Below are 72089 nucleotides of genomic sequence, written 5' to 3'. Positions count from 1 at the left end.
AATGAATGTATTTAAATTGTACAATGTATTCCTTGTTTCTATCCCCCGTTGGAGAGAAGGCTAAAGACAGGGACCGTGAAGCCATATCAGTTAGCAGAGTGTTAGTACTTATGGATTCCAGACAGGTGCGGAGAAATAACAGCCCTGCGCTGAAGGGAAAGTTTATTTGAATGTTGATTTATTAGGCCCGTGTCCTTCCTTCCACGGCGTTTGACGGAGAGATTCTGAAGGAAAATTACTTCTAGCTGACTCTCTGTGTTTCTCCTTGCGGACACAGACGTGTGTCCTTTACAATGAGTCGTCAGCCACGGAGAAACTAAAATCTCTTTAATCAAAGGCACGCCGAACCAATGGAGGCCACGTTTATCACCGCACTTCACAGAGTGACCTCGGACAGTGCGGCCCGTGACTCTGCCGCGGTCGTAATTCACGGGCGAGGGTACGGCCCGGCAGGAAAATTAATTGGAGATAATGCTGCTTTAATTTTGTCGGGGGAAGAGAAGAACGTTATGGCTGACGTTTGTTTCAACGTGTTTGGAAGCAACTGTGACCCTTAACAGATCATCTCACTCGGATACAAGCACAAGATGCCATTAATTGAGGGAGGGACGTCTGTGTGAGGGTTTGAAACTTTTAATTATGTGTCAATGATCGGTAGCACATCTGTACACTGAAGACCGCAGTAGACGGAGAGATGTCATGTTTTTTAATTGGGTCACTCACCGTGTCACAAGGGGTCCTACTGCAAGGATGTAGTGATCGGTTACATTTTTAAGCATTGCCCCTCTCCACAGATCCAGATCCTCCTTTCTGCCCCCTACCCCGTTACTCCCTCCATTTTCCAGATATCAGAAGTTACTTTCAGTCAATAAAAAAAGTGCCATTAAAGCTTTCAGGCCGAGAGCTTCTCTGAACACCTTCTTCCTCCTCCTTTCACAGCTTTTCCAGTCATCCACTGAGTTCTATATTTATATATATATATATATATATATATATATATATATATATAATAATGTATGTAATGGGGAGAGAAAAAAAGTTCTGCTGATGACTAATGGCACCTTTTAGCTGGCCATCATCATTTTGTCCTGCAGTCGCGATTGCCCTCAGAGAACAATCTGCGGCTGATGTAATGGCCAACGGCAGCTGGTGATTCGGCACTTCACACCTCCGCAGCTGTCAGGCCCAGCGATCGCTCGGCTGGTGTGCGGGAGTGTCTCTAGTCCGCCCGCGCAGCTCTCTTCCCTGACTGCAACTTCTCGGGCTTCCGACCCCGATGGTCAGGAAGCAGGATGGAGAAGGAGAGATTAGGAAAAGAAAAAAAACAAATTCCCCAACAGATTTTTGTTACCCTCACAACTGCTTTAACCTTGGCTGCTCCGTGGGGGCAAACCCATCAGCTGATGCGATGTGACGAGAAGCAGAGACAGTCAGAGAGGCAGTTAAGTGGGAGTGCTAAAGGCTGGGACTTTTCTGAGAGGCGTTATCAGAGAGAATATGGAAACCAGGAATATTTTTGTTCATTTGTTCCTATTCGTTACATGGGCAGTTAGTAGGTACACACTAATCCAATAAAAAAAAGTACTTAACACAAAACAGCTGGTGGTTTTCATAACTGAAATGACACCTTTTCTAGATTAATTTGACCTTTTTTTTTTGTCTTTTACCTTAACAGTTAGCTTGACATTGAAGAATTGGTAGTATGCTACCAATCTCTGTATCAGAAAGCATTTCTCCGGAAATAAGTAGCTGCCTTTGGCGATTAATAACGTTTTTACTGGCAGGTTTGTGTTGCACATACTTATGAAAAGTATTTATTGTATTTGTTTGTTCTCTGTCTGTGTGAGGAAAGTGTTTAAGAGGATCTGGCACGGACCGTGGCCAACACCGTCCACTGTCTTCTCTACAAGCGTCACGGGATGCTAAACATCTGCAGCAACGTCTGGATCCCTGATCGTTTCCCGGCAACGCGCTGTGAACCGATGACCTGCAGGTGTGACCAGACTGAGCGCTTCCCTCCACTTCAACGCGGGGAGCACTCGGCAACAGCGGAAATCGCATCTTTGTTCAAATCCCTCGGCGCCTTCCCCTGTAGGTGTGTTTCTTGCGTCACCTGTGTCCACCAAGGTCATCCTGAGAGATGGGGAAATAAAAAGCTGAGAGAAGGCAACCCCCCCCTATTACAAATATGTCTAGCTTCAAAATAGTAACACAAAGCAGATGGCATCTTTTACTCACATCATTTGAGAATTAAATGACCAACCAATAACATAATCCAGTTACAGTGATATTGTGAGTGCCTTCACTCATCCACAGATCTGCTGCCCAGACTGGATACTCCAGGAAGCTACTTTTAACATGTTCATTAATTATACGCCACAGCTTTATTATCCCGTAGCCTGAATTACAGCCGTGTTCAAGATAAAACCCATTTTGTTAGGTTTCACAAATCACTCTTTTGTGGAATTTTAAAACAGTGGTTCAAAACCATGTGAAAAGTTGTGTATTTACTATTTTGAAGCTTCTCAAGGGGTCTCAGAGCTGACATTTTGACCAAGTATGTTTTGTTTTTTCACAGATCATAAATCTGAGGAAAAAAAACACATTATAAAGGCAGTTTGTGTATTTAATTGCAAAACTAAACTCTCATAGGTAGTTGTCCTTAAGTCTGTATATTCAGCATGAAGTTTGAACTCTTAATAGTAGAGTTATTATCATTTTAACATCTTGAGGAACGCACTTGACTTGTAATAACAGTGAGACTGTTAATAACCGCAATAATAGCTTCCTGTGGTGACCTATAATAACCATTTCTGGGTCCAGCGCAGTCAGTCACATTGTAGACAAGGACTTCTGCTGTATGGCTTACTGGAGAGTGATGCCCATTCCAGGATTTGCTAAGGGGCTTTAACCCATTTAAATACCCCTTCTCTCCCATTCTCAGACTGGAATAAAAGGGCAAATGCTCTTTAATAACACAGCCTTCATTGCAGTTGCAGTCAGTCCTCAAAGGTCTTAGTGTTTCCAAACACAATTCAAAGTCAATTTCCCTCTTCTTGTGCAGCGTCCTTCTCCGATTGTTTCTGTTGTTGTTTGTTGTTTTGAGGGTCTCTGGTGATGGAGCCTAATTGGATTAGGCCACAGAGATCTCAGTTGCATGTTTGGATATCCTAACAAACGCTCCTCTCTCAACAGTAGGTTTGAAGTGTGTCCAGCTGACATGAAGTGTGTGTGTATGTTTTGTGTTTGTGTTTGGGTAAGGGGGAAGGGTGTTGAAAAGGCTGACACTGACAGCTCAGACAAGAAAAGCTGACAGACTCACGGGATGAACTGAGGTTTTCGATGTTCAGCTCACTGGAATCACAAGATACAGTCTGTGCCCGAGTACAAAAAGAGACTTAACAAACACGATTGATTTTGACACGGCAATAGCCGGCACAACCCAGTGCCAAAAACGGACAGTCAACGCTGAGAAACAGGTCACGACAGAGGTTCACTCCAGCGCGGCCTGACTTCATATTTCACGGGCCCCGTTTGCCAATTGTTCTGTGAGATTTCAGGATGCATCACTTAATTACGGGGTTAATGCTGGTCACCTGAGAGCGGCCTCTGGTTTTCATCAGTCCCGGATCTTTACGGTGTCTAATTACGGGGACAAAAGGCCGCACATGTTCACCGTCTTGTCAGACAACGCCAGATGATCAGCCGTTATTGTTGGTTTGTCACCCGTGACCGGCCAGGCTGCTGTTCAAGGCCCCGTGTTTGTTTTGCTCTCGCTCGCTCGCTACCCGTACTGCCAGTGGAGGAATGTTTGTTGTTGTGTTGTGTGGCTGCTGTGGACCAATATAGGGATCGTTTTAAAGTTCATAGGTTCGATCAACATTGTTAAATATATCTTACCAGGACTTTTTATTTTTATTGTGGATGTTTCTTTTTTCTTTTACTTTTTAATTTTACAGCACAAATAATTATGAAAGAAAGGCAGAATCAGGCAGGTGTTATATCTATCAGACCCATAATCATAATGAAAACAGGTATATCAATTAAATCTAAAACTCAGATACTGCTCCTACAGATTTGACAAAATCTAATTCTAAAAATAGTATGAAAATTATGTATCAGATGACATTTTTATGGTTAGTATCACTGGTATCACCTGAAGTCTCAGCTCTGCATTCAATGTGTCCTGTAATGAAGAGGTCAAATATTCCTGATTGTTTTGTACAATCTGGCTTGTCTCATGTTTTAGGGGGATTGTTTGAGGTTTGCGTCAAAGACTTTTCTCTTTCCAAACTGGGGTCAAGCAGCCATTTCCCTGGAGAATGTGCATCTTATCCCTCTTGTCCTCCCAGCTGGCAGTCTCCCAAATCCCTTCCTTGTTGGGTCCCATTTGAAGGGGGAAAGCTGTTGGCTGTCCAAAACAGATCCTCTTTTCATCTTCTTCCATGTGCTTCCTGGTTGCACACGATTCTTGTCATATGCCACAGCAATCATGACTAAAGTCTACATGCTTCAAAAGCTCCATTGTGCTTTGGCACTGATGCTAACCAATCAACTACAATGTTATTGAAAATGCAATAGCTATAAAACCACTATGTTTCTGCTTACTAATTTAATACAGACCAATCATATACTAGATACAACATGCTAAATCCATTTGAATGAAATCAAATACACTTTAGTGAATACAACGTTCACCTTTATTGCAAGAATGCATACTGTGAACTATTCATTTTTTTTGTTTAACTCATCTATGAAATACAGTGGAGCACTTCTGTGCCTTCAGCTCAATGGATGCTCCTCTCAGTATGTCCTCTGTGGGATTTTTCAGCTGTTCTCTGCCAGGTAGCCCATGGTAAAGGGCTGCAGCATCCTCTCTGGCAAACTCCAGCGCCTCGCCTGTCACAGACGCGGCCTAATAGAGACGTTGCAGTGCTATTAGCACAGATGGTTGTCATATGTATGCAAATCAGGAGCCGAATTGAATTCTGCGTCCCCTCTTGCCACCTGTCTGCCTCGTGCTTGCGGTCCCCTGCAGGAGAGAGATAGAGCTGCCCCGATTCTAATCTGTCACAGCATATTAATTAAAGCCCACGCATTCATCATCATTTGTTCTTTGAAAAGGAAGCAAGATGTCTCATCCTTTTCAAGAGTGTTCAACCAATTGGACAAGGTGTTAAGTGTATCTATCAGGATTAGTGTGTTGCTCTCCTGTACGCTTGTTAGCCCTGTCCTTTGGCACCATTCCTGTAAGGTCAGTGTGTTTAGCTGCTCCAGGGGAGGGTGGGTAGGGTGGGGGGTTCTATGCTACAATTATGGCCCGAGTTGTATCAGTGCAGCACCAAAGGCAGCACGATTGTCTCAATGTACAATGTTCCACACCTTTTCCACACCTTTGAGGCACAGAATCCTCTTTTTTTATTCTTCCTCGAAGACATTACATCCATGTTTAATGTATTGTGCACTTCACAGATGGAGTGGCTCACACATCAATCTCTCCAACGTTTAACCATTTATTACTGTCACTTTGGATAAATTCAGCTCCAGTCTAGGAATCTGTTAATCTTCTTCTGTATGATTTCTCACTATTCAAAGAGATGGCAGTGGAATTTTCTTCTAATGGTCAAACCATACATGATTTTGGAGGCGTTTATTTGGGGGATTGTTTCATTTTGGTGGCCAATAAGGTGACATGAAATGGACTGGATACTCGACACTTGAGAAATGTGCTTTAAAAATTGTAATTTCTGCAATGTGATATACCAGGCTCTGTTCCCAATGCATTTCTTTGCATGGTTTATATTATTTTTTCCAGAGAAAAGACCCATCACACTCACAGCACCCAGGAATGTGCAGACAACTCTGGAGGGACTGTGTTTCTAACCGAGCAGTAATTACGCATTGCCAACGGTTTGGTGAGCGGAGATCGTCTGCCTTCTTTTATTATTTCATCTCCTGTTGCATCTCTTATTATCCATGTTCCGTGACCTTCACCGCTGCCGTCATGGCTCAGATGGAGGTCTGCCGCACTCACTGACTACTCTGGCAAGAAGTGGCGTCTTACAGCTGAACGACGGGAAATCTCAAGAGAGAGCCTATCATCAAGGCTTCAGGATGCTTTACCAGAGCTATCTCTCTCAAATTGCCCCCCACGCTCCAGGCAGTACCCTACACTGTTCCAGACCCCAGGGGAGCAGTATGGGGGACTTGAACGCCTCCTCGCTACCCCATAATGCACCCTATCTTTTGGAGTTATGAGGTGTGAATGTGGTTGTTCTCCATGGTGAGAGACTTTGACATTTGCTGCTAAAACGTGTCATGAATATAACTGTGATCAAGAACACTATTCACTCCTGATGGGGTGGAAGCAGAAAGCACAAGGAAGGACAGATGTTCATTTGAGATTGAGGATAAGGTCTTGTCTGAAGTTACTCTTGCCAAAATATTACATCAAGGAAAATGTCACGGAGCAAAGAAAACAATTACAAATGAATAAATTAAATTAGTAACATGAAAACATGGATGCAGACTACTTTTAATTTTAAATCAAATTATCTCGAATTTCACATATTATTTGTAACTGGCATTATGACACTTCTGCTGTAATCTCTGTTTCTCAGTATGTTGTTCACTATTCATATTAATCTGTAATGCATGTTAATGTGTGAAAATTTAAAGCATGGATAGCTCTACAATATGAGAAGGTTCTCTGGGGTTAATTCCTCTCACTCTGGGCTTCTCTTGCCTGTTAAGTACGTTATGCTTTTAATCAGTAGTCTTGTCTGATCATTTTACAAGTGCAAGGAATACACAAATTTGGGGCAATGTGCCGACGAATCCACTGGTACTCTTTCCATATCCCGAGTTGCAGCCTCTCTGAGGTCTTCAACTCCTGGAACAAAGGGCAAGTTGTGCTTTGGCTTCATATCCAGACTAATGTCAACTCCTGAACAGATGAGCCTGCCATTTCACTCTCCCCCAGCACCACTACTGTCAGGCACTTTCACAGCTTGATTGCAATCAATTCCCACTGGCAGTGTTCACTTTACAGTATAATATCCTAAAGGGGCCGTTTTTATTGACCTCCCATTCAAAGAAAAGAAAGAGTGGAGTGGGAGGGTTAAAAGATAGAGAGGAGGATATGGGTACTTTATTATTCATGTAGATTCAACAGGACCGAATAAATATGCCACTGACACTGACACCAATCATTGTTTTAGTTTTTTACACGCTCACAATAAATCAATAAATGAATACCTTTCTTCTAATTTAAATGGGATTATTATTAATTTACATAATATAAACTGTGACTTTACACTTCCCTTACCTTTCTAAAAGACAATCAATGCAAACTGAGTAGCCTAAATGGGAATTGTGATAGAAGTGCATTATCGACCTTTATTGGTTCATTATATTGGAATAGTAGTCAGTTGAGCAAGGCTAATGCCTGAATTAAACATTAATGTCTTGCCCTTTAAGACTTAATTTTAATATCCGAATATGTACATACGACAGCAGCCACACCGTGTCTGGAGAGATTCCCAGACAGAGTGCATCGTGGGTACGGGACTCTGCGGATAGCAGTCAGGACCTGACATCAGTCCTTGCTCTTGGTTTATCCAAGACCAGTTAAATAGCTCTTAGGAAGCAGCACTGGCAGTATAATTTGGTACATTGGCATCCTGGCATCCTGGCATTATGGAGATATTTTTGAACACCATCTATAATATAATGATTAAATACAACCACAGAAGCACGATAAAAATGCTTTTAGTTATTTTTTCTTCTTTAAATGTAGACTTGATTTACTCTTTAATGACCTTAAAAGCTTTTGCTGTGTAGTCAGGATGTTGTATACATTTATAAAATCATCCTGATTTTTATACACTCATTTTATTTTGTATGGTAATTCTACCATTTGCTTTTTTTAATAATCATCCTTATTTTAAAAATCTAATGCACTGGACTAACTTTAAATAGATTCCTGCATGCCATAAATGACTTCTGTGCCATTTCTAATTTTGCTATATTTTTGCTGTTTAGATATATGCTGTCTTGTGGTTATCTAGTAGGACAATTTTTCATTGTTATACAGTGTGATGTTTAAAATTTTTTCTGGGTGTTTCTGGACTATGGGAATGTTGGGACACAACAGAAGATTCATTCTTTCACTCTTGAAGTCTGGCAATGAAAATGAAGATGAAAATGAAGTGCAGACAGACCAGGTCTCAGATGAAAAAACAACAACATTAATATCAACAACCTATACATTGTCTTCTGTCCATACACCGGCATTAACATCCTAAGATAAAAGGTTTTTTTTCTGATTGTTGTTTCTTTTTCCCAGTGGAGATGTTGTTTTCCATGTTGTCGACAGTGAAGACCAGCCAGCTAAGGCAAGAGAACAAATGCTGCAAACTGGTCAGATCATTTTCAGACCCCTGTTGTCATTCGTTCTCATCCAGGCTGGGGTTAATGCCCTGTATGACCCGATCAGCTGTAACTCTTCTCGTAGCGTCTGCTCCTTCTCCCCCTTCTTCTTCAAGACAAGCACTACAGTACAGAATGAAGCCGATAACGTTCAGGTCAAGCAAAGCGCTGGACAGTCTTGCAGATGATAGGGACAATTATCAGTGAGAGTTAGCCAGCCCTGTAAACTCTGCACAAACATTCAGAGTGGGAGGTATTTCTAGCACTTGAAGGGGTATAATAGGGGCACTTAGCTGATAGCTGCAGGTGATGGATGGACACCTTACTGCTCACAAACACTGGGAGGATTTTACATTTTACACAGTGAATCCCAGGATTTTAGACCCACTCAGTGAAGTACGATAATACTAGGCAATAATAGGCAAGGCGGCATTAAATTATGGAAATAAATCTGACTTTGTAGTCACGGCTGGGCTACTGAGGGTAAGCCAAGTCCATGCGCTGCACAGCCAACAGAGGTTTCATGGTGAAATGCGAACGTGACAGAAGCCAGATCAAATTAAAGTGTTTCAGCGATTGCCTTTAATCGTTAGCTCTGGCATCTTATTCCTCAGCTTTTTGTGTTTTCTGTTTGCCATCCGTTCTAATCTGACGCTCTGTAAAGCAGCTTGTGTCTTGTTTGCGCGATGGTTTGTTGTATGTAAATCACAAAATCAATTACCCAGTGGATCCAGAGCAAAACTGGGCTGCAGTTCCATTTCTTTAAAATATTCTGCCAGGACTATCATTTAATTGTAAAAAATATTACAAAATTATGTCTAGCAATTTATTATTGTAAACAAATGAATAAATAAACCAAAAATAATGATTCAATAGGGTTTTGTGCTGCATGTGATACAAGTAATAGATGGCAATTAACAGATAAGCAGATGAATCCAGTCAGTAAGGGTTTTCATGAGGTGCAAACCTCTCTGCGTGGTGCACGGCTCTTTGGCTATAATGGGTCCTTTGTGTGAGACGCAGTGTCACCACTGCGCTCGTTTTTCTGAAACGTCTTCTGGACCAAATTAAGTTTGTCACACAGTCTTCGCAAAGTGTATCCCCCATTAATCACCTAATAACTGAATTCCAGATGTGTACACCAAAATAGGTTGTGTGTGCTTAAGCCCTGAGTCTAATTAATCATTGACTGCCGTTCCCTTCCCCACTCTAGAGAAAGGGAACTAAAAAAAAAGGATCTGTGAACAGTCATATTTGGGTCAAAGTGGGTCTCTACAAATTGGGCCCTTGAATTAAAGGATCCGATACTGCCTTCTTTACAGCACTGATATTGAACTCCCAGCAGACACTGCTCAGCTGTGATTCACTACTGATACCTATAGCTTGGAAATGAGAAATGGCAATCATCCCATCCCTTAACTTGATTAACAGATGCAATTATAGTCTCCTAGTTGCTAGAACAAAGGATATCTGACTGTCGCCCTGCACTGTATAATAATATCACTAATGTAGGTCTTTCATTTACTCTGTGTGGACTGGCAAGAGTTATAATCTTCCAGTTTAACCACTCCAAAGCAGGGAGGGGTTAGAGGATAAAAGCATCTGTTTTACCACCAAAAAAACAATATATTTTGTCTTAATGTGGCACATAAAATGCAAGCGTTACGAAGGAAGCTTTGATGTGACTGATGTCATAATGTACTATACTGTAAAATAAGCCCCCCATTTTTAATCGAGTGTTCCACTCTGACAACATGTTCTCCTCCACATCACCCAGTCAGACCACTGAGGCTCGCTGGCCACAGGACGGCTCCTTGTCTGATTTGTTTCATTAGGACCTGTTTTGATATTTGTCCACGAGACCCAGGGGCGCTGAATTTCAAAGAGGTGCCTGCCTGAGTGTTCGGGGGCTGATTTACGACTTGACTTTAATTGGGCTGTAAAGTGAAATCCAAAGTTATTTTAGAAACGCCAAAATGCGGTTCCTGGCTTGTTTACAGGATAAGCCTGACAGTCAAGGACATCGAGAGAGGAGAAGAGTTAAACCTGGATTCGCCCACTCTTTTATTTCCTCCCACTCCACTGAACGTCTCCCACTCTCTGATAAGCGCCGGCATGATTTATTCTCTGCTGTTCAGGAACACTTGAACAACTAAAGCAACTGTCTTTGTTTGGCAAGATACCATGGCAGTTTCAAATTCTCACTGTAATATTATATTGTGAGGGTGTATGGTTATATTCTCTCTTTGATGGTGTACGGTTAAAACTGAACTTTAATTATACCTCATGACCTATCAAAGTCTACTGTACACATCACTTTGGGCCATTGGTCCCGAGAAATTAGTATAAGAAAGTTGGTACATGGTACTTTCTTGATCTGTGAAGCTTCGTGTCCAGACTTGTGATAATCGTCTTGTTTTTCTTACAGACTCAAGTGGGGTTATTTCTCACCCAGTCGAGAGTTGACAAATAGTGCTCTTTAAAATCGGTAGATGTGATGTTTATGTCTAGTGTTGGAGGCGATTATTTGAGTGTACAAGTGGGAATAGTTCCCGAGATGGCAAAATATTTACGTAAGAGAATTTGGTTAAAACAATAAAAATATATAGTCTTTAAAAACACACAATAATATAGGAAGGATATTGTCTTCTGTGTGAAAGACATTTGTAGTTAAGTGCCCTTAGAAAAGCATACACACCAAGGCATGAAAATAAATATATTCAAACCTATTTGGATTAGAAGTCCGGCTAGAGTGATTTAACAGGGGAAAAAAATAAAAAAAACATTCCCCTTTAATCAAAAGAGTTTTAGATTGAGGTTATAATGTAGCAAATTGTAAATATTTTTCGCTGTGAAAGTATAAACCGTAATAGTCAACCTGACGCTGCCAATGTTTGCACAATCCCTATTTTCATTCAGGGAAGGGAAGTGGACCTTATACATTTTATTAGTGACAGGGGGCTAATTTACAGATGATTATGAAAACACACAGTATAGTGGGGCCTGTGCAATGGCATAACATGGTGGAGACCAAAAAAGTGCCTGAAAGAAGTACCGACTGAAAATAAGACCTGGATCTAAGAACAAAGTATCAGTTATGTGGCACAGGCATTGATTTCTTAACGTTTTATGGATTCTAGGGGAACAGAAAAATGCGCAGGAGAAGTGAAACCTGGCAAAGCTCAAATACAGCGCGACTTCATAGGGCAGTGAGAGAGATAATAACCCAAATTAATAAGACTATAATGTGTGTGTGTGTGTACTTTCGTACCAGAAAGCAAATTTCTGTGAGTTTTATTCACTTTAAATGATTGGAAATGGTAGGCATGTGCAAAAAAACCTTGTCGTGGTCAGAGATGGTCAAAAGGTATGTGTGGCAAACTGTATTTACTTATCTATCATCTTAAAGGCACACATACATTGTAAAGTAAACCAACAGACTTAAAAAGCACTCTGCTAACCGTGGCTGTCACTAAAAATATCCTTTATCACAAATAAAAGAAATTAAAATGTTTTGCTATACTATTCCTCACAGCGTTGACCATAAGTGGCCGCTATTTCTTGTCATTATTAAAGAATATAATCCTTTAAAGCATTTTTATGAGAGACTACCACGTTTACACAGATTTGTGCCCTAATAGCCATTCTCTGACTCCTTTGAAGGCAGAAACGCTGAACGTACACGCTGCCGATAAGAGGCAAGAGAGCCATGTTCATTTTTCATGGTAATGCCTCCTTCAGATAATTCCTAATCCCACGGCGGTAAACTGAAGAGATACCGTCACTAGCTTGGCGGGCCTGAGTGCCATATAAAGGCCTTATCCCGAGACCCAAAAGAATGCTGGAGAAACTGAGCACTCTGCTTATTAAACCAGCCAACGCTGCCATTAACGAACTCCAGCTTTAATTATAGAATGTATTAAGAGGCCATGAAACGGAGTCTGACATCGAGAGAGACCCATAAAACCGTGCAGCATTAAGATACATCGAGCTTAATTTCAGTAAATAAGCTCCATTCAGCGTCTCCGTGCCTCCATGCGGTACAAAGCCAGGCGATAGAGGTGGGAGGGGGGGAGTAAAATGAACTGCTTCTAATTAGCCATGCAAATCCGAGAGTATGGGATAAGTTTGAAATTAAATTGGTGCTTTAGATCTTTCACCATTTTAATCTCCGTGAGCGCACGGACATAAATGGGAGCTCGTAATACTTAACGCAGGGTTCAGGAGGTTCCTTATTGGAGTCTTGTCCTTTCCACGGTGCCCTTATGAATATTTTGCACTGGAAACTTTTCTTTTTTTCTCCTCATTGGCTACGGCTCTGTGCCATCAGCTGTATAGGATGCAGCTCTATTAAGTGCCTCCGCCAACTGTGCTCGGAGTCTAAAAGCCGCTCCTGAAGAGTGCTTCAGCCGGCTATGATCCCCAATCGCAAATAAATTCACGTCGATTGGCCAAATTTGAAGACCCAGTGGGGACCGCAGACGGTTAAGTACAGTTGGAGACTTAGCCGAGGCATTGTTTGCAATTTTGAGCTCTGTATCACCCCCAGGCTGCTGCACACCTTTTATTTTCTTTTTCAAAGTATCACATAGCATCCTGAGTCCTATAAACAAATGTGAAATCTGTACATTTTTCCAAAAACCCTGCTCTACCCTCTTTGGGTTGCGTGCTCTCTCTCTCTCTCTCTCCCAACATGTGAAACATCGCCAGTTTGCCAATCAAACCACTACTTGTTCTCCTACTCTTAATGGCAATGATGGTGCCATACGCAACATGCAGATCAAACCAATGCTGATTAAAGAAAAACAGCATAGGTATATATATAAAACTGCCTTTTTAATGCATTGCACAAGATGCAAGGTTTCAATTTGTAACCAGCCCGGCATCTCAGTCAAATAAGGTTAAGCATCTAATAGTTTGCATTCCTACACTTGCTCCCATTATCCCGAGCATTTTAATGAGTATGGTTGGCCATTATGGAAGTCATATGTGCAATGTACGATCGGGAGACAAAAGAACAATGGGACACAACGATGCGGTCTGTCGTTATTGTCAGCATTGCATTTTATTGGGGATTTAGTTTTCATGCTCGGTAAAATCCTCCTGCCAACTCGGGCTTTCTAAATGGGACTTCCAATTAAAACACAAGGTCTTTATTTTGCTTTTAATGTTCAACTCCGAAGATTGTATAATTCAATCAGGTTCTGAAAGAAAAACAAAACATCAGAATCCCAACTGCGTTTCTGATCTTTACATTGTGGACACATTTTGTTAGTTATTTTCGGCTTTTAAAATCCCAAAGCTTTGAAAGAAAATTCGATGTATGTTCAGAAGTCAATGGTGGAAATCATTGCCAAGGAATTAAATAATAATCTGAAAAACCAAGGGCAGGACTGGACTCATTCAGATATTTTAAAGCCTTTCTTTGTGTAGTGTATGGAGGTGGACCACAGATTTGACCACGAAAGACGGGGATAAAGGGTGTAGGATCTCATATGTTCTCATAAACCCATTGAGCTCTATTACACCTGTGTTATGGACAGGACATGCTCTCTCTTAGCACTCTTCTCTTTCTCTTCACAGCTCTTCTCTCCATCATCGCAGCTCATCAGCCACACCGCGCACACAACCGCTCAATCGTTTATAGACTGGCCCTACTTATCGCGGCCCCTTTGATGTATGAGTCCAACACACCTCAAATGACATCCTGACTACCAACCTCTGTGTTTTTTCTCTGTGGCTGTTGGTGTACTCCATCACGGCACTTGAAACAAATGGCAGGGAGTGAGGGAGCAGAGGAAAACAATCCTTAATGAGGAAGTAGGACCAAAGCAGTGTCTCCTCTTCGCTGGGTTATATTTACCGGCAGGACGCCCAGTCGCTGTCACGGGCTCATTACAGAACTGTCGGCTCGGCATTAAATAACTCGCGGCTGAATCAATTATTCAATTCTGTTGACAATAATTTCCAAACCGCAGAATGTATTTCTGACCCTAATGCTTTTCTAACCTTTTAATGGAGTAGCAGTTATAACACATCATAACTCGGCCACTACGTGGAGTCTATCGAGTGTGTTAAATCTGAATTTTGACCCCCTTCACCAGTCACAAATAACAAACTACTTGATTTCCGTGTTTCTGTTGAGTAGAAGCAAGAGGCCGCTGACAGACGGACAGCTTGGGGATTTGTGATTGGTGGGTTGACAGACATATTGGCCTTTAACCCATCTGTCCCAGTTGTAAGAAGCACCAGTGACTAGTGTGACATGGCCACTTCAGTATCGGGCATAAATAACGATGATCAACGAGCTTGATTACAGTATTGTGTCTGAATATTCAAAAGAAATTTCTAACCAATCAGGAATTTGGGTCTAAATAAAAATTACTCTGGTTAATTTTCTATGCCAAAGTTTTTTTAATGACTTGCTTACTTACTTCAATTAAAATAATTTCTCAGAGCAAATAAACTGAGGGAAGGAGCTTTGAATTTCCCCTGATGGTACACAATTTGCAAGGAGCACAGGTCAATGTGACTGGTAGCTATGACTAAAGAGCAGTAGCTTTGTATTGCAAAGTATTATTTCTGAGACATCCCACATGTGTGAAGCGATCAGTGGTATTTTTCCATCCTCACTGCAGCTCCTGCAGATGCACCGGTGTGCGTCTCAGACACAGAACTCAGACTGGTCACAGGGCGTTTGAAAGCAGCCGATAAAATGACAGACAAACAGCAGAGACTCCCAGGTGTGAGCGTTCATGACATCACGTCACCCACACAATGAAGACTTTTATTTGAAAGAATCCAGAAGGTTTAAAAAAAAATAAAGAACGAAACAGCTCCAAAACAATATGAATGTCTGACATAATCTTTAACACAGGTAGGAAACGACAGCTGAGCCAACAGCTTTGACTGAATCAACACATGGAAAACATTTAAGGGGAACAGGCTGCAGTCTACAGGCTGGGGGTGGTGGTGGTGGTGGTGGTGGTGGGGGTGCTCTGTTTATTTAAAGAAACAATATCCTTTTCTTAAAACAGAACTATTTATATGCATCACAACTTTCCAGTGGGGTATGGAACAACTGGCTGTTTGTGTGCAGGCAGAGCTGTCAGTGGCAGCTTATTAAAATGTCATTGACTCTTAAATGGCATATTTATGCTCTGCTAAAGCAGCCCAATGCAAACCTGTATACGCATTTCTTTCCCGCCGACTCAGACAGACTGTGTGAGCCGGAGATAACGTTTATTGCATGGCGCATGCAGAGCAATTATTTGATTGATGCTTCTCTGGTATTATTATGCCGGGGTAGGACAATATATTCAGCATGTCATAAAAGGCTTTGTGTAAATGAGTTTATGTCAAACTGCAGGACCATAGTCTGGCAGGATCCCTGCCTTGAAAAAATGCTGAAATGAGAATGGCCGTACAGCATGAAAACACAACAACAACATGAAGAACAAAAGCACGTTTTTAATTGGCTGACACGTGCAAATACCGGAGTAAAGAGTAGAAGCAAAGATACAATCAGGTTTTGGGGTGGAAATATGAGCTGAGTGGGAAGGAGAAATAGAGAAACTGAAATAAATAAATGCATAACTATATGGTTAGCATCTCAATCTTATCTTAAACCTAAGTCTAGTGTAAATCATACACTAAAGTCGTTTTTAAAACTAGCAAGGCTGTATTTTTAACACTCATTTTACCTCTGAAGTTAAACTGATCAGTGTTGAACTCTGGGTAAAGCTGAACTCTGGGTAATTGTTTTTAAAAATGTGGGTTTTAAAATTTCTTTCAATTTTATTTGAGAACGAGACTTTTTACTTTTGGCACAAAGAAAGCCTGCGGTTCCATGCATTGAGAATTTAACACTTTCAACACACAGTAGACGGAATAGGGAAAATAGCATCCAAATGTTCTGGGGTCTGATTGGATCAGTGTTGTGTCTGCAGAGGCTTCACACCTAGCGCCATCCCAGATGTGAATGTGGTTCTGTAATCAGCGCACATCTGCACAGGCTCTCGAGGTCAGTAGAGCTCAGCTTTTGCTCTATTGATGACTCCTCCACTGAGGAACACCCATCTATAATGTTTTTAACAGGAGTTCCATTGATTTATTGCTGCTTTCGGCTGCTTCACATGGTGTGGTGAGATGAATACAGTATTTCGCCAACAAAAGGTTTTATTTTTCTGTGAAGGCAAAGCTTTTGAGGACATTGCATTCGACTCCTGGGATGCTTTGGGTTTGTTTTGTCTTGTCCTTGTTGTTGCTTTGAATTTTGCTTTATTTTCCCAGCAGAACTTTATCCAGGTGTTTTTTTTTCACCTTCCACTGCATGATTGTGGACTTTTTGCTCCAGATAAACATTTACAGTAACTTGTACAAACAGTAAGGATTTTCTAACCACAGGCATGCCATACATATCTTTAGGGAAAGGGCAACAATCCAGCTATACACCCTTTCTAATCTTTTAATTAAGGATGATGTATAATTTGTTCAAGATCGACAACAGATTATGCATCTAATAGATAAATTGTGACGAATAATTTTGGAATAATGTCAGCCATGCCTTTTTCTGCTTCAGTCATCCAGACATACAAAATTGTTGTTTTTGTTGGATTTCTTTAGTTTATTACCCAGCATGCATCTGCAAGATTGTGATGGCAGGCTTGAGACTAGAAACATATCAGCACATTTCAATAATGACCAACATATTTATAATGCATGTAAAATATATATGTCAAAACTACCTCCAGTAATGACATGCAACTAATGTTATTAAATGTGAACTTCAAAGCCACAATGGCCAGTTTTATAGCCCAGAAGGCTAATCACTGTGAGGCTAAATGGAGTCCGGATGCATCTCCACCTCCGATACAGCAACCTTTTGAAAATTGATTTGCCTTATTTGTCTGAAGTGATAATTGCACAGAGGGACAAATGATGTCACAGTCAATTTAAGCAAAAGATAATGCTGATTAAGTGCAATCCTCGCCCACAGCAGAGGCCGTTTTATGATTTCCAGCGCCATGGGATTGTTCTGGTTGTTCCGGTGCTTGTTGAGAGTGAAAGCAGATATCGCTAATCACTCTGCGTTGGAAAGCAAGGAAAATGGCAATCTTTTTATCTTCCCAAACTAAATTCAAATGATGGGGATTTCTTCTCAAACTCCTGTTGTATCTTCTAGGAAATATGCCACACCGTTTCAGTTTGTAAAATGAAAATAAGTCGATTTAAATGTTCATCGCACCTAAGCTGTATATAGAGTTTGCGATTTTGAATATATATATTGAATTACTTTTACAGTACACTTTGTGTGAGTTTGCCAAGTCTCGAGGCCTAGAGGACATGACATTCATTCAGAGGAAAACCCGCTCCTGTGAGTGAAGGATGTTGTTTGAAAGCCGTACTGGAGATTTTTATTTTTCAACTTCTTCGGTAAGGATTCAGGAAGGAAAGTTAATGAGTCCTGACCATGCAATTCATCATTTATCTCTGCGTCATTCTTTCCACCCCAGAGTCTGGGTCTATAATCAGGCGATGAAGGTGTGTGTGTGTGTGTGTGTGTTCTTTTACTGGGAGCAGGCTTTTTGAGTGATGAAAATAAGACACATATATGATCCTGCCCATAAGCATACCTTATTGAAATAAGTACAGAAATCCTTTAGGCTCAGTGAACCAAAGAGGTTTGCATCAGAAAGACATTCACTGAAGACTTTCTTTCCTCTAAAGGAAGACATTTTACCTTTGCAAAGACAACTAGATAAAACATAATGACTCTTTTAATGAATAAGGGTGATCGTCATCTAAACTTTGACAGCTTAGAAATGACTGATAAAATACATTTCAACTGTAATTTAAAAGACAAATCGATAGACTTTTAAAAGATTTTCAATTATAGTGCATTTCCGGGACTGTACATTTCTGTCACAGTTTCTAGCCAGGGTAGACAGACAGTTTGTACACAAAAAAGGCAAGCTGTCCGCGATGGCGTACTTGACCTGACACGGCCACAAGACGGGAGCAATTCCTCCATCGCTTTCATTACGGCGCGGCTAACAAGGTATCTTTCATGCTCGGCTGATATTAACAGCGCATTCATAGCAGAAATTTAATTAGACCACCGGGTTCAAAAACAAACTGTGTAAACGGGGAATGTGTTCCCTGTGTGCGCAGCCATGAAAAATACATCAGGCCACATTGACGTTAACAAATGATGTTCATTACATATTTTCCGAATGACCAGGCCTGATCTCTGATGTAAATATTGGGAACTTCCAAGTAATTTTATTTTAATCATTTCGTTTTTTAAGATGAAAGATGGCATGCAGTCGGGAGCAAAGCGGCTTATCAGTGATGAAAGATGGTAATTTTTATTGCACGTCTGACATTGATAAATAGCTCATCGAATGCACTTTCTCTCTCCACGCTCTTGCCTCGCACTTGTCCACTGCAGAACTACTTTTATGGGTTTGTTGTTCTACATCAACCTTCTCTGTTGTTATATCTGCACGCGATTTCTCCATTTAGCAGATCATTGTGTACATATTATTGTGACTAAATTTCACGCAATGTACTTATATTTCTCACATCTTTGCTGCTTCAGCCCACACTGATTATATGGCAGCTATAATCTCATTATCAAGTAAAGTCCTTCTTCCACCACATTACCCTAATCAGGGGATATTGTAAACCTTTCACTCCCGACTTGAGGTCGCCACGCTTCTTGATGTGGGGATGAGTCCCCAGTCAATCCCCCACAATCCCCTGCTGTTTGCTTACAGTAGGAGCTGGTGCATGAAGAAAAGACCTTGCCGAACACACCGACAAACATAAACACCAGCCCTCACATCACATCCATTTTTAAGCCTCTACTGGCACAAACAGCTGATAGATGTTCACAGTGACATCCATCAAGTTCAAAAGCACTGTAAATATGTCAGAGGACTCCATATGAATCGTTGCAGCAGCAGCAGTCACTGGATGTGTCTGATGAAGGAAAATAAAAGTGACAACTCCCTCAAAAACAGTTGCCAGAGCTTTTCTCTGAGCGAGATTCTCACGACCCCCATATGTGTTGGAGAGATTAAGTTGAGGTGTGTTGTGGGAACGCACTGTGGACGGTGCACTGCAGAGTGTGAGTCGTTTTGCTCTGCAGATGGTGCTGCAGTGTTGTACATTTTCACAAGCAGCTCAGGACTGGCGTGGGCTGCTCTCAAAGCATCTGGAGACACTGGGGAGTTCATAAAGCGCAGTATTTTACAAACATTGTTCTAACCATGCTGTCACCGGGTTCGTTAACTTGAAATGCTTTGGGGGAAGAGGCCCCTCGAACAGTGAAGAGTTTGCAACGAATCCTAGCACACGTGTTTGATTCCTCAGGCAGTGCTGCCTCAGATATACATTGCATTCTTCTGATACTGAACATTACCATCCGCTCATTTCATCCCCCACCCCCTACACACACACACACACACACACAATGTCTGCCTTTTTGTCAGAGGCACGACTGTTCTGATTCCAAGGTCCCTTCGGAGATGTCTCCCCTCCGTGGAATCTCATTCATGTCACACGCGTGTGTCTTGCCTGTAAAGCAGCATGTTCACTGACATACCCTTGGAGAAATTATTTAACTGAGGCGGGTGACTCTACAAACACCAGACCTCCCGTTCCTGACCTGCCATACATCACGTTTGACACTTCCAGGTCTACGAGCTTGGCAGTAACATCCACTCACTTTTCTTCTGAAAACTAATAAATATTCATATTCTTTCTCCAGGTCTCTGTTGAAAAACCAATATTTGGACTGACTGAAGAATGTGTTTGACTTGGAAAACGTCCTGACTCTCAGGTGTCCATTAACAACCTGGGGCTGAAGGTTTGCTCCTGGTTTTGGTCAGTGTTTTCCATATTAAGGTAAGGTGCACGAAACTCACATTGACATGGAAACTCGGTCTTGATAACCCAGCATGAAATCCATAGAACAGTGTAGAAAACAGATGAAGAAGAATAAAACTTTATGATAATAAACCAAACTTAAAACATAATTGTACAAAGTATTTTACTTATACAACCAACATTGGATGTCACTGATCTTTGGTTATAGTGCTCAAAACAGGGAAAGCATATTTTCTATTAAAACTACATTTGGAGTGGTGTTAATCTTCCCAAAGAGATAACTTAAAACCCTCACAAACTGCTCTGAAAGCAAAATGAAAAATGGTATCCTTTTTATGTATGAAAAGATTTCAGTCGGCTGGAAATATCTGATCACATCTCCTCATATTGCGTTTTAATAAACATCGCAGTCCACCTCTGAAAAAAAGTTGATATGCATCCCGGTGCCAAATCCAATCTATTTTGTTTCTGCATTCATCAGATCTTAGTGGGAGATAAATGGAGCCACCGAGCCGGGTCAAAAGTTGAGGGCCATGGCTATAATTCTGTGTGGGACTTAGGTTAATCTAATAGTAGCACCAGCTCTTTGGTGTATCACCTATCATATTAATTTGCTCAACAGCTTGAATACGGCAAACTTAGCAAAACAAATATCGTCTTCCTATGCATACAATAAGAGTCCCACTAAAATCAAAAATAGGATACCTATTAAGTAAAAGAAAAATAAACTGTACTTAATCCTGTTGTATTTAAAACCTTAAAATACAGAGTTATACTGGCCAAAACTCAAGATTGCTATTATATCCCCCAAGTCCTCATGTTGTGCATTGTGATGTAAAGTCAATGTCAAGATTATGGTTGTGTTCCTGCATCCATGGTAAATTTGATATATTTAGAATTTCCCCAGTTTGATACCGAGCATAATGTGTCTTTGAATCAGTGCTTGCATACTGGAGAGTTGAAAGATATTGTTCAGATAACTTTCTGACTGGATCATCTCACTCCTAGAGGCTGGAATGTCCAATAGTCCAGTCACAAATGATCATCATAGCAATCTGGTTATTTACCCCCCCAAATAAAGATACACTTAAATATTTGCTTTAGAAATGTTCTGCATGTTGCATTCAGACCATAAGAAAGTGTTCTGTGACCTGTTTTCTTCTTGAGATAAACACAAAACCATTAACGAATAACGCCAATGGGTTGAATGGTCCCAACTGTATACTAATTTAATTTAGTTATCATAATACTGAGCAGGGACGTGTACCATTCAAGGCATTCTTATCATAACAGGGACCATATCCAGGAGGGAGGCAATGAAAAGCATTTATAAATGAAGAGATTTTTCAACTGATTTGTGGTGAAACATATCTACAATATTATATACGTTTATTTTATTTTCTCAGGCTCTGAACAGGCAACATACTTTTCCATCGGGAATTTTATCATAAAATAATCTGAATATAAATACATTATGGGGCGAAAATTCCTGACAATATATTTCCCTTCGTTTGTTTTAGGGATTGCTCCGATGGACTGTTGAAAAACTAAACTAAAAAGGGGTAAAATCTACAAAATCCCCTAGAATGAGGTACAATGTTCTACATTTCTCTCTAAAACTCAAAACATTTTTGGTTCCTTTACACAAACTGAGACAGTTCCCCAATTATTATTATTATTATTATTATTATTATTATTATTATTATTATTATTATTATTTATTTTTTTTTTTTATTATTATTATTATTTTTATTTTATTTTATTAATAATGTGGAGGAATGGTGCTGCCAAAATCTACTCTTGAGTTAGTTATTTATATTTATGTGTATTTACTTATGTATATATTCAGATTAAACATAAGTCTAATTACAGTAAAGATTGATTGTGCATTTATGTGTCAGGGCTTTATAAAAACCCATGTCCTTCTCCCTCAGAAAATAAAGAAAAATAAAGAGATTAGAAAAACTCCACCACATCCGCTCTGTGTTCCTATGAAATCTACTGAACCCAGCTGTGTATATACAATATAATACATTTCCGTTTCGCCACCATATAAAAGCCCATTTGTTTGAAAAAAGTATTTGAATTTATCCTGTGCTATCCGGTCCTCGGGGCATTTCACGGTAGCTTGCATGGAAGATGAGCTATTCAAAGTCATAAAGGTGTACAATAAAAAATGCATTACTTCTTTAACCCTTATATTTCATTTAATTACTTGAAAGTGGTTCATATAAAGGGTGCCACAACACGAGCATATTGCAGTGCAGTAACTTACTAAGTAGGATAATTTCCCTCACTGACTGAATAATAGATGTGGAAATAGATGAGGGATGTGTTAGTCTGAAAATAAAAACAATACAAAGGCATAACAACAGGTCACATTTTACCTTAATTACCTCTCAAATATGAAAGGGTAATTTCTCTTCTAATTAATAAAACATGCGCCCACTGTAAGATTGTTTAGATGAGAAGAACCCATCAAACTCCTCTACAGGCCCAATTGATCTCCGAGCAGAGATTACTCTGTACCCCTCTTCTTCAAAACCTGCAAAAGGATCCATCTTTCTTTCTTTTCATTTTTTCCAGCTTTGAATAAATGTAGCGCTTGTGAAACTTGCCAGTTTTACAACACTGGGTACTCAGCTTCCCCTATTCCTTTCCAGAGTGAAGACATTACAGCCATCTGGAGTAAAATACAAAAATAATAATGGCAATAAAGATGTCCCAGATATTGACAAGTCAGACGTGCATGTGCATAAACCTGCCTGAGCAAGATGGCTATAGTTGAAATGAAATGTCCCTCTGCATTTTGATTGGTTGAATAAATCATAATTACAGCTCTAGCTCTGCAGCACGTTGGCCAATGTGTTCACACTCTCCACCAGTTATTTAAGGTTGCTTTTATTTATCATAACCTAAAGCTATATTTAATTAATTGATTATATTTTAAAAGTGCCCTGATATTTGTTTAGTTTTTCTTGAGAAGGCTGGACAATGAATATGTTATTAAAAATAATAAGCTCAGCGCATCACCGACGTATAATAATTAAAGCTTACTTTGGTGCTCAAAATCTCTGTATAAATGTCTTAAATGTGGTGGAGCACAGAGAATTAGTCTGCTTTGTTTCTGCACGTCAACTACAAATATTGCTGGACATTCAAACTTTTAATTAATCACAAATCACAAATTATATACATATATATATATATATATATATATATATATATATATATATATATATATATATCAGAACAACACAAAGTTCCTTCAAATTGTTTAAATATGTATGTATTTATTGATTTTAAATCCTGAGTTTAATAGGGAGTCAGACGAAGGAAGCCAACAGACTGACAGCACGGAAAGATTGTATCTGGTCTGTCAGGCCGAATTCCTTTGCTTTCCATGATGATGATGTGAAAACGTTTGACCCCAGGTCTGTGGGGAGTCTCTGAGTTACCATACTACACCCAGTCTCTCTCATTTCTGGTGAATGGGGGGTGTGCTGTGTTAAACACTGGGTGCCCTCCATTGTCAGCCAACATGAGGACATCTGGCACAAGCAAGACGGTGCTCTGATTGAGGGCTCAATCCCCTTTTGCACTCACTGGGCTGTGCTGCATTGAAGCACTGGCGCCCCTTTTTCATGCTAATTGCCAAAATATAACAGCAGATGTGAAACATTTGGTTCTGTTCTTGTTCGCTTGTAAAGAAATAATACAGCCTTATTATTTTTTTTTTGCTCTTCCCCCTTAAAGAAAGTTTACAATAGTGGCCATCTTCCTTGGTGGCCTAGATCCGATGACGTTTACATGCATCGGGGCCAGACTGAACCTGCTAAGTGGTCAAGAGGAATTTCCGGATGTCTCTGAGAATATTTAATTGTGTAGATTGAACAAAAGCCATCGGGGAAGGTAAATACAATTAGGTTTAAAATAAAATACTACTTCAATTAATGCATCATTAATCAGATATCACTGTTTATACAGAAGTATTTAATGGGGGATCTAGATTTTAACTTTAAATTCAGATTTGCAAGAGGCAGGCCTTTAAAAAAAGCACTAAGGAGCTTTTAAAAGAACTCAGGGACAAAGTTGTTGAAAGAACATTTTGACCTAAATGCAAAGCGTTATGTTTGGCACAAACTCAATACAGCGCATCCCTCAAAGAACATCATCCGTACTGTGAAGCATGGTGGTGCAGCATCATGTTATGGGGATGTTTCTTATCAGCAGAGACTGTGGCATTTCTAAGGATAGAAGGAAAAATGAATGGAGCAAAGTAGAGAAAAGTCCTTGACGAAAACCTGCTGCCCTCTGCAAGAACCTGAAACCAGGACGGAAGTTCACCTTTTGCAATGACAATGACCTGAAGCACACAGCCAAACTACACTGGAGTAGCTAAGGAACAAAAATGGTAACTGTCCTTCAGTGGCCCAGTCAAAGCCCTGATCTCAATTAAATCGAAACATGGAAACAGAAAGAGCTTGAACAGTTTGAACAGAAGAATGGTCAAATATTGCCAAATCTAGGTGTGCAAAATAGGTAGAAACAGACTCACAGCCGTAATTGCTACCAAAGGTGCTTCCACCAATTTTACATTTTTAATATATACATTTAATATATATATATATATTCCATAGCTGTATATTATTTTAGACAATAATAATGAAGAAATCCCTAAACAGTGTGGACATGGTGTGAAGATTTAAATGCATGAAACTTGGACACAAAATGTGTCTATAGGCGCTGTATATACTCTCAGAAGTTGCACAATATTAATAGTAACAATTCATACTATTTCTATACTATTGCCTAAGATAACAAATATTGTGTTTTATCCACAACACCTTGTCAATGTGTAGGTTTCACATATCGACCAGTATTTAAATATTTTCTAAAAGTTCAGAACTAATCTAAAATAAACTAAATCTAAAGAGACAGAACTGATCAGTGCAAAGCTGCGACTATATTTTGTTAATAAAAGCTTGCTTTGTTTCTTGTATTTTATTAACTGCTATGTTTTTTTTAATTATTATTATTCCTTAGCAAAATCGTATTCATGCATGGGAAACCTTACGTTTTAGAGTTGTCTGATTACTCCACCGTTTAGGTTGTATAATGTAGGCAGTGTAGAGATGACTGATGCCTATCGAAAGAGATTGCTGTCTGTTCACTGAAGAGAGCACCTTGTAAAACGCCATATTCTGCTCAGACCTGCCATCGGTGGAAGTGCACGGTTTGCTTTGGGTAGCGGACCATGAAAACATATGTCGGAAGAAATATTTTCAGTTTGCTACTGCACGTGCCTGCCTCCTTTGTTCTAAAACGCACTTCTTATTAATTTGTCATCACTGCTCGGAGACATCAAAAGTGAACCGCCGGTTTCACGTGGTTGTCTTGGAAACGAGGGCATCCTCCAGAAATGGAGCTGTAACAGCTGTGCCAGTAATGAACTGTGCTGAAGGTATACTGTACTCTTTGGATCTCACATTAAATAAACATCCTAAATACATGCATGAACGTGCACGATCAAGATCTGTTATAAAACATGATTGAACACTAGGATACATCAGAAAAGTATCAAAGGTGGTGAAGGTGCCCAAGAAAAAAAGGCTAACCTATATGCTTCAGTACTTTTGTTTTCTTCAATATTCATTACTCCAGTGAAGCACGTGGTTATTTTAATGCATTATATTTGTGTCTCTGTATTTCACCCGCTTACCGATTACTGTCAGATTTTCTTGTGCATATAAAAGATAGCATCTTCTGGAAATTAGAAACAGCCCAACCAATCTAACTGGGATTTAATCCAAATAATGGATAAACGTAGTAAAACCAATACAGACCCCGAAATCATATTACTACTACTACTACTACTACTACTCACATTAATAATCATAATACGCATTGTTCCAATCTCAGCTTTGCACTAAACTTGACAGCTCCTCGGTGGGCGTGGCAGATGCATGACTATCTCCCCGCCCCGGTGGATGTCCATTGGCTCTTCTTGACCCGACACGCCTTTTACCCGCCCAGGCAATAGCCCTGCGAGATCCTATTGGCCAAGGCAACGCCAATCACCTCCCGTGACGTCACGCAGAAGTTCGATACGCGCCGCGCACGTGCGAGGCTTCCAGAATAGTAAAAGTTTGTCGGCGCGGCGCGAGCGGGGAGCACCTGAGCGGCGCAGCGCTGAAAGCATCACACCGGACAGTCACATAGCTCAACACACAGTCAGCACTGTTACTGTGCACTGCCTGCTATTAGCCTTCATATTAACATCTACTATTCGCTTGCATGCTTCCTATTGAGTTATTACACAGGTAATAATACATTCACTGAGCATTCAGTTTCAATAATAATATATAATAATTAGTACAGCCTAATCATCTATCATGTAAGAAGTTTCAGATATTATTAAATAGGAGTGCATGTTATTTTTAAAACACAACCCTGTCAACACTTCTATGCTCTATAGCCGATGCAGTTTTCTGAGATATTAAATTCTCCTTGATGGCAAGACCCCAGCATGTCTGCCTAGCATGGCTGTGGCTCCTGAACACGCATTTATGGCACTATGGCAATTAGCGGCGTCTTTGCGGAGCCCCTGCCCAGGAGCATCTTTAGGAAGTCCGCTGCCATGCTGTGCTCTCTGCTCCTGTCTCTCTACCTGCTCTACTGCCTGAGCGACCGCTGCAGCACCGCGCCGAGCCCGGTCAGGGCGTCCGACCCGGCGGCGGGACACCTCGCCTCGGACCTGCGAGACTGGCCGGCGGTGAGGAGGAAACGGCTCCTGCAGAAGATCACGCGAACCCCCCCGGACGAGATGGATCTGAGGTCCGACCTGCGGCTCTCCAGCTCCGGGAACTTCGGCTCTCTGGCGGGGCTGGCGCGGCTGTCCGCCGCCGGCACCGGGAGCTCAGGTGGGAGTAAACTGAGCCAGCTGGGCGAGGGGAGCAAGAAGCTGCCGCAGGCCATCATCATCGGGGTGAAGAAGGGAGGCACCCGCGCCCTGCTCGAGTTCCTCCGGGTGCATCCCGACATCAGGGCCGTGGGAGCCGAGCCGCACTTCTTCGACAGGAACTACGACAACGGGCTGGACTGGTACAGGTAATTATTATTATTATTATTATTATTATTATTATTATTATTATTATTATTATTATTGCTGCTGTCCGATTAGTCTAATTTTGGTTTTAATTTACTAGCCCGGAGAATGAATTGCGTGTGTCAGTGGATACTTTTCAGCTTTTTTTTAGATAAACCGAAAAAGTGTCTCTCTGTACTGGTACACATGCTTCGCCAGTGCCTCTTACTGGTTACAAATATATAGCCCGATGACTTTATTCCAGCAATGTTTCCGAATATAAAAATACTGTAGCCCGAATGGGTTTATGCAAGATACAGAGAGATACTGTATATCAATCAGCTGTACACTGTCTTCATTATGGAAATTGTTGTGCTTTATTGAACTTAATTGTATTCTTGTTTTGAAAGGTTTAAACAACTTTACAAACGTGTATTGTATGGTGTTTCTTCAAAACATTTTTTTAATTATTCCAAAACTGTATAGTATTAGTTATTTGACTATGCCAGCGACTCAAGCTTGTTTTGCTCAATTTTACCTTATCTGTCGAATAGGGAGATAAGAAATGTGATGTTTTAAATGTCTTTCGTTAGTTTTCTGTGACCTGCCTCAACACGACACTAACAAAAACAACAACAAAACAAAATTAGCTTCAATAAATACATTAATAAATAAAGCACATTTTAAAGGTCATACAACGTTTCACTTCCGCGTATTAATAGAAGAGAAGAAATACACAGAAAAAGTTTCGACACTGTTTACTACCTTGCCTGTAATGCGACGTGTTCATTGTACTGTGACCCTTGAGAAGTAATTACGAGAAGATGTCTAAATACTTGTAAAGTGGGATTCATAAAACAATAATCAGATTACATTTTATTTATTGTGATTAATTAATAAGCTATAACGTTCAAGGTATTTCACGAAGTAATAATAATAATAATAATAATAATAATAATAATAATAATAATAATAACACCAGCAGCAGGATATATTGCCTCATGAAATTAAAATTAAATGTGCAAAATCATAGAGTGACAGACAAAAATATACCATGAAGATGTCAGCATTTATATTCTAATTTATATTAGTCCGTAAAAGACCATTATTATTATAAACGATGCTGGGAAGTTTATAAATACATTTTAAGAAACATTTCATTTTACATTTGTTGTTTGTTTTGTTTGTTGTTTTACAGCACATGACAGAATTCAATTAATAAAACAGAAACATGAAAGTATTAATGGAAAGTGTGAGTTTAGTTTAACTGTTATGATATTATTTTCACAGACTTTGCATCACTTTGCAATCCCTTCAGATGACTAAATTAATATTAATGTTTTTAATCACATTTTGAAAACCTCAGACACTTAAATGTTTGTATGTTTACAACTTATTTCAGTGTTTAAAGTTTAAAGTACAATTCTTAAAGTATATTCTAGTGATTCACCACACAGTTTAATGTTCTTATTTCATGTATATATTAACCACTGAATTATAATTAAAATAACTTTCTTTGTCAAAATATATTTTCTTAAAGCACTGTTCTTTAAAAAAAAAATAATAATAATATTAATTTATTAATATTATATTCAGTTCTTAGATAATTATACTCCATTTAAATCTGATAAATTGATCCAGTTATTTACTATATTGTATTGGAGATTCAATTCTTGTGTGTGTAATAATACAAATTTTAAAAGTACATTAAAATAATTGTATTGTCCATTGAAGGTTAAAATATATGGAAGGAATAATTATTATTATTATTGTGATTGTTGTTATTCATATTATTAATATTAGTATTAGTCTTAGTAGTTGTAGTATAATATTTCAATATATATCTTTTTAATTTTGAAGTTTTACTAAATATAGTATTTTGAAAGTTTGAAAGACTCAAATAAACTCAAAATGAAAAAAAAATTCAAATGACAATGGTTTCAAAATGAAAAATAAATGGATCATGGATTAAGGATACAAGAAGTAATTTAGTAGGTCTTAAGAAAAATAACTTCAAAAATGTTATCTTTGTTTGCCTGTTTAAAATAATATGTGTCTATTAAGATTACATTTGTCATTTTCATGGCTTACAGGTTAATCAATGTGCATTTTCTCTGTTTTGTTATTGTTAAATGATTTTGACAGGCAAGTTCATATTTCGAAGTGCGCTTGGTATTTTAAACTATTTCAGTCATCTGTGGAAGTTATTTTACTATGAAAATAAGTGAACTGATGTGAAAAGGGGAAGCTTGTTGTCTGTCTGTGTCTTGTGCGGCCTCAGTGGTTGTGTTTTGTTTTAGTTTTTGCCTAGCCAAACTCCTAAAGGACAGATCGGCACGGCACAGGCGAGGGGTGGAAACACTTCTCAGGAAGTAGTATTTAAAGAATCGTTGTTTGGAAAAAAAGAGGTCATGCTCTTAAACAAAAACACAGGCTGACCCTCCTCGCTTCCCCCCAATGCACACCCCGCTATAAATAATTGTGTCTTTCAATTTCTCTCGTAGACTTGCCCTCTTCCCCCATTCCCCCGCTCCCTCGCTCGCTCACAGCCTGCAGATTGATTTGTGTATTTAGTTTCAGATCGATTTGTGTGTGTTCATTCACATTTCACGGAGCTCTCTGGGGGGATAATGGCTCCCTTCTCGGCCGTTCCCAGTGTAATGGGGCATTCCTGACACCGCAGCACTGTTATTAAGAAGGATTAAGTCGATAATGAAAGGTTACCTGAGTGTCTCAGGAGGAATAATTCACCTTTTGATTAAGTTAACACTGCAGCTCCCTCCATGGCAGGGGCGGAGGACAAATCGCTCGCTCTCCACCCCCAGTTTCAAACTTGGGAGTCTTGTCGCTCCCCACACCGAGCTCTCCGTGGCTGGTGAGAATCAGTTTACTCTTTTTTTTTCCATTCTCAATCCGCCTTTAAGATTGATCTGTTTATTCATGTATTTATTGAGAAGCTGATGTGGTTCCATCTGTTTGCAAGATTTACCAAGTTCAAGTGAAAGTTGGGTGTTTGCATTTGGATCATTTCAACTGGGAACTTTACAGTACAGAGCACTTGGGTCAATTCATGGAAAAGTACATGATATCAGTGACTAACTTTGAGGGGCACTAAATGTGTGATTATTAAGACCATAATTTAAGCTTTTGTCATGATGGACACAAATGTTTTTTTCATGACTGAATGTTAGCGCTTAAATCCAATCAATTTAGACCGACTCTTAATTGCGCTCAAAATCTGGCCTTCAGCTGGAAAATGTATTTTTAAAGCTTATTTTGATTTGCTTGCCAAAAACCTTTTCTTTCCTTCAAGCATTCATGTAAACTGATTTGTAATTAACAATGATTAGAATTCATATGAATATATATATGAGCAAATGTAGTAGAAATCAGACTTTATAGCTGTAAAGTGCTCTTGATCTCATGAGAAACAATACGTTCTACACGTGCGGTGTTTGTTGCTGCCAATTGATAATGCAATAATAGCCTTTTTATTGCATATTAATCACAGTGCTTCATTTACTGCCATTGTGAGATTTTCCACATGTGAATACTCAGACATGGCGGTATTTGTCCCCGGGGGGCGTGAATCTATAACATTGTGTAATGGCCAATATGTGAGTCGAGCGAGCATCACCTAAAATGTCCCATGGGAACACATCATATGATATGTAGGCCTAATCCTTTCATGTTTAATGTGATCTACCTCATCCAGCGAGCACGACTCTGCGGCCCCCGCGCTCAGAGACACATCTGTGTGTGTTCCTGGAAATATCGGGTCAGTGAGAGAAATGATAAATAATATTCAGCTCAACAAGAACATTATCTCTCATGCTGTAGCTAAGAAGGAAAAAGAGACTGCATGAAACTTTGTTTTTACTATATATATATATATATATATATATATATATATATATATATATATATATGTTTTATCACTGATACAATGATAATGGAAATATCATGTCCTTGAATCATGAAACATAAAGGGAAACTAAAAATCCTGCAGGAGAGAAATTAAAATGACCTTTCTGCTGATCACTACATGTACAACGAAAGTGGAAATTTCGGGCACAAACATTATTTATTTATCGAATTTCTTTAAAGTACAAAACATGGCTGACGATGTGCGTTTGTGTGAAGGCAATGATAAATAGACACTCTCTCCAGCTTCCCCCATCCCGCTATTCGGAGCTGTGTTGTTTTTTCTCTCTCGTCTTACCAATCCATCTTCCACAGTGTGGGGCGATTTTATATACCCTCTTAATCATGGGATCTGAGAGGAGTCCGCAGCCGTGGCCAGCGCTAGTCATGTCAGCCGTGGCATCCGGTTTCAAGGCGGCATAGACACAGCCGTGTCTCGGGCCGCCCCTGTCTGAGTGGCCAGGGCGGTCCTCACAGCACCCTCGTCTCTCGGAGAGCCGGAGCGGCTGCTGACCCTCACACCGAGCTGTCTGTCTGAGGGCCATAACTCTCCCTGGGAGGACTTTTTAAACTTGCCTTTGAACTTTCCCTGTGACGGGAGCAGGGGCCAAATAAGCTTGGCAGTGTTGTAGTGGGGGATCTCTCAGACATGTGGTGTGAAGGGGTTATTAGGCTAAGCCTGCGAACACAACCCTTCTCCTTTTAAAGGATTTATATGAGGTGGGCAGAGTGAAGTGGCCGATGGCGTGTCGTCATTTGATCGAGGACTGCGCTCGACACCTGGGGCCGGTTATATAAAGTCAGAGCAGTCTTGGAGACTGTGGCTGCAGTCCAGTCAGTGTCTTTGAGACAGACAGAAATAAACCACTCTTGGAGAGAGCGAGCAGAGAGTACAAGCTAAAAATTGCTCATCTCGGTTCTGACGCAACTGACCAGCCTAATTTTCAGTGGATCGTTTCGAACTGAAAGTATGAAGACCAGACGAGCTGTTTAGACTATTCTCCGCGCCAAGGGGTAAAAAGAAGTTAAAGATCGGAGTAAAAGAGGTAAAAGGCTCTGTGTGTCCTGTTTCTTTGAGACAGAAAATACATAGCAAAGTAGAGAAGAAAAACAACTTGTACAGAAAGAACCAATATAGATCTGTCCAAAAGAAAATCTACAAATTCCAACAAGCTATTTTTAAAGCAGACCTGTTAAATACCCTTAAAAATAAGGATAAAGATGGCCACATAGCAATCCTTTGTGTGTTTTTTTCCCTTTGGTTAAGGCACATTTCCTAACCCTAAAGAGCTTTTGTTGTGCAAATATGTGGGTCATTTGAACTGAGGTCAACATAAACACTTCATCTGATGTAATGAAAGGTCCACACAGCCCATATTATACGCTGCCTTACTAAAGTTACACCAAACCATTCCCCCCACCTGTCGAGGCCAGTTTTCTGTTTGAAATTGGTAGGCCGGCTGGATTAGGCCAGACGAAACCATCTAATGGGATAATTGCTCTCGTGAAAACATGTGACCTGTGCAGGCAAGGGTCTTGTCCTGGCCCCCCACCCTTGGCTGGCACATCGTAGGGCCTTGTTATAAAAAAAAAAAACAGCCGTCTCTCCAGACACTGTGAAGTACTGTACCGACTGGATGTGCTCTTGCTAAAGGCCTTTCTCTGCCAAAAGGCCTCAGAACCGCAAAGGTACTCACACACACAAATTCAAACCTGGAGTCACTTTGGATAAATTAATAGCACAAACCAATGGATGAATTAGTACACAAATATGCTTTTTTGTTACCTGAGTTGTCTAAACCTCTGCAAATATCGACACACATTATTGCAGCTGCCATGTAAAAGTAACTCTTGTCCTCTTTTTTTTAATTTTCTTTCTTTTGTGAACGACAGTACGGATTCTTTTTATGATCCACAAGATGTCAGGGAATATTTTCGGACCTTTGAAGTGTGTCACCAGTGCGCAAAACCTTTGACTCTCAATGGTTTAATGATAGTCTGTCATTGGATGTTCAGGAATAGAAATGGCATCTATTAACAACTTCGGCGAGGTCTGCTGAAGCCCTGGTGAAAAAGTCTGTTTGCCATGCGACTCTTTTTCTTTCTGTTTCTATGAATGACTGTTTAAAACACTGTTTAACTCCCTGCTCTCCCTTGTCCTGTTTATCCCAAACCCATTTGTGTTACAAAGTCTCGGGCGGCTCTCCAGTGATGGTCCATTTACAGCAGTATATACACAAGTGAAAGGACATTATTTGAATGAATCAGACTTGTTATCATTATTTTCCGCTCTCATCTCTGGTGACGTGTAATCCATGTTTACTTTACGCGAGTTTCTTTGCTTTCTCTGCACAGATGAATATGGATTCACAGGCAATTGTGAATGACACACAACAGTGTAATTGTTAAATTCTGCTTGATATTATCACAATTAAAAAGATGTCAAAGCTAAGATGTAGTGCATGGTTGTTACGTTACGTTTTCAAACAATTGTTTCTCAAACTGTGCACCTTGTATCAAGGGAATTCGATGCACAGATGAGACACAGGACCACGGTCAAACAAGTTCCCATAACAGTGCGTCTCAATTTGACCGCAGATTGTGTCCATAATGGCTTGCGTGCGTGGAGGGACAGGGTACACAGCTGCATGGGACTGTTCAGTGTTGAAGAGGGCTATATGGTATCAGATATCACGGTCCCTACAGTCCCATTTGTACGTATACCAAATTTCATTGCTCTGCGGTGCCCAGTTTTTACAATACAGTCGTTTGAACAGACCAGCCAACTTCATAAGCAACCTGTACCCAGCCAGTTCCATGTGGGCACCAAACAAAGTGTAATTGTGGTGGAGAGAGAGTCTATCTTTCAAAGTGTTATTATATTAATTTGAAACAATTTCACTCAGGATAAAAACGGCCTGTGCAAATTCTCTAAAATGGTCTTAAATCGGGGGTTTCCGTGTTTATGAAGCTGTGAACATATTTTAAAGGAAATTCAGTAATGGTTCTTGGAGTGTGTGCTTAATAATAAAAGCTGTACCCTTTGGGACCCATAGAAAACACAGTGTTTTCTTTTCAAATTGGTTCTTATTATTCCGTGTTTGCTTTTTGCGATGGTATAATCCTTACAGTGTCCTGCACTTTGTGGACGCGGTGGAAATTCATATCAGACCTTTCAGAGAGACTCTTCAGTTTGTGCATCCCAGTGTTTGACACATCGAGAATATTTCTCTGTGTGTTGGCACGCTCATCTCGAAACTCTGCATCGTAGTGGAAAACGTGTGGAAAATCTGCCGGCTAATAAACTCCCCTCCCGCTTCCCAGGATTTTACTGCTGGTTCAGAAGAGTGTTTTTTTTTTTTTTTAAAGGTATGTAATAAGTGATCTCCAAATGACAAGAAAATACTGTACTGGTCTAACGAGTGTTGTAATGTACAAGACATAAATGTAATTTCCACTGCTTGCCCGTGATTAACATGGATTACATCACCCAAAATATGCTCAAGCACACGGCCGCACACACTGAGCTTACTGTGTGTGCAAAGCTATTCTTCTCCCCTCGATCACGTCACCCTCACTGCAGCTGACAAGTACGGATAACAGCACAGAGCTCCATTCTTCCCGGGCTCGCAGGTCGGCTGATATGCCCTGGCTGTGCGTTTCAGGTTGTATCGTTCATGAGGGAGACACACAGCGCGGTGCCATGATTCACAAAGGACTCCCTGTCTGCGCCGAGAGTGCCTGCTAGCCGTAGACGGTGCCCCAGAATCGGCCCCAGCCAGGAGTGCATTAGAATAAGATGTGTCTGTTGTTTCCCATCGACGGCTGGACCAGACGATGATAGTCTTCTGGCACAACAGAAAGCAGTGTTGACTCAGAGATGTTGTGTCACTCTTGCGGTTGCCCTTGACCACCTTGGGTGTCCATCGCTCTGCGTTTTTTCTGAGGTTTACCGGTCAAGCGAATGTGACAATCGTCGTTGTAATGGGCAACACCCTGAACATGGGGCCAGAAATATCGCGGCCTGAAAGGGATGACGTGAGTTTCAGCGGCTTTGAAAACTCAATATGGTCACAACTTACTCTTTTCTATTCTGTTTTCTTCCTTTACACGCTAATTTGACTTCCCTGTTTTCCCTGTGTTTGAGGAGGGTGCTGAGGGGCAGGTGTAGTGGGAAGATGTCCTCGTGTTTCAGGGAGTATACCCATAGAAAGTAAACCTGGACCTTGGCTGGCGTAACCCAATATGTGCAGTCTGAGCACGGGCTGCGTTACCTTGGGGTGTGAAAGTGATTATCATGGATATTATTGTGAAGGGAATCTGCTGGATGCATTAGGTCCCTCACCTCCTATTCAGAGAATGCACGACCCTCTGTCTGGTTGTGACCCAGGGGGGCCCGGGCCGCAGACTTGGGGTTTGAATCAACAATCCTGTCTGTCAGCAGCTGCTCGGAGGCATGCAGGGAATCCACACAGAGAACTAGGAGACGAAGCAGGTGCAGAGTTTTGTGGCCCTCCTATATGCCAGCCAGTGACACCTAATGTTTTTAATGTTTTGACCACTCGTAATGGACCAAAATAAGAGTCTTTCTCTCCCCCAGTGGCAGGTACTAATTGGGCCCCTTCGCTCACATGGCGATAACGTGGGAGTCTAGATCCACAATGCTTTGATGGGAGTCTTGAGTTCATCACGGGAGAAAGGGTAATTGGCTATTATTAGATCGGCCCTATTATCCAAAGCCCACCTGCTGGGCGAGAGGTAATCCCACCCCCATTGCCCAGTAACAATCCCAGATTGGCGACAATGGAGGCATACTGGTTCCTTAGATGGTGATCTGGGGCGTTTGGGTTGGAGGAGCAAATGAGAAGCAAATTATGTCAGTGAGGCAGAGAATAGATAGAGCTCACAACCTGTCCCAAGCCTGATGAAATAGTGTCGGCCTCGGGGCTCAAATAACTCTGTCCCTTGATGGTGGAAGGTAAATAGGTTTATAGATACTTCACTCAGTAAAGCTTTCAAGGCATTTTTTTCTCTCTCTCCTTTTTTTCTTTGTGATGTCGGCATGCTTTGGAAAATATCACTGTTTCTGACATTTCAAAGTTGAATGTGGTACCATTAAATTAAGTATTCATAGCCCTTTATTACTGTATCGAGTTACTCAAGGGCAATTAGTCACCATTACGTTTCCTCCAAACCTTTTTTATTTTCTCGTAGAAGCGAATGAAAAAAAATCTATTAACGTATTATACTACATAAAATAAAGCTCAAATTTCCCTTTTGGCACAAGTTTCACAGATTGTGTGTGAGTGTGTGTGCGTCTACAAACATGACGGTTGTATACTGGAAGTGGACAAAACCGATATTGGATTCTGGACATTTTTCGAAAACCCACAGCATTGCCGGTGAGGACCAGAGCCAAAACCACCATTCTTCATATCAGCAAACCTCAGTGTATTATGCATAATACGCTCATATGACCGGTCTCAGAGCTGAAGCAGTAATAAAACATGCCTTGCCAGGATGGATGTTCCTTAAGTACGGACATTAGCTTTATTACTAAACAGGGAGCCGTGTAAATACATGTGAACAAGTGAGCTACAGTCTGGAAACGGCAGAAGAAAGCATCCAGTTGCGCTTTCCATCTCCCCTGATTTGCCCATTTGTTTTGCCAGGTTTTAGTGCAATATTTCCAGCTCAAGTCAATTACGGGGAGGGAAATGAAATGACTGTCAATGTGGCAGCAGCTCGGGTGCTAAGTGAGCACGTCTGACACTGATGTGAAGAAATTCAGACTACAGATGACAGGAGACAGAATATATCCACAATACAAACCGGTCTGATCCCCAAGGGGTGTCACCATAGACTATTGCAGTCCTGTACAGATATCTTGAACCCTTTTCGAGACCCACGCCCAGACAGGCTCAGTCAGGTTGTCTTAATCGTGTTTCGGCGGATGTTCCAGAAGGTGTTACAGCATCATCCTTATTTACTGTTCTTCAGAAGGCTTTTGATTTATTATTATCATTGTTATTATTATTATTATTATTATTATTATTATTATTACATTCAATTATTGATTTTCTGTTTATATCTCAGTAGAAGTTTTTTTTTTTCCCTCGTGCATTAATCTTTTGATTGCGTTCATTCTTGGACTCGACACACCCCACGTTGGTTGAGGTTGCAGATTTTACCTTCAGGCTGTTTCTAACCACAGAGAAAAACAGAGAGAACCATATCATTGTGCACCTCATAAAATGCAAATACAACAAATTGGCAAATTGCATTATATACGTATCTGCCTTCAAAATCTCTCTCAAAGTAGTTCAGTATTAAGAGCATTCAAGTTCTTGCTCTCAATGCATTTCAGCCTTCCATGGATTGAATTAGTCTAAACCCGTTTGTTCTTTTGTGGTTTTTCTGTGAAAATGCCAAAAAAATAAAAATGCCCTCTATATTTTCTGAGTCTTACATAGACATACTCTTACACTGCTCCTTATCGGCAGTTGTTTGTACAGGGATTAGTCGACTCCAGGTCCACCTTCCTATCAATCCACTGGCTGAGACTCCAGTGTGATTCCCGTTTATTGGCAGAGGCCTGGACGGGAGGAAGCGGAGACTGCCAACGTTTGGCGCAGTTCGTCCACAGCGGTTCCTGCTCACCGCAAAATGACCGACTCGACTTACACGGCAGAGCGCTTTGTTCTGAAGCTGCATAAAGCGGTGATATTTCAGCTGCTAATTGCGGAGGGGCCGTGGCGACGTCAGTCAGGGTGATGGACAGCTCACCCAGTGGCCGAGGGTTTCTCATTGTTCCTGCACGGCAGCCAGCTGAAGACCCCGCTCACCGAGAGAGAAGATTCACAGAGTATTTTAAGCTTAAGTGAAAGACCTTCTGAAATTAGCACAGACACACAGAGACACACACGCACACACACACACACATACACACACACAGGTGCATGCACGCACGCACACACACAGACACAGGCAGACACACACACACACACACACACAGATGCAAGCACACAGACAGACAGACACACACAGTGACACAGATACACATAGACACTAACACACACGCATATACAATAGTCTTTTATTCACAGTTTATTTACAGTATTTCTGTCTAAACTATTTTCAAGAATGTATATCATTTTTTGTAAACCTTGTTTTGAGCTTCATAATTATATCTACATCAGGTGGTGAAGACAACATTGTACACACATTGCAGTGTATCAAGTGCAGTTGTAAAATGTTCTAGCTATTGATATATAGAGTTCATAATGCAGCCTAGTCTAGCACAATGACAGAAAATTGATACAGGACGACATCGATGTGATTGATAAAGCCCCCGTGTGAAGAGTCTCAGGGTAATTCAATTAATCTCAACCTCAACACGTGTAATTGCTCTTGTAACTTTCCTGGACTCTGCGTCAGAAAAATCAGCTGCCATCAAAGCCTGTTTTATGTGTGTTACCCTGCCAGTGACCCAAATAGAAAGAGTGGTGTGTTTGTCTTTCTTTTTATTTATTAAAAGGGATGATCTTCCAAACCTGAGGATGTGCATGCTAATGAAAGCCGCACAGAGTAATGTTCAGAGTATGTACACTACAATGTCACTAGAAAGAGATAGTGAAATAATGAAGCAACACCTAATTTATTAACAGCGAAGTCCGTGGAGAGACATTCCCTTTAATGGTATTGTGTTGTTCGTGCGCTGATGCTCTGGGAATCACTCGGATGAGACCGGGGCTTAATTTCCAAACGCAAGGTAGGGTGTCTCCAATTCAAGTTAGCACTGAAGGTTGAACAAAAGGAGAGAGTGTTGTTGTTGTTGTTGTTTGTTTCTTTAACTAGATGCAAAAGGCCACGTGTCTGCTGCGGTCGGAGGAGGACAGTCATTCACTTAATATTTAAATTCGGCTGCTTGAAAACCTCTGGCCTCTGTTACCAGAAATGTCTGGGTTGGACAAAGTTCAGAGGTTCTGTTAGACAGGCCATTTTTCAAACCTGTAAGTGTAGACAATAAGTGGACAACCTGTTTCATTCCATTGTAAGACTGAGATTAACCTCAAACCGAGTCTGTTCTGCCGATCCCAACACTAATCCTACATTGCACAGATGGAAGAAGGTTGTGTAGCACAGTTAGCCGCCATCGAGTGACATATATGGTTGGTTTTGAGTTTTCTGTTTAAACCGGGTTCATGTTGTTGTTGGAATTAATCCCTAAATATGAAAAGATCGTCGGCTCAATCAAGGCCTGCCGTAGCCCGGGGGCACAACGCAAGTGTGACTCACAGCTTTTTGTGTTTTCAGCTCCTGGATTTCAGTGATGGAAGTTAAAGTCATTTTGATTGTTAATCACTCACTTAAGACATGCCTGCCCTCATGTTGTTTTATTGAGGAACAAGTTAAGGAATAAAAGAACAGCTGGTTTGTCCTTTTCGGAAAACCACTAAGCTTAGCTTGTGTAACTTCACAATAGTCCCTTATTTTTGTATTCACTGAAATTTTGTATTATTTATTTATTCTTTTAATTGAAGAAAGGAAGTCACCACATTTAATTTAGGTGTGCCAGAGAACATATATGTGTGAGAGTTTGTGTGTGTGTGTGTATGTGTGAGTGAGAGAGAGAAGGAGAGAAATAGAGAGAGGGAGAGAGAGAGGGAACGAGGGACTCTTTTTCACTCCACTCTTCACCCTGGTAAGTCGAGAGTCTGAATCATTCTCTTCACCTCATTGTTTCCTCCAAAGTGGCGACATATAAAGACGGCCATTGATAACCTGTGCGCCATCCTGCCGGGGCAGTGGAGCAGCTTGCAGGAGGCCCATCTCACGGCTTCTTGCCTTTATGATACGGCTGAATATAACTAATGTTTCCAAAACAAAGCATCTCCACTCGACCAGGTTTGTAATTTGAGGTAAAAGGCAAAGACCCACAATGAGAGGTAATGAGCCTTCAAATGCAATTATTTTAACAGAAATCTTATGGCGGTGTTCATTAACACTATGGAGGATGGTGGGGTGGTTGTTAGAAAATGTACAGCCATGATTGACTATATACAATGTTATAATATATCCTGTATGTACAGTTGCATGGTCATAGCGCACTGTTACCCTTTGTGAATGATTTCACAAAACATAGCCATTGGTATTTTAACAGGTTTTCCGCTGTACGTGAAATTATGCTTTGTTACCAAACAATTCCAAAACAATAGTTATCTCGGATGTTTTTGCAGTACCACTGGAATTCGCAGATTCGTTAGTGAAAAAATACATTTTCCATTGCGATGAGCGCAGATTTCCAAAGTGGGTTATATCTCAGCGAGGGAATTTGCTCGATTTTTCCATTGTGTCAAAGATTTGGCTCAGGAACCCTTTTAACGAGGAGACGGGTCCCTTAATCTCTACACTGACCTTGCATGCAGAGATCTGCAGTGAATAAGCACAACGAGACCCAAAGCCACTAAAACTCATTCTTCAGTCATTAAATGGGGGATTATCGAAGGCCATTCCTGAGGCCAGGTTGCACTCTGATACTCCTGGAAATCCCCTCAAAGAAGACAGTGGTCCCCCATCAATAATGAATCGGCCCAATTAGTGGAGTTGCATTATTCACTGTGAGCTGTGATCTCTTCCATTAAGGAATCTCCTCCCTCCTGTGTAGATCTCCCACAGGGCTCCACTGCATGCTTTTAAAGGCTTGCTGCCTCCATACTGACACCCACGGCTTCTGGTGAAGCTGGGATAATAAAGATACATCGGACTGAAGAGCCGAGTCTTTACCATTGCCTCTTTTGCCTGTTTGGCGCAAAAGCAAATGCAGTGCTGTAAGGCCAACATGGAAGACAAGATCTATAAGAGTCTGAAAACAGGTTTATAGACCGTTGTGAAGATGTGGTCCTTTTTCCCCTGGAGGTCATTGTTATTGCTGTGGTCATTCAGAAATGGCGATGTTGTGAAGGGAACGTACCTGATAACTACAGTTTCTCAAAAAGGAGATTGGTGTTGAAGGGTTAACTGTCCAGAAAGCAGAGTATGGACATTTTCTGAAGCAAAATTCTAAACAAATGAATTTCCATAGCCACAGAGTTCAAAAAGGAAGCTATATTTTAAAAATGCGTGCTCTCTGTTCACTGCGCTGTCTCCAGGAAGATGGACTTCGAAAGAGCTGCTCTGTGTCATCGGGATTTATGGGTCCTCAAACTGCTCAGTATAATAACTTCCTGTTTCCTCCCCCTGTTTACTATACATAAAGGGCCGAGGATTTGATCAGATTGATTTATTTTTATTTGCTTATCGCATAATTAATGTTTCCCCAGCCCCCCATGACAACCGTAATTTCATTACATAAACAATTTAGAGAGGTTTTATTAACACAAATTACAGTTCAGCCCCCTGATTTAACATTTCCCACAACATAAGCCTGGAGAAAAACAGGCACAGGGGCTTCCTGGAGCTTGTAAGGGCTCTTGCTCCTGGAGTTATTAATAGTGTGTAGTATCAAAAAAGGGGGGAAAGAATCTAATTATTTGTCTGTCAATTTATCTTTCAGATAAGTATTTTTCTCCGACAGCCGGGGTAACATATGGCTTTCAAGGGAATATGAAGGAGAGGAATTACACGAGGCCTACAAATCTCACAAAGAACCAACCTTCCCAGTCGCTTACTCTGAAATATGCCATCTCCTTTACAGATGTTTGTAAGAAAATTGATACGGAAAGTTGCCAAAACGTTGGGAAGTTTTAAGAGCTTCTTACAGAAGAAAATATTTAGATATTTTTCAGAACTTGGTAGAATTTGTTTGTCATCAACATATTTGTCCTCAGAAAGAGAATTTTAAGAAGTAATTTCCTGATCAAAGTACGCTAGACTGAGGGCACGACCGAAAGTGCAGGAAATTCTTATGGGAAAATGTTTTGTTTGTTTATTCCACTTCCTCCCCTAAAATGATGTGACACTTACTACATAAAGTCTGAAAGTTTTTATTGTCTGCTCCACAATCTACTGAAGTGCCTCATTAAGACTTGGGCTCAGATTATTGATTTATTTGCCTCTGGGGAATTTTTATAAATCAGCCAAAAGTTGCTACAGGGACATCACAGTTACTCAGGCGGTGTAAATCTCCGAGCAGTGACCTTTGAACCAATGAGGGAACCCAACCTTGCCTAGCCTGCAGATATGAGTGGGGGTTTCTTGCCCCCTTTACCCGTAGTAAAAGGAGAAATGTCAAATTAACGAGTTGCATTTTGATGTTCAGCAGCTGTTCTTCTGATGCATGGCTAATGTATTCTCTGTTCCTGTTTATCAGGATACAACTGCAAGCGATGGTTTATGATGAGTTTTCAGATCTCAGTTTTAATTCAAGAAGAGGGGCAAATAAAGCGTCTTAAGAATTAAATCTATTCTATCGCCTGCCATTCAGTTTTCATGTGTGTGACACGTGCGATAATACGGTTTTAAAGTTCTTGAGTGTCAAGTTTATATCTGGCTTTCACAGGTGGAAAAGCTTGTATACATTGAATATGTACTTATTAAGTAGAGCTGGATGCGTATTATGCAAAGTCTCATATGGGTTTACATACAGCGTGATGAAAACAACTTGACACGTCTCTGTGCGCTTTGCATCTGTTCCCATAAACACAACTTAAAAATAAGGCCGTATAATAGTGTTTTCTTCTTCCACTGAATCCCAGTCGTGCACGTTGACGTAATATTGTCACCCTTGCATCTCCTGTTTAATCACATCGCTAATGTGTTTTCAGAGCATTGCATCAAGGTGAAAAATAATACTCTGATTGCCAAAATGAATCACTCTCACAAACCACACCCCCCCAACCCCACCCCCACCCCTCGGGTCTCCATACCTTTTCCTTTTGTAGATTCCTCCTGCGTTGAGCACTGTTTAGCTCTAATCACCTTCTCGTAAGAAATCTGGGTGAGTAATTGGACGACTCGCAAGAGTTAGGACATTAGTTGACAGACAATGCAGGAGAACAGATGCCTTGGACACCCTTGTGTAATAACAGACATAAATACCCCAGACTGCTCCAGAGAACGAGGAGACACCCTTCATGTCAATAACCACAGTGCAAAGAAGTGACTTAGTATGTTTAAAAGTGTCTGTCCCAGCACCTTCTCACTTTATATTTCACCTCTCAGAAAAAAGCTGGACACGTAATCAATCCACACGTATGTATATCTCAGTACATTGGGTCTCAGCAATAGCACCTTATGAAGTGCAACTGATTAAGGTGGTTGACAAGGTGGCCGCCATCCTTTGGGCAACCTGTGCTTGAATCTACATGGGAAGAGAAGAGTGTGGCTCAGACAGATACCGCCGTTGCATTTCGATGCCAGGTGGCAGAATTAGAGCAGATTTATGCGTGAGTTTCAGAGCAGAAAAGTGGAGGAAGTCCAGTTCAATTCCCCATAGTCTTCTGCCTATTGTTTTCATGTTTTCATGAGAGCTTAAAATGGCAGAAAGATCAAGAAAAAAATGGATTGTGTGAGTGTACATTAGGTTATCAGCACAGCAGCTGGATTCAGACAATGGCTTCACATTTGCCCTTTGTTTTTTCTTCCAAAGAGCCTTTAAATATTTATCCAACAAGCACAGCATAGTTTTCCTTGGTTTCTGCGCAGATGCCTTCAGAGGGAAAACCTCACATTTGATGACAACCCGTCAAGTGTACTGTGTTACACCCTGTATAATTTTGTGTTTTGTTTCCCACTGCCAGACCTTTTACCTCTTGGGGGCATTTTCCAGTCGAGTGGCTAGACAACACTATTCTTAGTTTGTTCTCAATTGGGACCAACCCCGGCTTCCCTGACCCACAACCTGCCGTCAGGAGTCTGTGTCATTTCATCTAGCACGATCACTCGCGGCAATGACTTCATTGTGAAGATGCCGTACTGCCTTCTGTGTTTCACCAGCTCATTTATTCTTTTCACCACAGCGGAATTTCGCCCGACCCTAATGATCACATTCTGATATATTTACCATTTTTATCCTGGGTAAGGTAAACCAGACAAATGTATTCATTGCTAGCTCTTACTGTGGATTTCGTTATCCCTTTTGCTTGTGTCACAGAGCTTTCGTGGCAACCAAGAGAGAAAAACAAGACGAGAGTTCAATTTACTGAAGGCAATTTGTGTAATGGATAGATCTAAGGACTGCGAATAAAACTCTTGCCTTTGACAACATAAAAACCCAACACAGAGGACATGAGAATAAATCACTCCGGTACTCATTAAAATCTCATTATTTATTACACGGCGCACACACAGAAAATAAATGTTTTGCTGTTTAATATGAAAAGCAACATCATGCATTTCCTGTAGCTGTTTTCTTTCTCCTTGTCTGTTCCTCAGCTCTACAAAAACTCTGTGAAGGGGTAATGATTTTCTTGTAGGAAGTAGGTTTAAACATGCCAATCCCACCTTTGCTAGATTCTAAGCATTTTTCTCTGGATCCTACCAGCAGGGTGGTGGCTCTGGCATGGTCTTGTGGTTTGGCAGAAGTCAGTGCTGTGGTAGTGAGAGGTTGTTTTCCTACTTCCTTTCTTCCTGTACAGTATTTTACACACCGAGGTGTCTGGGATCTGTGTAAGGTGGTCTTAAGATCCTGCTTTTCCTCAAACGTAGAGTCTAATCAGCTTTTTATTTCGGAGGATGACTCTTCATTTGCCTCTGACATTTGTTTATTATTATTATTATTCCTCTAAGCTCTCTGCAGCGGCAGCTCAGTTTTGAAAAGCTACAATTACCTCTTGCACAGCCCCACTGGGTTTGAAGCAGCATTTTGACTGGGGATATGATGGGTTTCTTTTCACTATATTCATAATGTCATTTTGCAGACTCTTTCCGTGATATGCAGTTATTTTTCTATGCCCTGTTTATCTATCTATCTATCTATCTATCTATCTATCTATCTATCTATCTATCTATCTATGTCTTCCAGTTTAACCTCACAATCTTTTTCAGACAAGAATGCAATGTCCAATTTCCATCGACACCCTGACAGCTGATTCAGCTTTCCAGTTTCATACATATGTGTATTCTGGTTTCCTGGGCAATGTGCTCTAACAATACGCAAAGTCTATTTAAATGTTCCAAGCTAATGTTGGGAGTTAAACACTACATTATGTCGGATTTGTGCTGACAGACAGCACGTGCAGAAAGTACATCCTTTTTAGTGGATTCCATTGTTTTCGACGCACAGACGGTACAGCTCCGGGCGCAGTATAACAAATCTATTATTATGTGGCTCCGCACAACTGTAATTCATAGTGCTGTAAGATAAGATGGAAATTGAATTTTAAAATACGCTAAATGTGTGCGTTTAAATTATTCATATTCTTTAAAGGAAAAAAAGAGGAGAGATAACTTGTGGCTGGTGTTTAAAATATTATACTGTTTTTCTCTTTCATTTTTTACATCTTTAGAGCATGGTTAAATTTAATCCACATGGCTGCTGATGATAAACCATCAGGACTGACTGAGTTCTAGCCTCTGCATTTGAACACAACCAAGTTGAATTGATAGATATTGAGTCAACAATCCTAGACAATTCCATCCCCCTTTTTATGTCCCTGCTTGAAAAATTTGCAATCTGTAGTCAATCCCAGAAAAACAGTTGTAGTCAAGGTGAGAGTTTCCTATTTTTAGCTCTTTTATAAGGCCTGGGTGAACATCATTCGTAAGTTGGAGTTAGAGTGCTTTGAGGAGACCCTGCCAAACGCATCGGTCAGATTACTCCGTTCTGAGTGCCTCTATTGTAGTCAGCTGTGTGGTGTGCATAGCTTTTATGTCATGTAGCTATGGGGGGGGGGGTATACAATCAGCCATCATATCTCAATGTATTTGGATGTTAATGATGGATGGAGGTGATAAATTGACTTATGGCACTTGAAAAAGGATATATTTGTGCCCGAGCCAGAGCCCATATGCAGCTAACAGATAAAGTGCGCCACGGAGTGATGTCTAATTTATAACCCCTCCTCGGTTATGGACCGAAGATAGACGGTGCCCGTTTCATCATCCTCATAGATCGTTTATAAAATTTATCCTCAGAAGGGGACTGTTACTCTTGCTTCCTGTTGGCTTTATTCTTCATTTAAACATCTTGAGTGGAAGTGGCAGGGACCCTTTTCATTGGCCCATCGGCGTAAATTATCCAGGCCTTGGATACAGCTTGGGGAACACTGGCTGGTAATCAGTTTCCCCATTCTTTCTTTATTTTTTTTACTACCTTTTTAATACAGTGTATGTGGAGGTGCCTGGTCCTGGTTTATCACATGGTGTGTGCACTCTCTAATGAAAGCCAGATGCAATTTCAGTTGCAATGGAGGAAAGATTAAAGAGTAGCAAATCACTGCGTATGGTAGGAAGGCAGCCGTTTAAAAGCAACAAATGTATAAATCTAAGAGGAAGCAGGGAGGAAGCAAATTGGATCCCATGTGAAGGATGCCAGAGGAGGAACTATACTCTGTCCTATCCCAGATGTGTAAATATGAGCGTGTTTTATGTTGAGTATGCTACATGGATTAGGCGATCCAAGATGTGTGTGTATAGTTTGTGTTTTGGCATGTGCACTACTGTATAGGACTCGTACACACCTGTTATCTTTCCGCACTTACTGGCAACAAGTCCTTGTCAACGTGATCGTCTCTGATTTGACAGGAATATATATATATATATATATATATATATATATATATATATAATATAACAAAAAGTCCCCTTCGTTTTTTCCTATTAAAAACGAAATACTGAAATGCAAAACTACACCAAGAAGGAATCACGCTGAAACAGATTAAATGGGGGGGACAGATTAAATTTTATCTCATGTGTGGAGGTTTTATCCCTTCCCTTAGTCACTTTATTCATTACCCACCTCTTAAACATTGACACGGTTCTTAAAGTGGGGGTACCAAGACTGATTAATGTCTCAGAGCCTATAAAGACATTAAAAGTCACATTATTGAGTCTCGGGAGGTAAAACCAGGAAGGAATAAAATAACACATGTTTGTTGTCCACACAGGAGACTTTTTTATGTTCATAAATTGCTTTTGTTGCCTCACCCACTTTGTCATTTAAATTAAATATCAGATCAGTTTACGTTGCCTTGGATCAGGATGTGACTGTTTAAAGACCATCTGAAGACATCTCAACTAAGCACTTATATTACAAAGTTGTGGTCTTTAGTTTCCTTTGGTTTTCTGATATGTACACTACAGACGTTTTTTGTTTTTTTAAAAATAATAAACCGTTTTAGTTTTTTTACCCCATTTGTCTTGCACTTCTTCTATGAGAACCAGTGAACCAGGGTTGTGTTAAGTACCGAATACTACATCAGCAGAATTTAAGCTCACCTCACCCTAGACTTATAGCTATAGTGCTATAGCTCCAATAAGTATGCTGTTAATACTTATGTGATCTCCATTATCAAGGGAAGCACACAAGTATCTGAGCCTGCAGAAATCAGAAAGCTTCCCAACTGTCGCCACCAAAATGAAGGCTGAAATCTGTTGGAGGGAGAGAGATGCGGAGACTAAATGACTAGATTAAATATTAAGCCACATTAAAAAAAAAAAAAAAATCAGCTTCTTGGACTCTTTACTAGCAGGGTTTAGGGGAGTGAAAATGTCCTATAGTTCACAGATTTTAACTGGTTGACAGTAGCTGTTGGTGAGAGAATGTCTTTAAAATGAGCTTTGGTTGAGCACAACTGAAGTGTCCTTATCTCTCCCAAGCTGTTGAGACCTTAGGAACTGACTTGGCTAAAACTCGAATGAAATCAGCTCAGGCTAACCTATACTCACCTCCCTCACCACAGCACAAGTAGGTCAGGGTGATATTAACAAGTCCTGTGTGCTGCGTCAGACAGGATCAGCTACCTACTCTGAGATCTAGAAATGGTAAACCAGTTTAACTTCCAGTGTTTCCCAACCTTTTCAACCTAAAGATGGACCCACTTAAACTTAAATATTTTGTGTGGCACACCAACCATCCCATTATAAAAATGTAATACTTTATATTACATTTTCTCTTATTTGTGTGTATTTTTCTAAATTCCACGGCACACCCGGAATTTTGTATTTTGACAAACTTAAGTTTTATTTATGCATAAAGAGGAAACTAACTGTTACATTTAAGTTGTTTAGATAGCATTATTTTGAGTAATTAAATGAAATGATACTAAAAATTAATTTAGCGATCAAATTAGGATTTTATTTTGGTCCAAGCAAGGGTAAGGGGTTGGAGTCACCAGTAAACATAGACTTCCACTAGCACTGGGGTTGCTTTTCTGCTGAGTTAACAGGATGTAGATGTACAAGAGCCTAGCTTCGAATCACAGAAATATGTTTGCATTTACAGTAGCTTAAAGGATTAAGACTTTTCTATTGGCTCTCAGTGTGTAGTGCTACTTCTCGCGTCGAAGAACCCACTCCTAAATCAGTCTACTGGTGCGGTTATGAGAAGTGAATAATTCACAAACAGGGTGCCATCAAGATACATCTTATTTTTAACGCAATAAGCCAGGGACTTACACTCTGCTCAGGAAAAAGCAGTCTGCTTAAAAAACTGCTGATAAATTTATAAGAACATACTGCTAAGCTAACTCTATAAAAAATTAAGCAAATTACACAGTAGTAGTTGTTCAAATAAGGGGGGAAAAAATGTCAAGGACAACATGTAGGGCAGAACTGTATTTTGTTTTTAATTATGAAAACCTATGCTATTTTTATGTATTGTTTTATAATGTTCTTCTCAAATCCCACTTGGTGTCTTTTTTCTCTGGATAAAACCAGTTAAATCAATGTTTTGCAGACTTTTTTCTCCACAATATATTGCTGCTTTTATTGTTGATGTCAGGATGAAAAATTCAATAGTTTTTCCTACAGGACTAGAGGATAACCAAACGTTTTACGACCTTTTAATGTTCTGCTCAAACCGAGCCGAGTTACATTTCTTCGTGGCTAAAGTCCAGAGTCTTTTGAATGGTGAACTACTTACCATTTGGAAAAGTTGGTTAAAATGTTTCAATCAGAATTGTTTTATAATTAAATGACAGTACTAGTTTAGTTAAAAAAAAATTGCAATCACGTTTGCACTCCCTCGCTGGACTGAGACACTTTAGGAACATTTCAGCTTTTATAACCACTTTGCAATGTTTGTTTGTATATGACTTCCTTTTCCTTTTCATAAATGTACCAGAATTGAATGTGCTTAAACCAAAGAGAGACCCATTTCGGCCTTAGTCGTCTCATGGTAGTTTTTCTAACCACTTGTGTCTTGCCTTTTCTTTGTTGTGATTGCATTGTTTTTTCCAGAATTGTGTACCTCATTAAAGAACCATGTCTCTTGTGCTGGACCTACACTCACCAGCAATACCCCACTGCTTTATCTTAACTTATATTACATCTTCATAACAGATTGAAAATAGTCTCTACGCTGTTTGCAATAATGTAGTAAATCGAGTCACTGATTGTGTTCTATTCAATTATTTCTACAGGACACTTAGCTCTCGTCACAGTCAATTATCAAGAACAAAATACCCATTGCGTCAGATGGTAATGCTCGATTCTGTGACCTTGGCACTGAATGGCAAAAAGGTTGTTGGGAAGGAACTGTTTTGGTCTCACTGTGAACATTATGACTCCTGTAAATGTCTGTGAGAGTCTTGTGTTTATAGTAGTGTGTCCCGTTCGCTCCTGTCATTTGCAGAACATGATGCGATGCAAATGGCGCCATGAAGTGGTTATAAAAACGTCTAACAAAATAACAAAATTAGCAACAGGCCATGGTGGTGGGAGGTGGGCTGTGGTTTACAGGAGCGCCGCGAAGTATTGGACTGCAGGGTGTTGAGTTCATGTGATGGCATTAGATTGGAGAGACACTCAAACAGGGGTAATCACAGCGATGCCAGTAATTACAGGTATGCCGTGGAATGGACAGTCAAGGGGCATTGTGGGACTTAAGCCGGGAACAAAGAGGGCTTTGGGGGGGATCTTGTTGAGTTCCTCCTAATCCTTCAGGGGGATCAAGAACTCAGATTCCAGCCGCTGCCTGAAACTCCGCGCTTAGGGACCAGAGGGCATTTCTGTTTCTGAATTGGAGGCCGATTTGGGAGTGTGAAGATCGGCGACAGTTGTTTAGACAGTGACTAATGAGCGGATGGACAGATATTTACTAATGATATCAGGTGGTGCAAGCTGCTATTGTCGCCTGCCTTCTTAGAGTCAAATCCTGGTGATGTCTGTGTATCGGCAGCACACTCCCAAGTACTCCCAGAGCCGGGCTTTGGCACCAGGGGATTGTGCAAACCCGAGGGCTGGCTTAGTGTTCTGTCCACCAAAGTTGGACCTTAAAGGCATGGGTCTTTAAGGCTTAAACTCACCCGTCTCCTTGTCAATCAAGCGTGATTAACCACTGCCCGGCCACACAGCTGCCGGAGCATGTAATGCCCGTGCGATCATCAGTCTTGTGGCACACGTTGCACCAGCAGCTTCCCCCGGTGGCCTCAACCAGGTGAAGCGTTACATTGTTACAGACTGACAAGCCAATAAAGCAGCCTCGTACGCATGCCATTACTGCTCGGGTCATTATCCTAAATCACTGCTGCTGGCCCACAGGCTGTTGACCTAAACTTGAGCCAGTGACCTGGAAAATGGCTGCATAGTGCCTTCCCTGATGCCGGGAGCAATACTGTTTCCTCTCTGAAGAAATATCGAGCCAATTAAAAGATTATTAGGCCGTCGCAATGCCGAGAATTGGTCGTGGAGGATATTTATGGCTACTGGCCTCTGTGGAAATGGCATGACTTTGAAAGCATCAGGGCCTCAATACGGGCATCCCTCCATCACCGCTGTAGACTGTGACATAATGGGTTGCCTGTGATTTATCTGGGCTAACTCCATTTGGATCATTTATTTAGATATGCACTGATTTGGTCCGTTTCATCATTTTTTTTTCTCTCTTTGTCTTGTCTTCTTTTCTCATCCAAATGTTGTATATTTGCATATGCATGTACATTTGATTGATTGACCTAAGACTGATTTACATATTGCCATTCCTGTAGATTAAGAGTTACTTGGAAAAATAACAAGTGAGTCATTGTTTGTTATATGGAAAGAGAGGGCCGAGTAAGAGTATATATAATTTAATAAAGTTATAAAAGTGAAGAACAGTCTTTGCTAGTTTGCTAGCAGAATTGCTGGTTTTATGCCAAACATTACAAATGTACATTGACAGATATGGCATTACCTGGCACTTAAAGATGCTTGATTTATCTGGAAATATATACTTGCTATGTTGCTACTAACGTTTTTCTGCATTTTCTGTAATGGAAAGAGTTGAACTCTATAAAAAAAAGAAAGTAAGAAATCCCCCCTTTTACCTGCTTTTTAAATAGGTTTGGATAGAGACCAGTACTCTACTCAGTTTTTTTTCAGTTCTCTAACCGTTTATTCGGGGGATCCCGGGAGTGCAGAAATTCATCCTTGCCTGCAGCTACTTGTAGTTGTAGTTTCGTACAAAGTTACACTGTCTTTCCAGTCAGACCAACACCAACACAGGAGGAAGCCGTGCTGAGGTCTGTAGGTCATCGGATTTCTCCCCAGTTCTTTGGCACGTAGTAGAGGCCCACTCAAAAGGATGTCTGCACCTCTTATGATGGAGCGTTTGGGAGGATAAATGGACACAGAATTTAGACATCAAAGCCCGTCCTGGAGTCGTATTTAATGTCTGGTACTTGGACAGTACTGCCTTCGGTATCAGTAACATCATCTCTGCTGCCAATATGCTTTCAGAGAATGACTTACACTTTTCTTTAGACTGGAAAATCATTGGCAAAAGGTTTAATATATCTGTTAGGTAATACCAAGGCACTGTGTTTGAATGTTGTACTGGAACGGCGAACAGTAGCAAAGCATTGGACTTCGGTCAGAATGTCTCCAGAATGACGTTTCATTTTTTAAGGGCCAGTGCTTTTCCCTCTTAAATGTTCCACTCACATGTGGGCGGCCAAACATCTGGAAAAGAGGGAATCCTGTACAGTGGACGCGGTAAAGGATGAAGCATATCCATTGCACACTTCAGGGACAACATGAAAAGCAGGAACATTTCATTTCATTTTCTCTTTTTAATCCGAAAAAATGCAATATCAGCGCAGAGAGGACTTAGAGAAATCCTAAAATATCTCACATTCATAACTTCCTGTGGTACTGTGAATGAGAAGATGTCTTGAATCCAACCTTGTGCTTTACATTTTTCCATCCTGTCTAATTGTGTAATCTGTGTCTTGGCCAATTGCTTCCTGATTAAACGAATCACGTGACGTTGGGTCTGTTAGTTGGGAACCTGAGATCGACGTGGGTTCATGCAGAAATACAGTCAGAGATCTCCTGAACTACACATGCAAGGGGTCACTGGTCTAGTATCCATTACAAATCAGGATTGTTCAGGCACTGTAACAAACTTCACATTTTCACAGTTGTACCACCCAGAAGACTAACCTGAGAGTGGACACTTAAAGGCAGCACAAATGTGGAAATTACCGAAAGATTAGCCTTGATTTAGCAGCGCAATTCCTGAGGAAATGAAGGCAAGCAGTGCAATACAAACCTCCTTAGTCATTGTATAGGAAATGTAGGAGCAGATGTAGATTTGGGGGCGGTGTAGTTAGGCTAGTGGGAGGCTTTGAAAGCAGGGAAAGAGCACTTAGTCGTCCATGTGAAAATGCTCAGTAACATTCTAGGTAGTGGGTGAAGACCTGTCAATGGCCAAGCTCCAGCTCTTTCCATACGTACACCTGCGGGCTAGATATGTGCTGCTACAGAACAACAGTATGGGAATCGACAGCAAAATGCAAGTCATGAAATATGAATGCTTCCTTTAAAACAAATCCATTACATTTTTATTAACTGGTAATAGGTTATATTTCAAAAGCAGTACCAACCAAGGGCTCCAGACCTTCGAATGCTTGTAAATCCTTGTATGTTACATGGGACAGACTACATTCTAAGATATTAATTATTTCTTCAATAAACAACCCACAACGTACACCTCTATTTAACCCCCCACCAAAACAAGAGAGCATCTATAATTCTGTGTGTTGTGCTGTGAAAGATCAGTTCTGTGCAGCCACAGATTGAGTCTGATATGCAATAGTACATTGAGGTAAGAAGTTTATACACTTTTGCTACAGTTCTGCAGGGGCCAGCCTTTGGGCCTTTCTAAGCAAGGATTTGTCAAGGAAAAATGAAAGAGAATACAAACAAAAGGAGTTTGATATAGAGAACTCCATCATAATGAACAGTCTGCATTATCCTAAAAGCTGTGATCATCCTGTCTTCGCAGTTAATAACTTACAGAGTAAAAATCCCTGCTAAAGAGATGCCACTCTGATCCAGTTTTGATTATTCTGTATTTTGTGTGTTCCACTTTCAGTCATCTTCATTTTCTTCAGAGACTTTTCTTTTTGCTATTGAGCGCAAAGTCAAGAGAGACAGTTGTAGCGGTGACAGTGGCAGTCCTTCAAAGTGTGCAGTGCCATTTTAAAAACCGTGAAACTAAAGTCATCTCGGTGATGGAGATTTGAGTGTTTATTGCTATAGACAGATTTATTGGCACACATGCATGTGTTAAATGGTGCATATTTAAAAAGCCATATGTGAGGGAGGGGGGTGAAATTAGTAGCGCAAATTAATTTTCAAGTACGAATAAAGTTTTCTTTTCATTTTATTTCAATAAGACAGTTAATTAGGCAGAATTACATCAGTTGGGAGTCGATAAACTCTCTTCTTATGTGTTGTAAACTGTGCTGTCAGGGGGTGCCACTTTGCGAAAGTGTGTTCCTGCTTTAAGCAATACCAGTAGTCGGATGAATAATTGAAGGGCATGTTCTGCAGTCTTTGAATTTTAAAGCCCTCGTCTGTGGAGAGGGACTAAATAGCAGAATTTGAATGTAAATCATTAATAAGCTGCTTTTATTCACTTGATGCAGGTCAGTGTCCTGAAGGAATGGCTCACAACAGAATAAATTAGCCTCCTTCTCGCCTCATGTGTGCTGCTAAACAAAGTGCACAGCCCTGCTGCAAAGTACACTTTCTTTTTGCATGTGTTTGCGTGTGTGTGTGTGTGTGTTTGTGTGACTGATGTGTGTGTGTGTGCACGTGAGTGTCTGTTTCCTTTCTTGTACTATACCCTTGACACCAGAAAACCATAAATTGTCCCCCAAAAGTAATATTATTGATGAATGTTAAACCGTACTGGGACTGCTTTCTACCATTTTAAGACCGTAGACATTTTCACAGGTTTTTCTTTTTTCTCCCCCTTTTGTCTCGGACGAAAGGTCATTTGTTTTTAACTCCAGAAAGCGATTGTTTTAGTTCTCTAGATCTTTTTAAACTGCAATACATTATTCAGGGTTAGTTAGAATCACTATAAATGTGACCCTGTTGGGGATTATACTGTATTTACAAATGACTGTCTGGATGGATGGATTATTTGTTTAAAAACTTTATTAATGATGTGGTGGAAACCTAATTGCTCAACATTTGCTTCTTCCTGTCTGTCATCTTGTTTACCCTAAAATATAATTATACTACCAACACCACAAACATCTTTTAACATCAGCACTGTGGCTCGAAGCACTTTGCAAATTGTACTGAATTGAAACTATTGTTTGGATAATCAGCTTGAATATCCTGGAGGGTCAATTCTTCACAACGGTGAAAATAATGAGCCATGGAAAAGTGTCTCTTTATAACAGACTGACTGCACTTTTTTTGTTTGTTTGTTTGTTATATTTGGCAAGGGGTTCACCTGTCCTATACAAGTAATTAATCTTGTATACATTTCCAGCTTATGCTCTCATTCATTTTAACAAGCTCATTAGTTATCTGTTGTTCTTTTTTTCTAAACTACCTGCTATGAGTTTAGATTTTAACGTTGCCAGTGAAGTGGGAATGGCCTTTCAGTGTTAGTCCTGTATCTTACACTGTGTTTGTGGGTGTCAAGTGTGTAGCACTCATTTAATGTCATTAGTGAAAGTAACAAAGACAGAAAACAAAAAACAAAAAAATCAGATGTTAATAAGAGAAACCTTTCTGTAGGGATTTATCTGAACATTTAACATCATGATGCCAACTAAAAGATATTGTTTAAGACTTGTCAAAAATCAGAACACACTTGTGTATTTTGTTTGCCCACGGGACTGATTGATGTTTTAGTTTTTTTGGTATTCATGGTTATCTTTTAACCACTACAACAGCCCAGAATTAAGCCAGTCAGGTACATAATATAAGCAGGAACTCCACTTCAAGCCGAACAAAGTCTTAAGCTGCTCGGCTGAAACACACAGAAAAAAGCTCCTTTTCCCTTTACGTTCACATACATCAATATATTTAGCCTTAACTGTGGAAAACAGCTCTTCAGTATTAGTGCAGATGTAGTCAAGCGAATTATGCAAAGCAGCAGTTTGTCAGTCAATAAAGCCAACTGTATCAGCCTAACGGGGGGTTAGCCATACAGTTGGACATATAAAATGGTTATCTATATGACATCATCATCACAGACTACTGAAATGTAGTCTTAACAATGCTGTTTTGTGTTGAATCGATCATCTTGGCTTGTGTCATTTCATGGTCCTGTTTAATGACTCCAGTCAAAGTATTAAGTGTTGAACACAGGTCTCTGTAAAGCCCCACCATTAACTCTCTCTCCTCTTCCTCCTCTCCTCAGGGACCTGATGCCCAAGACCCTGGAGGGCCAGATCACCATGGAGAAGACCCCCAGCTACTTCGTGACCCGGGAGGCACCGGCCCGGATCTCCGCCATGTCACGGGACACCAAGCTGATCGTGGTGGTGCGGGACCCCGTGACCCGGGCGATCTCCGACTACACTCAGACACTGTCCAAGAAGCCCGACATCCCCTCCTTTGAGAGCCTTACCTTTAAAAACAGGACTACTGGCCTCATCGACACGTCCTGGAGTGCCATCCAGATTGGCATCTACGCCAAGCACCTGGAGAACTGGCTCCAGTACTTCCCCATGGGCCAGATCCTGTTTGTGAGCGGCGAGCGGCTCATCAGCGACCCAGCCGGAGAGCTCGGCCGCGTCCAGGACTTCCTGGGCCTCAAGAGGATCATCACGGACAAACACTTCTACTTCAACCAGACCAAGGGCTTCCCCTGCCTGAAGAAGGCCGAGGGCAGCAGCAAACCGCACTGCCTGGGCAAAACGAAGGGCAGGACACACCCCAACATCGACCCCGAGGTGGTGCAGAGGCTGCGCGACTTCTACCGGCCCTTCAACATGAAGTTCTACCAGATGACTGGCCACATATTCGGCTGGGAGGAATAGAGTTACAGTGAACTATAAAGATTTATGAAACTCAATGGAGAACTCAGCCGGCCGGGGGGGCTGAGGCTCGGCCAGCTACAATATTTCATCTTCTTTCATCTTCAAGATGGCAAAGATTTGGATTCAAATAACCGTTTCAGGAACACCCACGTGCGATTCTCCCAAACTCATTTAAACCAATAAGCGTCTGGAAAGAGAAGAAGTCGATGTCACTAATTGAGGTTGCAAGTCTTGTAAAAGACAGCGAGATGAAGCATTAACACTTTAATGAATTTTTAACTATAGCTTTGGTGCACTTACTGGTATGATAAATATAGCCTGAAACAGATTTCAGAGGAGGAGAAATGTAATTTCACTTTGATGCAGTATTCAATTTCCTGACAGCAGACATTTTACATACTGGTGATTTCTTTCAAGGACTGGGAGAAATGTGGGATACCATATGCCGATATTTTATTAATACTGTTATTTTAATATAGTTTTATATTATTTTAATATAGTTTTTTTTTTTTCAGCATTCAGGTACCCATTTCATCCCATTTGTTGACACACACACACACACACACACACACACACAAATTTAAGTACATGTGCAATGATTTTACTGGTGCATTTCATGTCCTCTGCAAAAGATGGGGTTTTAATATATATTCCTGTGAAGAGTTTTTGCCATATTTAAAATCAAGCCGTGTATAACATTTGAAATTATAAACAAATGTATTTTTGCAAGTTATTTATTTAAAGTAATGTACAAGCCACATATATAACTATTTTAAATAATCCATCACTTGTTTATCCATGTTAGATTTACATACAGATACATAAAGATATTCCTGACACCTGTGTGTCGACCTATTTTTGTGGAATTTTCTTTCAATTTAGAGTATTCTTTAAGTCTAGTGTTTCCCAAACACTTGTATCAGCTCCCCCGAATAAAGACGTTCCCCCGATCAGATAATTATTTAGCCTTATGTATATATATCTACATTGAGTGGATATTATCTTAAGACTTCCAGGTAATAATGGGAGGGACGGGGTATTTCCCTTTTTATCAGTAGCAGCAAGTCGTCTACCACTGAAGACACCCACTCTTTTAATGATGTGTGTGTTTCTTTTGTGCTTCCAACTGGACTGAATTAATTTCCCTTAAAGCAATGTTTTCTGCAGATCTGTGAGTTGAAGCTTTGTGATTAAAAGGCATCCCAAGTGCTATTGTTATACAAAATAAATGCTCTCGATTTTTGCATGCTTTCAAACACCCCTGTCAGCATCTGTGCCTCCGGGGGCCGCAGGTATCAGTTTGGGAAACACAGAACACTTGGTGCTATTCTCGATCTTATAGCCTTTTATGATGTTTTGTGTACTTAATTTAAGAGGATGTATTTTTTTTTTTAAGCACACTTTTAATTAAAAAAGAAAAAGCAACAGGTATTTTTGAGCTCGTTGGTTTATGTGGTTATTGTATTCCACTCTGCACACTGAGCCAGTTTTGTTTTTACTATTTTACAGTTGCTGTCAGAGGTCTAAGATACTCTGGGATAAAAGGTTATATCCAGGAAGATCGTAATCATCCCAGCGCTTTATTTGCTTTGTTCATAACTTTCTCATGATTGACATCAAGTTATGTCTCAGCAAATCTCCGCTGGCTTGGCGCCACAGAAAGTGGTCCATGGATTACTGTTGCTAAGGTAGAGAAAAAAAGAAAAAAAAAACACCAACCAGCCATACTAATGGACCCTGTTATTATCCATGGGCACCAAATGTATCAGGAAGTTGAAGTGTGGTCATAGGAAGCCACTTAAAGATACGGCTTTTATTCCAAGCGCAAGAGGTAATGGAAAAACATGACGTTCTGTATGGGTCTTGACATAAACTAGATTTACTGTGGGAGCAAAACAAGCATCTTATCCTAGAGGGAATGTTTTCGTGCATTGGTCTTCAAGTCTGGTTTACTTTCATTCAATAAATGACTTCACACCTTGCTGCCCATACTTTCTGCATGATGAATACCAGGGTAACTCCTTAGTTTTAGCCATATTGCTCAGCTCGCTTTACTGAGAAAGGTTTTTCACCTGCGAGGGGTGTGCAAGTGTATCTTGATTCCTATGCTAAAACGCTCGATGATCAGACTTGAGTTGAGCAAACGAGAATTAAGCAAAGCCTCAGATTCCTGCATCACCAAATGCCAGAGGCTTCTCCGAGGGTCCCTGCCAGTTTTAGGTATGACTTGGAGCCTCCGCCGAGCTGAAGCACTCGAGATAAGAGGACGATGGACAGCCTGCTGAAATTTCTGAATTGAAATGAAACGGGCTGCTTGTGTTTCCTATCCCCGATTGCCAGGTTTTAATTTGTGCAGAGCTTCTCTGCTCTGCTGCCGATTGCCACAAGTGGTTTTCCACCCGGCTCTTTCCAGCTCCTAAGATTTCTGTTTGTTTTCACACACAGCAGGAATCTCCCTCACTCGGCACTTTTTCCCCCTGCTACACCCATGTAAACCTTTCAGGCACCGTCGACGACTGAGAGCTGTTGATTGAATGGAAGAAAAAAACATTAAGGTGATTTGTAATATCCAGGACTGAGAACCAACCAGTTCTAGACCACCATTTCAGAGGAGTATCTCCAAACAGTGTGGTTGACACCCCGAGAAAATTGTGCCGCAGTGTTTATTGTACATGATCGCAGTTCCCTAGCTCTGTTCCACAGCACTGCAGAAATATGGGGATAGCATTTAAAAGCAGCTTTTAAAATAATGTGGCACAGTACAAACCACCATTTTACAGACATTACTCTTTACATTCATTAGTGAAAAGCATTTGAAAATAGAAATGTTTCTCTTTACAAAGAGCAAAGGATATTTAAGCTCTCAGAAGGTTTGGCCCAATAGGGACCCCTTTATGCACACGCTTTGTTTCTCTGCTGTCTTCGGCGTCTTTAGGTAAGTTTAAGAGCCCAGATTCTGAAAGTGTATCAGATGCTTTTTGAATGTTTTGAATGGATTTAAAACTACAATAAAACCAAATCTAGCTGTTTTCTGAGACATTCGATGAATATATATATATACATTGTATCATGAATATTTGTATTAAGAACCATTACATTTTCTTAATTGACCTTTTACATTGATGTTGAATAACCTATTAATTCCTTAAATCCTTAGTTAAATAATTAATAACAAATAAATACATACATGCATACGTAAGAGCTGAACCTTGCTCATTGTTAGAGCCCTAGGGCTGCTATTCGTCTCTGTAATGGTCTGAGATTATGGGAGAGTTTAAGCTGGTCTCCAATGCATCTCTCTAAACGACCCACGAGATCTGCACTAATCCTTCTTGTAATTCTCTCATTAGATCCTGTCGTCCAGACAGACCTCGGGTCTCTGAATGAGGCCAAATAATGTGTGTTAAACACTGTGGCTTTCTCAGAAACATACGCAACAATGATGGGAGAAACATGATATTTCATGTATAAGGGCCAAGTCTCACACATTTGGAATACTTTTTTGGGGGGGTAGTTTGTTCCCCAAGGTAATTCACATGCCCTTGTCCGTGGAAACTCAGCTGTTTGGAAGGTGTTTTCTCGCCACAGTCCTGCATAGAGGTCACGGTTTGCTTCATCACAGTTTGTTGTCATAGCAAATATATGTGCATGCTTTTATTTGATTTCTTTTGCATGTATTTGAAATTCCAGTTGGACAAAGAGAAAATCTGCATGGGTTGCACACCATTCCTGTGCATGAGGGTGTTTACCAGAGGCGTGGCACTCGATCCTTTAAAGTTTCCGTCACTTGCAAAGGAAAGAAAGAGGATCAAGTTTTGTTCAGTTCTGCTGAAGTGCTCAGACACGGGTCATTAAAGTTAAAGAGAACAAATGTGGTAAGAACAAAAGTAGAAACCCGATTTCAAATATACATACGTGCCTCTTTTCCATCTGTTCATTCAGCCCACTGCGTGAGGGACAGCAGGCCTCTGTACAGTTCGCATCGAGTCACCTGAACACAATTATGTCTTATCCTTCCCCGAGGAAATCTTATTAAGAAATGAAGCATATACTTCACAGCGGGGTCCTTCAGTCTGCGATAGAGAGAGTGCTGCGGCAGGGTGGAAGTTGTTTTCTCTTAACTCTTTCACGGTTTCAAAACTCAAAAATCATATTAGTTAATATAAATACAGGTCTTGTTTTAAATGAGTTTGAGTGTATTCATCTTATGGAGGTTTTAATGACAGACTACACTGTCAATCCCTGAGCTGAACAAAAGCACGGCAGGGTTTCAGTCACTGGGCTCTCAAAACTGCACGGAAAGATAAGGATCAAACATAAGGATCAAAAAGAGGGTTTGGGATTTATAGGCTTCTCCATTAGACCCTTTTCTTCCCAACTAGCCTGGGGGGTCCTGCAGTCCAAGAGGCTCAGTTGCACGGAGACATTACATGTTTGTTGGTTGTCAATAAAGACCTCTTAATCGCTGTCATAATCTGAGAAAAGAGTAGCCCAGGTAATAAACTCAGCAGTATACAGTATCGTGCACAGAGGTTTATATTAAATCATGGCTACTTCATGCATAAACACATTTCCCAGGTCTGCAGGACAGGTAAACAGACACCAGACAACAGTGAGGAAATGGGGTCAGCGTGTTTCTAACCAGGAGTTACTGTACAGGACACTGACTGGGCCTCAGGGGCTGGACTGTCAGTGCCGACATATATGTTTGTTCATATATCAATCGCTGCCATGTGGTCAGAAAAGGGGTCAACCTAAAATGTATTCTGCGGTTTAATCTACTGCCTCAGGAACCGCAGGATTTTTCCTGTGAGGGGTGCTTTCTAATATAACAGTCAGAGTTATTTACTGTGATTGCTAGGGGAACATGTTTATGTTGTATTTTAACTCACCTCATGTTGCTAATTGTCCAAAATCTTCTCATAGGGAAAACAATCACATGTATATGTCACTCTCAGTACCAACAGAATGAATTGACATGCCAGGAAAAAAAACTGTATTCTGCCATAACAGAAATTTTAAATTATCGTTTTTATACAATAGGAACAGAAGAGAAAACAGAGGAAACTTTTCCATCTTTAAAGAGTTTTAGGTTTGAAACTATATTATGGATGCCAGTTTAGTGTTTTAATGATCCAGAAACGTTTGAATGTTGAGTGTGTATCTCCAAATTGCTCCAGAATGGTTGGCAATCATAGCAAAATCTCCAACAAAACAGTTTGCTCCCCCATAAAAGAATACAATGAGCAACGAAACAGAGATCCACAGGGGAGCAGAAACAGGTGAATTTGTAGCTAAAGTTTCCGTTCTCTTGACATATTATTATTTCACTTGACACTTAAAACAAGAAAAGGTCATCGTGTCAGAGGAGGTCAGACTAAACTGGAGACCACCAACCATAAACAAACTCCAGACCACCAGCTAAAATGGAATTTCCTGCAAGATTGTCTCTAAATTATGAATAGTATTTATTTCATAGACAGCCCTGACTAATAAATACATTGCAGTTATCACAGCCTTTATCACATTTTTCAAAATACAGTAAATGCAAGAAGTGCAGTAACCATACATTGAAAACTTTCTCTCTGAAGACAAAAGGAGAACAGTCTTTCCCCAATAGGGTTCTAATTAGTTTTGACAACTTATTCATGTAAAGTCAGATTTTTCCTTTGCTCGGACGAAAAGCAGGGTGACACCAGTCCAAACACGTAGGCCCAAAAGCCTGGGGGATTGAGTGCACTCTACCCAGCGAAAGGGCAGGGCATTTGTGTCTGAATGTCCTGACAGGGATTTGTGCGTGAAACATTCCTTGGAGGAGAAAATAATTAAATTAGATGAATCTGTAGTTTACAGGTTTACATTTTATTTGATTGGATGTTTTAGCATTTTGTCTAAGTGTTGTTCCTTTCCATCAATAATATAAGAAGGTGGCATTTTGTTTTTCCTTTGACTACAAAAAAAGTGTAAACAGCTTCTCCACATTACAAGCAAATTGATCAATTAAGCAAACAGCAGTGTGATTTGCACCTGCAGCAAAACCAAAGCAGCAGCAGAGATTAACAGGAAATCCCTTTTTGTTAGTTTTCACAGAAGAACCCCCTGGAGAGGATCTACTCCCTGGCAGCTTAACTTTAATCAGGTATGTACCATGAACAGGGATTTTGGGGGAGTGAAATATATCAGTCCTATATGAATTTAATCTTAACTTCTGTGGTTGAGCTTGAGCACTAGTTTAGGATTACTCTACATAAAATAACAGAGTAGTCCATGACTAGTGTTAATTTGTGTCTGTGAAACCAGCCCCCAGTGTCCTTGGAGTGAAACTATCTGTGCAGTGCATTTAACATCCTGTTGACAGCTAGATTATATCCAGAGTGATTGCATCGTGGTTGTGTTGAGTGTTGATCTGTGTGTTGAGTCTGAATCTATGTGAACATCAGTGCACTCACAAAGCTAGTTGAACCTGCGGAGGGGAAATCGCCTCCGGTTAACAGACCCAAAATCAATCCATTACCATGTCTAGGGTAATTAATTAATGAATTCTGTTTTCATTTGCTGTAATTAAAAGCCACAACTGACAAGCAATGCAGAAGAAATAATTGCAACCAACGACAGATGTGTTAACCTTCAACATGGACGGTTTAAATAATAATCAATTTCTCAAAAAACAAGTTATTCTCATTTGTAGGTTGTGTCTTTAACTTAATTTTCCTTTTCTCCGGGACAGATGTACCCCACCTCGCGCTGTGTTCCCAGGGCATGCTTCTCAACCATGGCCTAACGAGACCAAGACAAACGAGGTCTTACTGTAATGAAATTAGAGGGCTGTCTCATTTAAACAAAAAAATGAGTTTATGTCTGGGAAACAAAGCTTTAAATAAATAATCGACCATTTTTCTCTCATGCAGCGCCCTGTTTCTATTGGCCTTATGAATAAATGAGGAGCCTCCTATTTACCTCTCCCTTATTAAAGGGCTGAACCCGAGCACGCTCTGTAGTTCAGACACAGCCAGGCCTTGTTCTCCTCCTCCCTCCGGTAATCGGTGGGGTTTGGATTTCACTCCTCAAATGGGGCCTGAGTGCCTCACAGCTTGAGAGCGCTGTTCCTAAGCCGTCCTCTTAGAAGAAGTCTGTTTAGTGAACTGGGGTGCTTATTTATTTATTGGCGTTCCTGGGGTATCAATAAACGGTCTCTTTCATTTATCGTCATTGTCACTTGCTCTTGTTTTGTGTCTTTTCCCAAGTACTCGAGTCGCAAATATTGGGTACACATTCTCAATGATGAAAAGAAAAAGGAAAAAGCTCTACAATACACACTTATGTATTTCCTAAGCATGGATCAAGTTTCCTTCAAACTGATGTGGAAAAAAAAAGGTTCCTTATCTACTGTACTACATTACTACTGTGTGTAAAGCTCAGATTCCTCAATCATATTATACTGACATCCAATGTTTTGATGAAACGTACACCAATGGTTTCTGCCTTTTGCCCACACTAATGGGCGCCCAGACTTTTCTATAAAACAGACTCTCTGCTGGTCGGCCACAGAGGACATCCGTACGTGATCTCAGCCAAGTTGTCTTTTCTGGTGTCCCGTCCTGTCCCGTCAGCTTCAATTACCGCCAGAGACAACGAACGTCACAAACCCACAACATGCGACCTGGACCCTCTCCCTTCTCGTCTCTTCCAAGCAACCGCTCCTGATCTTCTCCCCTTCATCTCCTCCCTCCTCAACTCCTCAATCCTCTCTGGCTGTTTCCCCTCTGCATTTAAACAAGCTGCTGTCATCCCACTGCTCAAGAAACCAACCCTTGATGCCACCTCTCCTCAGAACTACCGCCCTGTCTCCCTACTTCCCTTCCTCTCCAAGACTCTCGAGCGGGCGGTCTACCGTCAGCTCTTGGACTTTCTGTCCCAACACTCACTCCTTGATCCTCTGCAATCCGGCTTCTGCACAGCTCACTCCACTGAAACGGCTCTCCTGGCTGTCACTGACTCACTCAGTCCTCATCCTCCTTGACCTCTCTGCAGCATTTGACACCGTCGATCACTCCATCCTCCTCTCCTGCCTCGCTGAACTTGGGATCTCTGGGACTGCTCTCACCTGGTTCTCCTCCTACCTCAGCGACCGGTCCTAGCAAGTGACATGGCGAGGCTCCTCATCCACCCCTCAACCTCTCCTCACAAGTATTCCCCAAGGCTCCGTCCTGGGCCCGCTCCTGTTCTCACTCTACACTCGCTCCCTGGGCCCCCTCATCGCTTCCCATGGTTTCTCCTACCACTTCTACGCTGATGATGCCCAGATCTTCCTGTCTTTTCCCTCTTCTGACCCTCTCATCCCCTCACGCATCTCTTCCTGCTTGTCAGCCATTTCCGCCTGGATGCACTCGCACCACCTCAAGCTCAACTTCTCCAAATCAGATCTCCTCTTTTTCCCCCACTCTTCCTCACCTTCTGCTGACCTCCCCATCTCGATCCCCTTGGAATCCACCACACTCTCTCCTTCTTCTTCCACTAAAAATCTAGGAGTCACCCTCGATCCTGCACTCTCCTTCTCCCAGCACATCACCACGCTGACGCGTACCTGCAGATTCTTCCTGAGCAACATATGCCGGATCCGTCCCTTCCTCACCGACTACTCGACTCAGCTACTCGTCCAGTCACTGGTCCTCTCCCGCCTGGACTACTGCAACTCCCTCCTGGCCGGCCTGCCTGCATCCACTACCCGCCCACTCCAGCTCATCCAGAACTCTGCAGCTCATCTGATATTCTCTCTGCCCCGATTCGCACATGCTACTCCACTGCTCCGCTCCCTCCACTGGCTCCCGATAGCGGCACACATTCAGTTCAAGACTTTGACCCTCACCTACCACTGTCTCGACCACACTGCACCAAGCTACCTTCAGTCACTCGTCTCTCCATACATCCCCTCCAGACCACTGCGCTCCTCCAGTGCCAGAAGGCTAACTCTGCTTCCTCTCCACTCTCCCTCCTCCAGAGCCGCTCCTTCTCATCCCTGAACCCTAAATGGTGGAACGACCTGCCCACCGAAGTCAAAACAGCAGAGTACTTGACCTCATTCCGGCGCTTTCTCAAGACGCATCTCTTCCGACAGCACTTGTAATATTAGTCCTCTATCCCTGCTAGATAGCACTTCAGCTTATTATGCTCCTCGCGTTCTTGATTGTTTTCCTCCTTGCTCCCTTTCCTGTAGCCCTAGTCTGTAACCCTACATCTTGACAGCACTTAGCTTTCACTGTCCAGGATGTAGGAAGTCTCTTACTGTACTTGTGTAAATTGTAAATTGGAATCTGTAAAATGTATTTTGAATTGTTATGTTTTAGCTAAGTTGAACTTGTAATGATTGATGCCTTGTACTTCTCTGTATTTTTGCACTTATGTTGTAAGTCGCCCTGGATAAGGGCGTCTGCCAAGAAAAAAAAAAATAATAATAAAAATAATAATAATAATAATAATAACGAGCAATTACTGTACATTTCAGTGTCAACTGGGCATGAGTAAGCAATAAAGAGGCTCGTTAATAATTGACGCCCCCAGAATGTCATTTAGGTGTTCGAATGGCCTTAGATGCACATCTTGTAAAACAGAGACTGGGCTTCACCAACAAAATATCCAGGCCTCTCTCCATGTTTTGGTTACCATCCAACCAGGGTTGTTCTTGAGGATTCAGGAGTTTGGGGATTCATCTCCAGGACACGGCCAAGACCAACCCTGGAGGAGAACGTACAGGAACAACCTACATGTCTTTGGGATGGTTATTTAGATTTGGTACATGGTCTCTTGCTGTTTCAGACATCTAAATCTAAAACTTACTGAATTTTGTGTCTGTAGTACAAGGTCATTACCTCCCCCCCACCCCATAATATAGTTTTGCAGTTCAGAATAAAGATATAAAATATCGTTTGGGTATGTGTTAACTGCCAATATTTAAACCTCTCATACCACATCCTACACGATCTGGTAGCCCCGATATGGAATATGGAAAGAGCCACATGTTTGAAGCAATGTGTTCAGATCAGGCACCGGGCTGGGCATTTTCTCTGAAGTTGAAAGCATTGATTATCAACAAACGTAGAGCATATTTAGTTTTGGCCGGGGGGAATCGTACTTCAACTCAGTTTCTTTAAATAGCCAGGATTGCACTTGCAGAACGTAGTGTTTACACAAAGGTTAAATGGGCTCGGAGCTCAAAGCTGGTGCTCGTCAGATCACACGGCTGTAAGACCGATTAAAAGTAACCGCGCTCCAGAATAATGGTCAGATTGTATCTCCATCGGTAAACACGCACAGCTTTTGAAAGATTTTACATTGAACATACTCCTCTGTGAACCAGTGGCTGCTGACATAAGCAGGACGATACACAGTAAATGGCAAGCTGATGTTTATCTAATGTAAGTTTCTGCTTTTTCATTACACGCTCTTCGATTTTCGTTTCTTTGCGTTTATAGAGGAGGGTAATGACTTTTGGGGGTTTTATTTTTTTAGCATGGTAAACCCCCGAGGGCACTGTTCCTTAAGCTATGTTTTAGCTTGACTGTTTTAAAATAAGAGGACATTTGAGAAGAAAGAAAATTAGCGAATGGGTTCCTTCAGCCCATGCCCAGACATGTCAAGAGAGACGTCAGACATGCGGGTAAAAGTGGTCTGCAGAGTTTATTTTTCTTATGCAGTCAAGTTCTGGAGGTTGTCTTCAATTATTAACTTCAACCTTAAATGATGGAAACAAAAAACTAAAAAAAACAAAAGACCGTGGTGCCACGGTCACCGCCTAGTGGGTAAATAGGGGCGACACACTACAAGACAAGGCCACCTCCTTTGATTTACGAGAGAGGAACTACCCACTCTCTCTCCTAGGCAGGCTGGACAGGACCCCAAGCCAATCTCCACATGCACAGGTAAAAGGAATAACAAAGTTTATTAAATGAAATTCCAGTCAGGGCACGAAGACTGTCCTGGATATCATAAGTTGTACAGAAGAAAATGTAAAAATTAATTATAAATAAAACCTAGCTAAAACTGCCTTTAATCCCTCTGCACTTAACACTAAAATCCCTACCCAAATATATAACAGAGAAAATAAGAAAAGGAAACGTAAAATATTATAAAACTACCATTTCCATACACCTAACACAAACACACAAGGACACTAATAACTCTTTCTTCCCCTTTCTTTCACAGGTGCGATCAGCGCTCGACCCGCACAGGTAAGTGAGGTGGGTCTCTCGTGCTCTCTCTTCCCAGGAGCCCAGCCAGCGCGCCGTTGGCCAAACGGACACTGGCAGGCTGGAAAACAAACAGGATAGTTAATATAGAAAACAAGCTACAGCCCCGGTTTCAATCTGCCTCAGTGCGGCTTCTTCAATTGACCCAGTGTCAGCGGAACCTCATTATTTAATGTTGGTTTCTCGCTGCAAATTTAGTGTCTAATCCACAATAATATTTTCTCTTTCTCCAGGTGCAGTTCAGTTCAGAGAATGCCAGGGGGAGGAGGTAAATAGGAGATCCATGTCTCCTCGCTGTAATACAGACGAAGTTCAAAATATAGCCAGTTCCAAAAAGTGCAAATGCCTGTGGCTCTTAATTGCCGTATTTAAAGTCTCTTCAATTTTACTCGGTGCGCTCACGCTTACTGCAACCCCACTGCATACGCAATCAACAAGAACCCATAGACGTAGCCGCTCGAAGCCCGTGCCGTCAATGCTCTGCTGCCATGTCCTTTGCGTATGTTGTCACCGTCTCGGGGTTCAGGATCTCCGCTTGCACTGTTTATAATCCACCAAGTTTAAAAAAGGAAAAAGTCTATCTGTCTCCACAATAGTTTCTACGTTCCCCCTGTCCAGCCCTGGCTTTACCTCTTCTTGTTCATCCATACGACTTGTCAAGCAGTGGTGTCTCTTGATCAGTTTGTGCCCTGAATGACTGTATCTTAAATACTGAAATGAGCCAGGGGTGCAGGTGAAGGTAATTAGGAGAGAACGTGCAGGTGAGTCCAGGTGGGAATGTGGGCTGGTGGCATTCGCTTGGAAAGAAAAACAATTAATCAATCTAAACCCAATAAACCAATTATACAAAAAGAAAGGTGATACAACAAAATATGGAAGCAAGAAAACATACTTCAGAAGTAAAAAGACAACCGTGATCATAGAAAGAATAATATGATTAATCAATTAAGTGATATATTGCCCGTCACACCCCGCCCATGTCACCTACTAATGTAATGGTGGCATGGAATTGAATGTGAAGGAAATATAATTGTGTCAAAATAGGGCAGTTACCGTGCAACAAAGTATATATTCATTAGATCTGGAGGCACTGCGAATGGCTTTTTGTATTTCTATTAAATTTCTTCTTTACTTGTACTTGGCACAGAGTAGTATGTTCATTGTTCTAGTTCAGGACACCATTAAATGCGACCAATCTGGTCCAATTACACACATACATTTGTTTTCCTTTAACGTCAATTAAGTATGTCGGTTAGAAACGTGATCTTATCGAGATCTCGCCAAAGAATGTGGCCGACTACGATGGCAGCATCAAGGATTCAGCTAGGCTGCAGTCTGCTCCTGTCCCATCCTTGGGGTCTGAAGGGTTTACCTGGTCACCCAATTCAAAGCTCATTATCTTCTTTCCCAAGTGGTGTCTATTGTGTGATGGTAGATCCAGTTTCACCAGCCAGCTGGCCGCCCGTTCCCTGCTGGGGTCATTCTTGGGACTTCTGCATACCTGAGCAGGGGAGCCCAGCATTCCCCTGTCACTGCCACCCGATACACAGAAGCACCTAGTAAAAGCCATTATTCCTTTCAAGGGCCAAGTTAATAAGCAAGTTCAGAGCCTGGTCTGAAACTGGTTGCCAATATCTCGGAGTCCTTCTGTGTCAGGCGTGGTGTCGCATTTAAGGTGTGCTGCATTGGTCAGGTTTTTGGTGAACTGAACTGCCTCGCATTTTGAGTATAAATATTTCAGATGTATCAGGGGGAAAAAGAGGGAAATTGATGACGGTTAAAGGGGAGCTTTGTCTTCTTCGCAGCAGCTAGGTTTATAATGATGTTCATAGGTAGTGTGACCGTACAGCTCCATGTTCACCGGGACACTTTGAGACGGGACTGGGTTTTAAATTAGCCTGGAAATGGAAAGACATTAAAATTTTAATCAGGCATTATTATCTGTTGCCAAATGGAGTCCTGTTGGATTGCAGTACATTTATCGAATACAGGCTCATGACACATTCATATTTGTCTTGTTTGTTTGCCTTTAATTAAGACTCATTTCTGATTAAAATATTTTTAATCTATATGTAAGAATTAGAATTTCTTTAACTTTATTTATAAATAAGATTTCAATAATGAACTACTTCCACTTCAATGAGCAAACCTGTCTGGTTTTATTTTTGCTGCCACTGAGTTACATTAAATGTCACACTGAGAACTTGGTACTGGCTAATGGTTTTAAGGATATTGAAGGTTTGCTAATAGTCCAAGATTAGGATGCCTTGATGAAATTCTAGCAACTACCTCAGTCGGCACGCTTCCGTGAAGAACGCTTTGGTCACCAAGAGAGGGAGCTCGCTGTAGCTGAATTCACAAAAACGTGCGCCCCTGGAGATGAAGTCTACAAAGACTGTGTTTACTCCGGCCCTGGCTAATCAGCCTAACGGAGGAGAAACATGCTGTTTTTCCAGGGGGTTTCTCTGTAGCCTGTATTCATCAGCGTGATCTCGATCGACTGGGCCTGGCCACAGACGGCAACCTCTGCCAACAATCTGCCCCGGCCGATCACCTGCTTGTGACAACTATGACAAATCACTTGCTCGCCTGGACCCACTGGTTCCTCGTTAATGAGGAACAAATGGCCTCCCTTGGCTTTGGGCTTGTACAGTTTCCCTCATTCACACAGTAGCTGAGGTAACTTCCTGCTACAAGAAAAGCCGTCCGCACTCCAGTGGGGCTGTTGAAAAGCAGTTCATAGATGCAACAACTACAGCATGAGCACATTTTGACAGGGGTCAACCTCGGTGTCCAGCGGTCGTCAGTGGAATGGGTTCAAAGCGTTTGGAAATCTGCGCTGCGAGGATCTACCTCTTTTTACTGCGTTGGGATTGATTAGTCTTTGGCTGCTGCAAAGCGGTTGCCAGAAAAATGGCACTAGCTCAGTCAGATGCGTTGTGCAGCACGTAGCGAGTTTTTGAAGTAGAGGAAATTAGAGTTTAACCACAACTGTAATATTTCTTTTTAGAAGTGCTCTAGAAAACTGAACCAGTAAGAGGGGAATGGTGTAACAATTTTGTTTTTTACAAGAAAACAAAATACCCAGTTTATTCTGTGTCCTTCACAACACACCATGATAACTGAGTTTGAGATGGAAAGTGCACTTCACCCATAACCTCCTGAACAGACAATCGGGCACATGCAAGCTTTCACTTTGAAGGGTAAACGACCCAAACAAGGGATTATTAGCTTTTTTAAAGAGTTATGGAAGCACTGATTCTATTTTCTAGTCCTGAAATATGGGCCTATGAGCTTCAGTGGTTTTTAACCTTATTCTGCTATATTTGTGATTGATTTTCAGTGCTGGATGTTGCTTGTTACCCATATCGCATCCATATTGCATATCTTATTAGGATCCATGAGCTTGCATAACATCTTGGACAAGATTTTTACTCCTGTATGTAGCAGCCTGAGCTCCCGGTTTTTGTATTTTTCCACAAAAGGCCATGGTGTGCAGGCCTTGAGGCAGGTTGGAACTGATTTTATTTAACTGGTGAGGATTGCGATCACAAAATGGAGGCAAATAAAATAATGGTTATGTTCTTCTTTTTTTTACCACTAGTGTGTATTTTATTTTTGATCTGTCAGGCTTTAGAAAAATCATAGGAATTCTGAAAATGGCAGTGCATTCCATGTGTCTGTTTTACAGAACCAAAAAAAAAAAAACGTCTGTGTTGTGTGTGGGTATTTGCGCCTCCCACTATGAGGCTTTCAAAGTGTAAAATGAAAATCCACAGATGTTCTTTTCTGCATCTGGTTACAGGACACAGGGATACTTTTACTACCAAATCAGATGGTATCCTGCACTTATGCAAATTGTGACCCTCTCACTGTCTCTCTGCTGCATCAGAATGAGAATGTACTCTGAAGTCTGGATGGATTTAAACATTTTGGCCTATGCATGACAGCTCAAAGTGGAGATGTCAAAATATCCAGCAGCTTGTTTACTTTATCTGAAGACTACAGTTCTTAATAAAGAAGAACCCAGTGACACAATGTACGTATGCAAAAGTCAGTTAAACCTACAATGTGTTGGTTAATACGGTGCACTAAATGAAACTAATTCTCTGGCCATCAGGGACCTTTTCTGAGGAG

General features: G+C 41.0%; 1 protein-coding gene across 1 annotated transcript; it reads left to right on the top strand.

The window, feature by feature from the left end:
* The first annotated feature begins 26466 nt into the window (after positions 1-26466).
* LOC136749814 (heparan sulfate glucosamine 3-O-sulfotransferase 3A1) lies at positions 26467-58147 on the top strand. Its single transcript, XM_066704378.1, has 2 exons — positions 26467-27435; positions 56088-58147. The coding sequence occupies exons 1-2, from the start codon at positions 26903-26905 to the stop codon at positions 56707-56709; spliced, it is 1155 nt and encodes a 384-aa protein (XP_066560475.1). The 5' UTR covers positions 26467-26902; the 3' UTR covers positions 56710-58147.
* The last annotated feature ends 13942 nt before the right edge of the window (positions 58148-72089 follow it).

This window comes from Amia ocellicauda, chromosome 5 (assembly GCF_036373705.1).
Source record: "Amia ocellicauda isolate fAmiCal2 chromosome 5, fAmiCal2.hap1, whole genome shotgun sequence".
Lineage (NCBI taxonomy): Eukaryota > Metazoa > Chordata > Actinopteri > Amiiformes > Amiidae > Amia > Amia ocellicauda.
The sequence above is the reverse complement of the archived record's forward strand: the minus strand, read 5'-3'. Positions and strand labels throughout refer to the sequence as shown.

Excerpts from the sequence above, each read along its gene's own strand:
- LOC136749814 (XM_066704378.1), top strand. The coding sequence starts at position 26,903 with ATGGCAATTAGCGGCGTCTTTGCGGAGCCCCTGCCCAGGAGCATCTTT. Across the intron at positions 27,436-56,087 it reads AACGGGCTGGACTGGTACAG|GGACCTGATGCCCAAGACCC; the intron begins GTAATTATTATT and ends TCCTCTCCTCAG.